The 67,292-nt window shown below is 37.6% G+C and overlaps 2 protein-coding genes and 1 pseudogene across 2 annotated transcripts; 1 reads left to right on the forward strand and 2 right to left on the reverse strand.

The window, feature by feature from the left end:
- Positions 1 to 8,820: 8,820 nt before the first annotated feature.
- LOC121423913 (growth/differentiation factor 8-like) lies at positions 8,821 to 32,375 on the forward strand. Its single transcript, XM_041619462.1, is given in 3 exon segments — positions 8,821 to 8,968; positions 8,970 to 10,005; positions 29,905 to 32,375. Coding segments are annotated over 3 exon segments (1,815 nt in total). The 5' UTR covers positions 8,821 to 8,938; the 3' UTR covers positions 30,654 to 32,375.
- An 11,694-nt stretch (positions 32,376 to 44,069) lies between these two features.
- Positions 44,070 to 49,220, reverse strand: LOC121423561 (growth/differentiation factor 8-like). Its single transcript, XM_041618913.1, has 2 exons — positions 48,214 to 49,220; positions 44,070 to 44,951 (listed from the first exon to the last, which is right to left on the reverse strand). The coding sequence occupies exons 1-2, from the start codon at positions 48,869 to 48,871 to the stop codon at positions 44,212 to 44,214; spliced, it is 1,398 nt and encodes a 465-aa protein (XP_041474847.1). The 5' UTR covers positions 48,872 to 49,220; the 3' UTR covers positions 44,070 to 44,211.
- A 5,398-nt stretch (positions 49,221 to 54,618) lies between these two features.
- On the reverse strand, positions 54,619 to 59,891 carry LOC121424343 (annotated as a pseudogene).
- Positions 59,892 to 67,292: the final 7,401 nt, after the last annotated feature.

Raw genomic sequence — 67,292 nt, forward strand, 5'->3', positions numbered from 1 at the left:
CACTAAACATTTCATCAAAATCGGATGTAAAATAAGAAAGTTATGACATTTTAAAGTTTCGCTTCATTTCACAAAACAGTTATATGCACATCTCGGTCGGTATGCAAATGAGGGAACTGATGACATCACTCACTCACTATTTCTTTTGTATTTTATTATAATGAAATTTGAAATATTTTGATTTTCTCGTCATTGTCATGGGAATTGAAGTTTCATTCCTCCCTGAACACGTGGATTCCATTATTTTAATATTTTGTGCTTCAGGCAAGGAGGTCCTACTCATCAAATTCGTAAAAATTGAAATATTGTAAAATCCAAACAATAAAAAACAAAAGAAATGGTGAGTGAGTGACATCATCGACTCTCTCATTTGGATGTAACTGGCTCGTTCATATAGCTATTTTGTTAAAAATAAGCGAAACTTTGAAATGTCACAACTTTCTTATTTTACATCCGATTTTGATGAAATTTTCAGCATTGTGCTTGTCTGATTTTTCTCTATTGATTAAAATCAAATTTTTTCTGAGGTGGACTTGACCTTAAATCTTTGATGGATTTTCTTCAAACGTTCAACAACATTTCTTATCAGCTCTTTTTTGTGATATTTGAAAAAAAATCTGTCGTCAGGGTGAACTTCCCCTATAGCTGTTTTACAAGAAAGACTATTTGGGAATTTAGGCTAATACAATCTTATCTTACCTCGGAAGGCGTGGGTAAATTGTCATAAGTTTCTTATTTACACCAGAATTTAATGAAAACTTCAGTGTTCTTTCATGCTTCTTTGACTTTTCTCTTTGTATTCTAATCAACTTATCCGGCTCGTGCCCCCTTTTAAAGAGCCTAAATATATATATTTTTAAATGTGAATATGCCATTTTTACCTAAGTATGCCCCCCATTTTTCCGGACGAAATGACCTTAAATTTTAGTTGAAACCTATTTTTTTGCTTGTAAAATTTTCATCTCGAAAATGTGCCCCTTTTGGAAAATCCTGGATCTGCCCCTGCCTACCAGACTATAGGACGGAGCAACTTCATGTTTCAGCATTACCCCCCCCATGCAACGGAGATGGCCCCAGTGTCACTCCTCCTCCATTCATAATCACTGAGTACAGGGGCGGGGGGGGGGGGCTTGGGGCGTGCCCCAACAAAGTTGCACGACCAAGATATAAAAGGATAAAAAAAAAAGAAAAGGAAAGGGAAAGCGTGAAATATTTTACCATGTTCTGAAAATATATTTTTTTGTTTAAATCGACCCCAATTTTTTAAATTTCTTTTTCTTTTATTTTTTCTCTCGCTTCAGTCGCTCACAGCCTTTTAGAAAATCATGGCAGACCGCCTCGTTTTTTGGTTTGCTCATGACGTCACTCTTCATAACGGTAGCTGTACCAGTTTATCTTACATATACACGCACAGCTACTTTTGTAATAAACGTCATGTAAAAAAAAAGAAGAAACAATAGCAAATGGTTTTCAGTATATTCGTGTCTCGTGTCATAATTACAATGTTCGGATGACATTTACAATGGCTAGCAAAATTTGATAGTTTCCTGGAATTAATATCTCGTACGCGTCTAGACAGTTTACAGACCACCTTGTAAGCAAATTCATCTAATAAAAGCAGGTCTGATGTGAAACTTCCTGGTCATAGTGACATCCTATTTTCCTGATCATTTTGCAGTTTTTTTGTCTCAAAACTTGTTCGTCACAAACTAGGCAGGACGTCATATCCATAATAACAAAGTATTGACTTCCTTCGCTATATGGTGAGCACCCGTAATGACAATACAATATTGTTTCCCAAACAATAATTTGTCACTAATCTGTTACTTTGTAATTTCATTTCATTTATTGGTATTTGCAAGATTTTTCATAACAAAATTCTGGACAAGAAAATACATATCTGAAATTTGACGTCAAGATAATGAACAGTAGTTATGTATATAAATCATCAAATATATCATACATAAATGAAAAATACTAAGTGGTATTTTCTGTTAAACAATAAATAGGATGGTTGCAAGGGTCGTCACAAAAGCAAAGCTTGAAAACGTAACAGCCCTGGAAAAAAGCCAAAATGTTTAATATCTATTGCCATAAGACGTGCAAGTGCATGAGGGAATTGGAGGGGGGGGGGGGGGCAAGGGAGATGCTTGGTCCTTACCATGAAACTTTTAGAAATAACACGTTTTGTTGTTTGAATTTAATTTATACATGTTCTAGATGAAAGTCAATGTCTAATTAAAAGAATGATAACAATGATAATGATTTACTTAAAAAAAAGATAAATTGTTAGGTATTGGTAAATGATGCGCTAATGTGATTTTGATAATCAATCTTATTTCATAATTCAATTATAATATATCATTAATGTATTTATTTATTCATTTATTTGTAAATTTATTAATCTATCTGTTTATCAATAATATTAAGGGCCTATCTATATATTTATCTCTTTATCTTCGTCATTATAAGTATCAGTAGTATTGAAGGTCAAGTCTACCCCAGAAAAATGTTGATTAAAATAAATAGAGAAAAATCAAACTAGCATAACGCTGAAAATTTCATCAAAATCGGACATAAAATAAGAAAGTTATGACATTTTAAAGATTCGCTTATTTTTACAAAACAGTGATATGAACAACTCAGTGACATGCAAATGAGACAGTCGATGATGTCCCTCACTCACTATTTCTTTTGTTTTTAATTGTTTGAATTAAAGAATATTTCATTTTATATGGATTTGACAATAAGGACCAACTTGACAGAACCATATAGTATTAAGCAATGCTACCTACACATGTTCAGGGAGGAATCAATCATTGTATCACTTGACAATGAAGAGAAAATTAGAATATTTCATATTTCACATAATACAGTTCAAAGGAAATAGTGAGAGAGTGACATCATTAGTCTCCTCATCTGCATACTGACCAGAATCTGAATAGAACTGATTTGTGAAATTAAGTGAAACTTTAAAATGTCATAACTTTCTTATTTTACATCCGATTTCAATGAAGTTTTCATTGTAATGTTTTTTTATTTTTTTCTCTTTTTATTCAAATCAACTTTTCATTGGGGTGGACTTTTCCTTTAACTTGACTGACATAGTCATATACCATAGCCAATTTTCAACTTCTTCCTATTAAATTTTCCCTCCCACTCCTCTTCCCTTTCTTCTTCTTCTTTTTCTCCTTCTCCCCTTCTCCTCCTTCTTCTCGTACTTCTTCATCTTCCTCTACTCCGAGCCTCTACTACTGTTCTTCGTTTTTCTTTGCCAAAGAAAGTGAAGAAAGGGCAAGTTATGCAACCGGTATGCAACCAAAGAGAGACGTATAGCCGGCTGAAAATAAAACACTTGTCATGCTAGAGGAAAAACATGATATCCTACGTGTTTTGCTTTCTTTTAAAGTAAATCTGCTCACCAGTCAAACTTTTTTTTTCTTCATTTCTTGGCAGAGGTAATGCGTGGGCAGGTGAGCAGGCGGCGGAGCTCCGGGAGCCAACACCTCTATAAGCTTGCGGCAAGACACGGCACCGGCTGTGGGCAGGTCGAGGGCAAAGACACCAGAATAATGCGTCTCCTGTTTGCGGGGTAACATTAATGTAGAGATATCAGAACAGGCAACATTAAAGGGGCACAACAATCTGAAAAAAGCGACTTGAACCATGGGTAGTAGGTCCATGCTTGAACAGATGAAATATGATTAGACCACGGGCGGGGAGGGTGGGGGGAGGAGATGGTGGATACACCCCCACTTTTCGGAGAGGGGAGGGTGTGGATATCATGTACAATCACCCCCACTTTTCAAAATAGAAACAAATATATTTTTAATCATCAAATTGTTAATACTACAGTTAAAATGTGGATTCATCTTTAAATGCTATTAAAGTGCTTGAATTGGCCTACTTTTGCATGTTTTGCATCCCCCAAAATGCAAAATTTTTCGTTCGCTCCCGCGCTCAATCGATTCTTACAAGAATTCGGTCGTGACAACTACGTTTAGCTTATAGCAAAGGTTACATCCACTGCATCATGGGAGTTTAGTTATATAATAAGTCCATTTGATTCCAATTACTTTTAAATATGACTATAATCTAGGGGGGGGGGGTCATCTGGTATATTTGTAGAAGCGGGAGATTTGTTAAAAAAATATTTGGCGTTCCATATTTTTCAAGTTAAGTGTTCTATGAGTCACTGATGTCACTATTGATCAAATCGATGCCGTTATCGAAACACTAATCTTTGCTCAAATAAAAATATCGAATGTTGCATCATCCTCTAATATAATCTTAAAGATTATTCGAAATCTTCCCTTTTTATATACAATTTCATTGTGATATTACCACTTCTTAAAAGTTTATATTGTGGCCTGTGATGGCATAATCATGATCATTAATATGGCATCCTCATTCCCGATAATCATGATCCTATTTGTTTTTTTTTATTTCATTCTCATCTCACTTTAAACAGTGAGCAAATGAGTTTTCATAGAACAAATTTTACTATTTAATCCCTATTTGCTCTGTGTTGTTGTTTGTTAAATATTAATGGCGACCAGTCATATTTGACTATTACCGCCAACTCGTTAGGCCTATTGTTATTTTCTTTCTTTTCTTCGACGTGTTCTTTAAAATCGTTCCTCTCCTTCTTTCTTTGTTTTTTTCTAATTATTATTATCATTATTATAAAGACTACCGTATCTTACAGGTTACCGCATGATCCCGTCCCTTCTAACGACACCGTCCAGACATCGTCCTGTCTCTCCGGTGTAGACAGGGGGCTCCCTTTGGGATACTCTATATGGTCTTGAAACTCGGAAAAGAAATAGAGAAATTAATAAACTGCATGTTAAAGAATCTTTTCCCGTGAAATGATATCGCATATACTAATCAAATACATCCGTTTTGTTTTGTAAAGAAAAGTGATAAAATTGATATGGGGAGATTCGGATGATTCGAAATTTACGGGGACATCCAAAATGAGGGCTTTAATAAATGAAATGGTGCATTGTTAAATCAAGGTTGTAAGTTATATTGCTTGTTTTATAAAGTTTACGTTATTTATAATAGCCTTATCATCATCATTTTAAACGACCGATGCAACTTTTTAAGGCTCGATCGGTAACTACGCTCACCACCGCAATTTCTCCCATAATTACACTCCTTGAAAAGCGATTTGGTTTTCATTCTGTCTTCCAACTATGGAAAATTCGCTCGGTCGCTTCTCTCGCTCGCATTTGGATACCAACTGTAATTCAGTAGTTTGCGTCACAACGAATCCATTACAATATAGCCATCGAAAAAAAGACACCGTGATAGTCCTTTAAGTGAAACATTGTATTATCCACGCAGTTATATACCCCTGTAAATATAGCCCATGATGTGATAATTACATACCACTCAAGGTTTTGGGGAATCATTCTTTCTTCAACCTGTTTGCTCGCTCGCTATGCTCACTCACCGCATTATCCAATAATCACATCTCATGAAAGACGATTTTGGTCATCATGTCTTTCAATTACTGAAAATTTGCTCGCTTGCTTTCGTCGCTCGCATTTGGATATTAACTGTCGTTCAGTAGTTTATAACACAACAAATTCATTATGTGGATTCATTCATGGATTGAAAACAAATTTGATAAGATCATCATTGCTGCAACTTATGTTATTACAATTGAGGCATATACATGTTTGATGTACAGTATGTTATAACATAAGAAAAGGGAAAGAGGGGACATTATCAGTCCATGTAATGATTATTTATAAGAGCATTATATCTTCGCTCTCTAATATCCAAATATGATGAAATTTCTGCCTTTTGCTCGATGAATTTATATATAATTAGTAATCAATAACATCTTAAAATGTTTAGCATTGTCTATTCCTGGGGGTGACGTGACAATGCTCAGCACCCCCAGTAACATTCGACTAATCCTCCGTGGATAGATCCCTGATGTTCAGTAAATAATTTAAATAAATAAATGAAATTTTGATAGTTAAATAATGTAAAGATTTATAATTAACATATGAAAATGAAAATGTAATTACTATCAGATTGAACTTTCCGTTTAAACGAGGGGCTGATATGTATCACACCAGAATAAATAAAAATAAGCCTTTTTTATTATACACACTGTCACAAAAGAAAATTAAAGTCATTTTGACTAATGAAAAAAAAAATGCGAAAAAATCTAGGACGGTAAAATATCAAAGTTTATTTTCCTTATTTGCATTTTGTTAAAACCTAGATGAAAAGAAATGAAATGATATCAACATTACTGACCTATATTGCATAACCCTGGGAAACAGGCCCTGGGTGCTGAAGCATCCCAAGAATTGTGCGGGGTTGCTTCGTATGTTATATACACTAAACACCATACACAGCAACACCTATAGCAGTCAGGTTGGTATGTTAAAGGACAAGTCCACCCCAACGAAAACTTGATTTGAATAAAAAGAGAAAATTTCAACAAGCATAACACTGATAATTTCATCAAAATCGGATGTGAAATAAGAAAGTTACGACATTTTGAAGTTTTGCTTCATTTCACAAAACAGTTATATACACATCTTGGTGGGTATGCAAATGAGGGAACTGATGGCATCACTCACTCACTATTTCTTTTGTATTTTATTATATGAAATATTTTGATTTTCTCGTCATTGTCTTGTGAAATGAAGTTTCATTCCTCCCTGAACACGTGGAATTCCATTATTTTAATATTTTATGCTTCAGGCAAGGAGGTCCTAATCATCAAATTCGTAAAAATTGAATTGTATATTCAAACAATAAAAAACAAAAGAAATAGTGAGTGACATCATCGACTCTCTCATTTGGATGTAACTGGCTCGTTCATATAACTATTTTGTTAAAAATAAGTGAAACTTTGAAATGTCATAACTTTCTTATTTTACATCCGATTTTGATAAAATTTTCAGCATTGTGCTTGTCTGATTTTTCTCTATTGATTCAAATCAACATTTTTCTGAGGTGGACTTGACCTTTAAAATGAAGAAAATTTACCCAAATTACCGAAAAACGCTTTTTTTGCTTGTCACTCTCTTCTTCTTTTTTTTCGAAACCAGTACCCTCTCTGCAAAAATCATTCCCAGGCCCCTGCTTGTGCAATATTTCAATATATTTTTACCACGGAGAAAGTCCCACCCGCACAATCTCTCGTAAATTGGTAATTAGACAGATTATCATAATATTCGAATTTGAGAGAATCACAGTGAAATTATTTGGGAGTAAACGCAGAAACCCCAATGGAAGTAAAAAAAGAAGAAGAACATTAAGAAGATAGACGGGCGAGTACATCAGAGTAAATACATTAAGCTGTTTTGCCACTTCGCAACCGAGTGATTTATCACTTGTCATGCCGATGACATGGTTGACATATACTTCACTATCCTGCTATAGTCTCGAAAGCCAAACCATTTGGACAAAATGTGCTCTAAGGTCTCGAAGTGTAGGCATCCTCGCTGCTCATTATTTATGGAACTTCTAAATCAAATCATAATATATTTTCATCACTGGCATACAGAGGGGGGTGGGGGCAGGGTGGCCTTGACCCCCCCCCCAACAAAAAAAGGAGGAAAGGGTGAAATGTTATATTTTTATGTAAAAATCTCCCCCGAATATATTTTGTATTAAAAGGTCAACATTTTTTTGCTCTTTGGCTTATTAGTAAAAATATTACGCCAGCGGGTTTTCATGAGTCTCCAGGCTCGCTGCTCATGATTTATGAAACTGTTGGATTTGGATTGACAAGTCTGTCATAGTCATACAAAAAAATGTCCAGACGGAGGGGATGGGGGGGGGGGTGGCTGGAACTTCTGTAACATTACCCAATGCGAATTTGAATATGTTCCTCCTATCTTATACATATGCATATATATTCTTTCTGATAAGTTAATCACAATTATCATGCAAACTGAAATTTAAAGACAAAACTCGTTTAGTTCATTGATATAAGACCCGCACATTTTAAAATGATAAAATAACAACATAAAATAAACCAAAAGTAAAACTGACCACTATATATTTTTTCTCATTCAATATGATTATTTTATTTGTCATGTTTGTTGCGGCCCGGGTTATGGTAAATGTCCACTCTAAAAACAGTGTACCCAATAGGCCTATTGGGTAAAATGGGGACATGTATGCTTGCTTGGTAAAATGATACCAAATACTTAATGAATTTTTACGCAATGTTGCATTTAAATTTACTCTTTCAACTTATATTTTGCCCATAATGGGTTCTCTTTCTACCCAATATTTGGTAAATCTTTACTCAATCTTTTTTTAGAGTGTAGAGATAGGGTTGGTTTAGTATTTTCCATTCTTTCTGTGATCGATCTATTATAACTAGTTAAAATGCTTGAATATGAATTAATGTATATAGACAGTTATAGAATATGATTTGTGAGGCTCGAGAAAGAGCCCTGGGAACGATTTTTTTTAAACAGTGGATGTTGGTTTAAATTTGACAAGCAAAGAAAGAAAGAAAGAAAATTTCCTAAAAAACGAAGGTGAATGAAATTCAATTTCTGCTATTTAGAATACCTACCATTTTCCAGGGAGTGCTGACTATGGTGAATGATACACGCAGCACCCCCAGCTATATCAAAGGGGTGCTTCGGCATCCCCAGCTCCCCCGCTTCCCAGGGCAATGGCTTCAGGAAGGGTTTAAAGTGGATAGTAGGACCTCTTCCCGATTATGAGTATGAGTGGGAAGACTAAACTGACAGCTAGCGTTGCTGTGATTGGTTGAACAATCATTTTATTGACCAGCTGATCGTGTTTGCTCACTATGTACCTGTGCAGTGCGTCGAGCTCGCCCCTCGTCAGCTGAAAAACAACTCGACACCGCTCACTCTGCTGCTTCACTGTAGAGTCCCAGCCCACTGACCGAGGAGCACATCCACACCTGCGTTTCATGTCCCGGGTCATCTTGGTGATATCGCCCCCGAATAATATTTGTCGAGGAGTCTGACAACATGACAAACCTGTCGGGTCTGTATTTTCTGCAAGGGAACGCTGTCCTGCTTGCCTTTGCGATGCTGGTGTGGTGCTGTCCCACCACGCAGGTAACGCTGCATCGGGACCGCAGGGTTGTGGCGGTAGACGACCCCCTGGTTGACGGCGTCCGATCTGATGGCCACTCGAGCTCGTTGCTGGTCTCTGGGGTTGGAACTTCAGTCATGCCGTCGTCAGTCGTTGTCGACACTCACCGGCAGGTATACAACAGGGAGTCGGTGTCGGGTGGGACACGGTCGTCGGGGAATGACGTCCCCAGTGGAGTGTACAATTCCATGCATCTTGACTCCACGAAATTCCCGTCGGTGAGACCTTCCACAAGAGAAATCATTGAGAAACAGTGGGGAGGTGGGCCTAGAGAAAGTACAGGAAGGGGGCAATCGCCATCGGGACACACGCGGACAGGAGCATTACATAAATCAGGAGCCGCCGCCCTTGGAAACACCGGCAAAGGTGTCGGGAAGGGTACCCAAGAGTCGTCTGATCTACCTCCAGAGGCCGATGGAGGAGGGGGTAGAGGAATGGATGTAATTGGAGCAATACCAGGAGAAGGGAATAATGAACCATCGGAAAGAATCATAGACGACTCACCGATAGCAGGAGGGGGAATCGACGTCGACGGAGCTGTGAAATACGACGTCCCGAAGCAGACGACGTGTGAGAAATGCAAGAAACAGCGCGACGAAGAGCTCCTGGAGCAGTACGATCCCAACGCCCTGATGCAGCTTCGTATAGAATCCATCAAACGCCGCATCCTTGACAAACTCCGGATGGAACGCCCCCCTCAAGTCAACATGAGTTCAATCAACGTCCCAGCGCCTCTGTCCGAGGGTGCTTTCATAGCTGAAGGCGAGGAGGAAGTTAGGCATCATGTCCATCAAGTTCCCAGTGATGCAGAGGAAGATTACGATACATCGGAGGATTATTATGGAAAGACAACCAGGGTTATCATAACGGCCAAAGCAGGTGAGTTTATCATAAATTTCAACCATCCGAATATTGATCTCAATCATTTGATCAGATTGTCCTTATACAGGGCAGTCAATGTTGTTCCCCTCCTGAGCCCTGCTATGTTTAATACACTACCATTGAAGCAATTCTTTACGATTATACAGATCATAATTTGTGTTGAATTGAAAATTAAAACAAAATTCTATTAGGTTATAATCCATATTAAAAGACATTAGAAAGATACCAGAATTTGAACCAAATTTAATCGGATCTGAGCTTTCAGTGGATGTCTTTGCAATATTAGGCGATTAGTTTGAGGATCGTCTGAGTTATTTTCATGTCAGGAAAAGAAATGCCTCATTCAAATTGACAAATCTCTTTTAATAGTAAAAACAAACAATCCATTCATGGTGCCATACAGATTATGTGAATCATCACCATTATCACCTCCACCATCGTCATCATCACCGTCATTGTCCTTACCATCACACTCTCCACCTAATCCCCCTTTCCCTCCCCGCTCATCACGTCCCCTCCTCTTCATCATTCATTATCATTATCATTCATTATCATCATCGTCATCACCATCATCATCATCATCATCATCATCATCATCATCACCATCACCCTCATCATCAACACCATCATCATCATCATCACCATCATCATCATCACCATCATCATCATCATCACCACCATCATCATCACCACCATCATCATCTCTTTGAAAACGGATTTAATAGAATGGTGGAAGAATCACGCTTTGAACTTCCAAGCATTGGTAAAACATCACGTGAAATTGTGAAATGGTTTTCGTATGGATGCACTTTGCAACAAACTATAAAACTCGTCCTGAAATCCATTTTCGAGCAGTGACTACATAACGAAGTTTAAACGAACTATGTTCATTATGTGTAATCAAAATAGACTTTGAACATCATTGAAGACTCTTCGACAATGTCATAAAATTTGCACTTGAACTTGTTCACAGATCTACACAAATATTGTTGTTTGCCATCCATTATCTGATTACAGAATAGTCATCATGATAGTAGTCTGATCGGCAGAGCGCATATAAACTTTGGACACGAACCATCGAGATGGAATTATTCATTTAGACATGAGAGATTAAATCATTGAATAAATTAGCTTGAGTTTTTCTGCAGATGAGAAAACACTTTACTAAAAAGGCAATATCAAACTCCACTTTTCATGCTTTCATTGTTTTAGTGAGAAAAGGGAGTTATCTCCTGGGCCCCGTTCAATGAAGAGGCACGTTGCCATTACTGTATTACCGGCAAAGAAATTATTAGTTGATTATTTTGATTATATTCTGAGCCATGTTACAATTGTAGTTTCCACGATTGCCAAGTTACCATAGTTGTAAGTCCTCTTGAAATGGTACCCTGACTTTGTAAGCAAAACATATATTTACAAAAAGTGATTTGTTAGTTTTGATTTTTTTAAAGAAAAGGTTCCAAGACATTAACCCTTAAAGGTCAAGTCCACCTCAGAAAAATGTTGATTCGAATCAACAGAGAAAAATCAGAGGAGCATAGTGCTCAAAATTTCAAAAAAATCGGATGTAAAATAAGAAAGTTATGACATTTTAAAGTTTCGCTTATTTTTCACAAAGTAGTTATATGCACAATTTAGTCTCATGCAAATGACAGAATCGATGATGTCCCTCACGCACTATTTCTTTTGTTTTTTATTGTTCGAATTATATTATTTCAATTTTTGTAGATTTGACAATAAGGACCAACTTGACTGAACCATAAAATGTAAAGCAACGGTAATTCAACATGTTCAGGGAGAAATAAAACTTTGTTTCACAGGACATTAAGGAGAAAATTAGAATATTTCATATTTCATATAAAAAATCAAAAGAAATAGTGAGTGAGTGATGCCATCACTTCCCTCATTTGCATACCGACCGGGATAAGCATGTAACTGTTTTGTGAAATTAAGCAAAACTTTAAAATGTCATAACTTTCTTATTTTACATCCGATTTTGATGAATTTTCAGTGTTATGCTTGTTGGATTTTTCTCTTTTTATTCAAATCAATTTTTGTTGGGGGTGGACTTGTCCTTTAAATAGAGCCCAGTTATTTGCAGCAGTTGTAGTTGTTCAAATATCAATCAATGATAAACTTTTCAGCTTATTAGGATTTTATTACCTATTGACGTGAAGTGCTTTTATAACTTGCATTACATTCTGGAGCAAAGTATTCGATCCACATTATACTTTCCCTGCATGGCTCGAAATTTTTACCTTAGAAACTACATTCCTGTGTAATGTACCAGGATAGAGATTTTCTCGGAAATTTCACATTTATTGATGCCAGTCAAGCGTTTTACAACTGTTTTTTTTTCAAGCTCGTATGAGAATGAAACATTCACAGGAATTTTTTTTCTGCTTTTTAGATGGACCACGTACTACATGTACATATGGTCTTGTTAAATAACTTGTTAAAGTTGTGAAAGTTTTCTCTATTACTTGTTCAAACCTATAAGTCTCTGTCAACCACACTACCTTCTTACATTTCTTTATTATTTCAGCAACAAAGATCTACTTACTCTCTTCGTTCTACTGCTGCTCCTTCCTATGTAATTCAAAGTCCAGAAAACAGGCCGGTTTCAACTCCTTTCAATCTCTTGCCCCCCGACTTTGGAACAAACTCCCTCCATCTCTTCGAAACCTCTCTTCTCTTAACCTCTTCAAAAAACATCTCAAAACACATAACCATAAACCTTAACTTGTCTTATGCAATTAACAGCGCTTTGTATTCTCTGGAAAAAGCGCTATATAAATCCAACTATTATTATTATTAACTTGTAAAAGATTCAGTGGTCTAGCGATCTGGTGAAATGATTCGAAGCCATGTTGATAACCCTTCTGCTCCTCTTTGGTATGGTATTAATCCCCATCAGGTCCCTCAGATAGGACTTCAAGCCATCGGTCGTCTGTTTACTTTATAACAATTATCATATGCTTCGTTAATAGTCGGATAAAACAACTTTCAATGAACCATTAAAACCACATTAATTTTAAAATGTTTTAAAGTAAGGTCTTCCCAAAAATATAGTTCGAACTTCAATTTAATGGTCCCAACTGGTGAATTTGTATGTTTTTTTTCTCGACGTGCATGCCACGGAACGTACTAGGATCAGTAACAATATTCTTTGGTAGCATTCTGGACTTTGATATTTGTCTAAGGATGGCAAGGATTTCCCCATCATTTGACTCATGTCATTCGAAGATACTACAGTCACGGGATAAGCTTCATGACAATGGTTATACAAACCATATAGTTATGGAAACACAGCGACTGCTGCACTTATCGTAAACTGGGATCGAAGTATAGGAAAAATTAACTTACATTTTGTGGAAATTTATGGAGCTGTAATTGCTTGTTCTTCTACTGACAATGATAATTTTTTATTTACCCAGGGTAGCCACTTCACCTCTTGTGAATTGTTTTCCAAGCGGGGTCCTGCACAGCGTAACGTTATTATTACCCGTTTTCTTTTCTAGCACGTCGAGCGCCTGACAAGAGTGCAGAAGGTCCCCATTTCTCGGCCGGGGATCGAACCCATGACCCAAACTCGTTACCCCCTTTAACAGCTTCAGGTTGACAAGGGTGTAGTGACCGAGTGTAGCGACCGAGAAGGAGAATTTGTTATTTTCGCATAAAATATTCAGCATTTTGAACTAAGCTTGGTAGAGGGTGTTTCGTTAAGCTTGTTCGAAAGGAAAACACACGAGGTGATCCGTACGGTCGTTAAAAATGAGATTTCTTTATTTCTTGCATCGATGTAATCGAATATAACACCACAAGGCCTTGCCATCAGATGCTTCATAACAATAATAGCATTCCGCCATTTTTAATTCAAGCTTGGTATTCATGTTTTTTTTTTATTTCTTAACAAGGTGTATAACAACAATTTGCAGTGAAGAGGATGCTATGTTATCCAGTGAAAGAAGCATTTTCAGCCTATATAGGGTATTGTAGTGAAGGGGCACTTGTACGCGAGGGAGCGTAGCGATCAAGCCAAAAATAGCTACTTGAAGTAGTGGCAGGTCCTAAATAGACCTACTACGATCCCCATCAGACCCCATTTTCATTTCAAAAGGTAGGGGTAATGGACTCATTTTTTAATTTTGAATGTTTTATTAAGTGTATATTTTAATAAACAATGAGAATGGGTGGGAAGCATGGCCTCACGTTCGTATCCTTGGCTAAGCTAATGTTTGAGTATTAATGAAAAAAAATCTATTTCTTGGATTAGATATTGAAATGATTGTAAACTAATTCTGAAGTTTACACAATACAAAATGGAGAGATTGAATCGGTAGTTTGCTCATTGCACCATTGCTCATAGGACAAGTAGAGTGTAAAAAAACGTAACAATCCCCCAAAAATACATCGTTAAAAGCGAAGTAATTACGAAATTAGTAACCTTGATTTATAGACAAATTTGGGCATGGTGGTTACACTGTAAATTACAAATTTACCATAATTATGATAATCGTAAGTTCTTTATGATAAGGTCCCGGGTCGATGTTCTGGAATCAATAATTACATCCCATGCAGTGATCTATTCATAAACTGAATAATGTACTAATAGCATTACAATAATATATTTATCATTTTATTGATTTTCTATTATTATGTTTTGCTATTTTCCCACTTTCTTCAAAGCCCATAACAAAAAAAAGAATGAGAAATTGAGACTTAAAAAAAAACCACGACTTCTCCCAAACTAGTGCTTTAGACAGAACTTATACAATAGTAATAATATTATAAGAATAATATATAGCATATGCGGTTTTGATGATTTTAATCTTGAAATTCCCCCCATCTTCTTCAAACTCTTTAACGAAGTAGAAGAAAAAGGGGAGTAAATTAAAAACAACAATTTGACCCAAACTGGTGCTTTAGACAGAACGTACACAATGAATGGTGACAAAATAATTTTAAGTGGCCTGAAATGATTGATGAAACTGCCTATTTTTCTGGTCATTGAATAACTAATCTCATTATCAGGCCTTAAGTGACCCAGTAACCTATGAAATGTGACAATAATAATAATAAAAAAATCCCCAAATCTCAGCTGATCCGGGCTAATGCTTTACCTGTGTGATTTGTCCAGGCACGCACACGAGACACAGGTGAGATGACAATCGCATCTGTTTACCGACGATTATCTCTGCTTTTTTAAACTTTTGTACTGGGTTGCCATCGCTTGGGGAGCGGAGCAATGCAAATAGAAAAACAACCCTTTCTTCCCTCAGAAAAAAAATGTACAATTGACTCGATATCAAAGCAAGAAACCAGGACCTTTGTTTGCTGACCGTATTTTTCCTTCTGTTTTTCATTTTATCTGCAATCTGCGCCCTCTTCTTTTGCTCTTACACTCTTTTGAACAGATGCGCTCTACAAAGCACCACATTTGAAAGCTTTCGCCATTAGAAGTTGATGTATTTATCAAATCAGATAAAAGGTAGAATTACGACACAGCCAGGGTCTCTTGACACGAGATTAATGCCAAATTGTATGCAGCATCACCTGGAATGGTTAACAGATAACAAGGATTCCATCAAAATATATTAACCGTTAAACGCTGAAAAATACAGCATTTGTATGTTCCAGAACAGAAGGCATTATTGTTTGTAAGAGTTGTTTTTAATCTTCCGAAAGCCCCCATGATCTTTGGGTAAAACCTATTAATCTCTGTTATGCATAGAAACCATATGATATACCAATTCTAGAGCACAAGAGAGTCTATTGTAAGAAGTGATCACAACACAATACAGATGTCATTATTCTATAAAAGCGAGTGTTTATTTGTTATAACAGCTGTATTCCAATTCATTACATAGGTTGCTTTTCGTGCTCAATATTGAGTTTGCATTATCATTTATTTATGATATCAATAATAGTACCGACGACCAGTTGGCCTCGCGAGATTATTAATTGCATAAAAACATGATAAATACTGTTTTGACCGTCTTCTCATTGCATTGTAGATACAGATTATCTACCTTTTCTTGCTTTATATTTATAAGATTACGGATTACACTTTAAGTATCGTTCCTTGTCTATCCTTTAAAAAAAATTGGTAGATTAAATGAGGATATACAATATCTAATAAAAATGGCCACGATAATCAATGAATGACAACAAAATGAAACATTTACAAACTATTAAATTATGAGAGGCCTGTTTAGCGCAAAACCATATAAATGTCAAATTATCCGTGCTCAAACGCTAAAATGGCTGTGTGCGCTTCCATGCCTACTGAATAATTATGATTATTGGTATTATTCAATGGTTTCATAATATTAATACTAATAAACCGAAGAAAACAATATTTAATATAATAAAATTCTATATGGCTATTGAATGATATTATTTCATTGGTTTCGTGGTATTAATACCAATAAACTGTAGAAAAAAATATGATATAATAGAATTCTCCTCTTTTCGATAAACGTTGTAAGGATTTACATGAATTTGCATTAAGCGTTCAAAACCACTAATTTGGTAAAGCGTTTATTCCCATTTTTATCCGACAGTTACCATAGTAACAATTATACAACAGTGCTTCTCAACCAATCGAAATCAAGGAAAGTAGTCAGATCTGAAAAAAAAATAAATGTCAAGCGACAAAATAGCTGAAGCGCCCCTGCGGAGTAAATTTATTCCTTGAAACAGAGGGCCCACGACAGTTGCTACGCAAGTGAGGAATGTTTGGGGAACGTTTCAGGGAGGGGGGGGGGGGGTGGCGGACGTTTTGTTAACAAGTCTGACAATTACCATAGAAACAGTGTTTCGTAGCCAATAAAAATCAAGGAAAGTTGTCCGACCTTCAGACATGTCAAACTCAACTACTTGTCAGACGCAGGCATGAATGACAATGCTCACCGATGAATGCATTGTACATGGGAACGTGTTATAAATATCTAAGCAGGGAAATGTTAATGAGACTCCATGATGCATTAATATTCATGGAACATGATCATAAATATACTTGAAATCAAATACACAAAACCAGCATTAGCTGATTTTACTTGATTATACGTTATTAAGGACGAAGGCCCCCAGTCTGTAGTTATGATAGGGCGTATATAGCAGAAGCCTCGTGACCACGTGACCACACGGACCAGTGGTTAGAGCATTGGACCCATGATGGGTTGTGGGTTCGAATCCCCGCCATGTCATTGTCTCCTCTGTGATAAAAACACCCAGGATTATTTTTGACTTCTACAAGGGCAGGCACTAGGCCTACGCCTGATAAACTTGGACAGGAAATGTTTCCTCTGTAATTTGGTATATACCAGCTTGCCATTTAGCAGCAAGAACATGCCGAGTTCCTATACGGGAGCCATAAAACAGATACAGAAACGGAAAGTTTCAAGCCAGGCTGTCAATTCCTACGGGAGTGAAGTTCTGGATTTTGTTTTTTCTGTATTCGTAAATCGGGGAACATTTTCTCACCTGAACCGTCGTAAACCTTGAGCTCGTAGTGGAACGGTGTTATGTTGTAATTGGAAACATGCGAACCTTGACACGATGGGCTTCATAGTAAATCTACCCGGGCAGGGACAGACAACCTACTTTTCTCCAAGGTCATTACCAAGCGATCAGAATCTGAACATCAATGTGTGCTGCTATGTAGGTGGAAACGCGAGCGCACCCAGACATTATCGAATGAACTCAAATTCATTCGATCAGATGAATGAAAAATATCGAAGGTCAAATGAGATGAAAAGAGTAAAAAAGAGTAAATGCAAAAAACAAGCGAATCCACAAAACTGGCAGTGTTTAATTTCTCAAAGCTTGATTGATTAATGATAAATAATAATAATAATAGTTACATTTTATATAGCGCTTTATACTCCTAATACATGTATTTTACATTTTAATTATTTCCCCTCAGGGGCGTCACTAGGGGGGAGGGGGGGGGGGGGGTGAGTGCGGAAGTACCGAACAAAAAGTCGTCGGCGGAGGCCGGGGGGGGGTAGGGTGGGGGTGGTGGAGGGGCTTTGAGAAGGGCAATAATTTGTTCTTGTTTGTCTCCCCCCAAATTGCACCCCCTTGAACAAAAGAAAATGGTGACGGCACTGCCCTGTCGTCGGTTTCGTATCGGGCAAAATTTATATGAAAAAAGTTGCGAGGGAGCGAAGCGAGCTAGCAAAAAAAAATCGATATTTTTATTATAAAAAATCAAATTTATGTTAGATTTCGACATAATATTCAGAAAATAAAATTATCTTTCTCCCTTTTCTCATTACTTTTCTTTCATTTTCCTTTTCCCTTTTTTCTTGGTTGTGAAAAATGGGGAGGGGGAGAGGAGGCAATTAAGAGCCCCGTCACTGATCATGTGCCTATTGGGTATTTTCCTATCGCAATTATTTCAGTAAGGTCTTTTAATTTAATAAATATAAATCTATATCACTGGGTGAATGTAGGCCTAGTCAAGTTATCACTCTTATTTCCAATTTTGACTAGGAATGGCGGTAACTGAGAGTCGGGAAAGGAGTCAAATTTATTCTAGATTAGATAGATAACTAAGATTCTGATTAAAATTGACTTAAATGGTGTAAATCAGATAAAAACTACTCCGAGTCTAAGTAACTTGAATCCCTATAGTCAGTTTGACCAGAAACATATAGTTGATTCCCAAATGGCGCCATTCCGCGCCAGATTTTACAGTAAAGTAAGTGGTATGGGCAATAGATGAAGACATTGCCAGGCCAAGGAAATTGAATATATTTAATTATTAGAATTTATTTAGACACAAACTGGTGAAACGTTTTTTTTTTGTGATTACAAAAGGATGTTTTGTCGGTAAATGAACATTGCAAATACTAGATACACTTTTTTGTTGCATCTCCGGAAAAGACGATGAATAAATATATTGTTTCTCAGAGATTGTGTAAAAAAACTCACTGCTTCGAAGATCACGACAATGCGAATGCTTTTTTAATGCTTCAAATTGCTGCCGCCTTCTAATGAATTAGGGCAGAGCTTTCTGGTTCAAAAGTTTCAAACGTCTTGGTCTGGTAAAAAACATGAATGATATCACAAAACTGTAACCTGGCTTTTGAAATTTTAAACAAATATTATTTTGCACGGATTCCAAAAGCTCAATCTTGTCACGGTTCATCGCTCAAACATTAATAAAGTTCTGTTTTGCTCAAAACTGATATTTAGATATTTTAGAGTTCAAATAGAAATATTGAAATAGTGAAAATTAATAAAAGGATAAATTCTCTCCTGGTTTTGTTCCCTGCATGACCTGACCTAGATAGGAAAATAAAGGGATGAATAAATAAATCATGATTCACATCAGGTTGCTTTTCTTCGAAGGGGCTACTCAAAGATACGGGTTTAAATGCTGAAAATGCATCTTTGCTCTCCATTAATTTCAGATTAATTTCGGTTACCATAATGTCACCTTCATGACGAGTAATGCATATTCCATTAGGTACATGATATTAGAGAGTACAGTTGACCAGCCATACAAGCTCGTATTCTGAACTCAGTTTTGATTTAAACCCTGGTATAAAGTAGTATGAGATATAGCCATAGACATGAGAGATAGTCAATTATGACAAGTACAGTACGTTAATTTAATTTTGCAAGCTCAATCATAAACGACTGGGATCAATCAGTGAAATAGTTCTCCTTATTATAAGTAAAGAGCTAAGTTAAGATAGGAAACATAATGTACGTGCAATTTTGAAATAATAGTTGGCCAAGGTGTCAATTAATATATATTTATACAGTACATACAGTACATATATATATAGCGGAAGAAATTTTCCAAAAGCCTCGTAACACTGGTGGTCATTCATAGTGGTGAGGGTCAATATAGAGGAAAAAATGACTACGAAGTGGTCGTTGCTCCTTGCTTCTCCATTTAATCAAGCTTTCGATCAATGCATGATCTTCCTCAGGACTATAAATATATAAACAAAGTACAAATACAATACAATAATATAATAATACAATATGATGGCCTCTAAAATAATCTAAACATGCTTCACGGTTACTTATAATTATTAATTATTTTGCACTATATAAACAAGAGAACATATTAAGTCTCTTATCATATAACATGTTTTCTGTCTGCATTTCCTTAGATATGTTGGCATCTATACATGTATACATTTATAACAAATCTATATATAATTACATAAATATCTCTTTCTATAAATATATATCTTTATCTGGCATTTGTCAAAATAAGTCCTTTTATAATATGTTCTCTTGTTTATAATTCCTCATATATGTTGACTCCTACACGTGTATACATTTATAATAAATCTCTGTATATATATATATATATATGACAATTGTAGTAATATAATTACATAAAATTAATATCTCTTTCTATAAATATATATCTTCATCTGGCAATTGTCAAAATAAGTCTTTTTATATCATATAATATGTTCTCTTGTTTATATAGTGTAAAATAATTAATAATTATAAGTAACCGTGAAGCATGTTTAGATTATTTTAGAAGCTATCATATTGTATTATTATATTATTGTATTGTATTTGTACTTTGTTTATATATTTATAGTCCTGAGGAAGATCATGCATTGATCGAAAGCTTGATTAAATGGAGAAGCAAGGAGCAACGACCACTTCGTAGTCATTTTTCCTCTCTCTCTATATATATATATTAACTGACACCTTGCCTTGTCTAACGAGTTGTCAGATCTGACCACTTTTCTTGATATTTAATTGGCTGAGAAGCACAGTTACTATAGTAACCTGTCGGATAAAACGGTACATTTCGGTTAAAACGTCCGAAAGGTCCTTTCATGAAACGCTCCCCTGAGAATGATGATGTCACCTCTGGGTCGTCTAGCCCCCCCTTCCCCTTCTTCCACTAAAAAAATAAATAAAAAAAAATACACTGAGGCCGCCCTATTGATATCTACTTTAGATAACGAAATACAAGTACACAAAATATACAGTATTCTCTCTTCTCCTCTTCTAGCTTCATTTTCTACTCTTTTTTCCTATTCATCTCTTTATTTCATTTCCATTCAAACATAATACAAAGTAAAATAAATGGGATAAAAATATAAGATTTACAGTTGAGAGAAAAGCAGTATTAAATAGTGCGTATGGATATAAAGGGGTCCACTAAATGCAATGCTTGTAAAATGTGGATTCCCATTGAAAATATAAAACTCATTGGGTGCTTTAGATGACACATGCATGCGTATCATATACAGTGGCTCTCATTACAACTATTTATATATATTTAAAACCCTATATGGGTATTTATTCAAAATCACACCACATATGCGGTAATAAGAAAATCCAAATATGACATTCAAATCAATGAGACATCAAAAAAGAGAAAAACTTAAAGCATGATATATATCATATGTTTTGGTAGGTTGTGATACTGCTTCTCACTATTCATATCGTCTTTTATTCTTTCATAAATTAATATTTCTTTTCAAGTCAAATTCACGACAATCTTTTCCTTATTGATTTCCTATAAGCATACACCTATAAATACACCAAAAGACATTATAACTATAAATATGTGTCCCTTTAATAACGGGCAATGAGACAAGAAATAAGAGACAAGTGGCGGATCCAGCCATGGGCACATCCAGTCCATGCCCCCCCACTTTGAGAGACATAAAAACAATTTAGTGAGGACCCTTATTTTAGCTTGTTCTTACATTAATCACCAAAAATTCCCCCTTTTGGAAAATCCTGGATCCGCCCGTGGATGTGATGCAGGCAAACCTAGCTCCTCGGTGTAGATTTAAAAAATAATTAAAAAATCAAATCGTCCTTGAACGCGAGCTGGTGTGATTTTTAATGAAAAGGTCTTTTGAATTAGTTAAAACCCAATAATTCTATTCTATAATTTTCTGTTTGTGAAAGGGTGTGACCTAGTCAAACCTTTTCGTCATCAGTCCATTATGTTTGTAAAAATATTGGGACATTGTGCGAAAGAAAATTGTTGTTCCTCTCTGGGCGGACGAAAAGAGATTACCAAAGGTTGAACTTTGGATGCTCTGTTGGAACACGAATAATAATTAAGATCTTTAGAGCGCAGAAATAGAGCTGAATTATGCGTTCTACGTGCATGTGTGCGCGAGGTCGTGGGTGTGGGTGTGATAGAAGAACGGTTGTGTTATTATTAAAAGTCTACTACTCCCTTACTAACCTCAATGTTCCAGATTTAAAAAAACATGAATAATGAACAACGATTTTTTTTGGGGGGTCAAACATGAATTGAGTTGATCATAGAACCACATTATTTTTTTTCTTTTCCAATACATAGCTAAAGAGATTTTAAAATTCCACTCTGAAATACTATTTTAACTGGATCCACGTTCTCCTATATCTTTAATTCGCTCCCAAATCAGATAATATCTTAATAAGAAAGTAAACATATGTTATTTTACATAATTATATTTATTTATTCCCCCTCTCATGACGTTAATAAATTTCCCTTGTCATTTAAAAGAGCTTTGTAACACATCCTTGACGAAAAGGTATCCATTTTGGCATGAAATACATCTTTTACAAGAATAGGCTTTATTATCTCTCTGTCATCCTCTGTATTGGCCACTTTCTTCCTACATATTTGGCAGCTTTCAACGGACGTTTGACGGGGGTGATTCCACCATTAACCCAAAATCAATATTTTGATAGGAATTTAGCCAAGTTATTTTGAAGGTCAATGCCTAACCTTCCGATCAGATGTTCTCCTATAAATAGGAGTGTACTCCCTTTTGGAGTGCATCAAACTTTGAACGTTGGCAAAGTTTAGTATATAAAAATGTAAATTGCCACTTGGTCTCTGAATGCACTGAATTGGTCTACAACCATTTGGTCTACGTTCAGTTTGTTCCAATCCCACGTGGTCTAATCTTGGTCTACTAACCATTTTGTCTAATGGTTTCGGCTAATTTTCTAATTTTACTATTTGAAGACCAAATTATTGTTATAGCTATTTCCACTTCCCTGCCTAAGTATTGTCGGTTTTGGGATGGCTGGACATACTGACTAATTTCCAGCTAGTTCAAATTCAAGTTTATTTATATAAAACCCTCCAAAACATCACATTATAATAAAAAAATTAATATACATACATTGCATATGAGTACATAAACACGTATCAATTGGACTACAGCATAGACATGCTATACGGTTTGGTTTTAAGGCCCTTTTAAACATGTTAAAAGTAAGGTACGTGAGCGGGGCCCAGGAATACTTAACATGATTTAATAACATAAAATATAGGAAATATAAAATACAAGAGAGAGAGAGAGAAAAAAGTTTTTATAAGGTAAAAATGCTAAACTGCTAGACTGGAAACTATTTACAAACACATATACACGCACACCTACCCACACATGCACATGCTCAACATTAATGAGTAGGTCGTCAACTTAAATGTAAGAAAGTTCTTAACATATTGAGGGAAAATAATCATAACCTTTCCAGTAAGAAAGTTTGGGAAAGCCAATTGAACGGAAAGACTTTTTCTATTTTTCATATCAACAGGCAAACTATTCCATTATTTTCATTCTAGTCTAAAAGGTTTAAACACATATAAAAAAAATCTTTATTTTAACATGCTTATAACGCTTTTTGTCTTACATCCACTTCACGTACGGCAATCGAGGGGGGGGGGGCGATGTGCGTGTCCCCTTCCCCCTCGATTTAAAAAAAAAATGACAAAAAGAACTCACCTAATCACCGCTTATGATCCACTCGGTCTAACACCAATTTATATAGGATTAGATGAATTTTAGGTCTACATAAACCAAATAATCTTATGAGAAAGTGCGTAAAAGTAAGTGAATGAAAGGCAAATTAGTCCAACTCCCATTTTTATCAAGTTTTCTACGAATCGTTTAAATTTATTATTATTTTTTTTATCTTCTTTGTTCAAGATGTTTATAATCATGATCTTTACTGTCACAGTTATCATAAAGTAGTAATTCTTATGTCAGTTTTTCTTGTCCTTTTATCATTATTGCACCACTGGTGTAATTACATTTGTTTTGCCAATTGACTTTTTTTGCCTTCTTTCTTCATATTATTTTCAAATGAATAAAGAGTCACCAATGTGTCATTATTAAAGTAGTAGTATCTGTGAGTAAATTATGATAGAACGTCGATAATTGGAGGTTTGTATTATGGGGATCGCTTTTTTTTTTTTTTTTTTTAGATTTTTAGTTTAGGTTGATGCTTTAGCTCTGAATCCATTGTAATAAAACTGCTCACTTTTTAGGTTGTTACTTTTATGCTTCCCATACTGTGACTATCATAATCTCTACATTTCTGTTCTTAACAATGCAACAATGTCACCTGAACATGCTGGATGTCAAGATTGTTAACAGATATTAGTATGGAGAATGGGACAAGGACTATGAAAGATATTTGCATTAATGTGATAACATTAATCATTATCATAATCAAACATGTTTGACCTACCTTAATTTATTGGCATTAGGCCTATATTATTTCGGGTGAAAAACCTTTTGGTAATAAGTCAATCGTTCAGATAGGTAAAACAAACCAAACTATATATAAATTTCTGAATAAATTAGGAGTATCTATTGATAGAACGTTCATCTGCAAATTATTATTATTATTATTTTCATTATTATTATTATCATGATTATTAAAATTATTATTGTTAAAGTTATTGTTATTACTATAATTATTATTGTCATAATTATCATTAATATTAATATCATCATTATTATTATTACCATCATCATTAGTAGTAGCATTATAATTATTTTCCATTATTATACTGTACTCAGTAGTAGCACCAGTAGTAGTAGTACTAGTAGTAGTAGTCATAGTGACATTTCTAGGATGATAATGACAATATGATAGTGAATAATAACAGCAATGTCTGACTTGAACCGAATCGAAACTATGCCCTGAACGTTCACTACTTTAAGACAACAAGATGAACTACACCTGCAAATGATACATATATGTTTGCTTTCATGATGTGTTCTTCTTTTCATGCCCCAGTTCGGTGATTAAAAAAGCTATCCCTTAAAACAATGGCATGTGGGATTACTCACTCGAAAGCGATCTATTTTAAGAGCAAAGATCAGCTGTGTTTGGTGACAAGATAACTGAGGACAATTGATATTGTCATCATGGACTTTGCGTTTCTTGATTTAACACTGTTCCAATCCAAAATAAATATAGTGATTTGGAATTGATTTCTTCGTAAAGTATATTGGGTTAATTACAAGGATTCGTCATGACATAATGACACAAAGAATGTTGGGTATGTCCTTCTAGTCCATGAAGATGTTCAATCATCGTCATTCTTTATTTTTCTAATTATTATTATTCGCATTATCATTGATTATTGTTTTTATTTTTTATTTTTATTATTGTTATTTTTGCACAGATGGGAAATACTATTCACAAATAATTATTTTTTTAGTTCATCAGAACCTCAATTATTAGTCAAAACAAACAAAAGGCGACCTAGTGATCAGTTGCTTTGCTCCCTCGCTTAGATTGCATTATTTTACAATAATTTCAGATATACCTTCAAGGGGGAAAAACAACATGAGTAGGGCCTACATGTTTGTAGATGTTGTGGATCAATATTAGTTCAGGAAATTTGTGCCAGATAGTATAGCTACAGCCCCCACTGAATGCTCGTCCAGATTTATGCAACTGCCATGACTGCGATGGAGCATGGACCTTCAGGTCCATGACTGAAGCAAGGTCCGTGTACAAATTTTAAAAGGCCAAGTTGTGGAAAATGCTCCATTATTGCATGTTACATTTTTGTGCTATAGATTTCCTCATTTTGAATTAAAGCAAGAACGAAACCCTGGCCATTCGTAGTCCAATCGGTCGCTTCCCTCCCTGGTTTATGACAAACATTTTAGATATCACCTCTTAGGAAAACTTCTGCAAATGACCAGGGTCCCGTCTTACAATGAGTTTCGATTGATCCGATCAATCACAGCTACGGACGGCCAGCAACGTCAAAATATTTTTTTGATATTGTGCATAATCATACATTCGTCATTCTCATGGAATTTAGTGTGATTCTTTTTGTTTACTTAGGAGATTGTGCAAATTTGCTGTAGAAAAATTATGGTACACACTAAGAAATTCAGGTTCAATTTTACACCCCTAGGGATGCACAGGCTTGTCCCTATACGAGTACCCCTATAGGGGTGCACACGTGCAACCCGAATAGGGGTGTACAGTGTGCACCCCTATTTTTGGTGTCTGCACCTTAGAGGGTGTACACGTCTACCATTCAGGGTGTATAATGTACCCCCACAAAAAGATTGTCGAGACTTCCGGTCCATTAACATTCTGTATCGATTTTTTTAGTTACCTTGGTCATGTTGGTTGGGACTCGAACTCACCTCGTTTTATCTGTAGTCAAGATTCTTCCAACCATAGAACTCCATGTTCCAACTCTGCCAGCGAGAAGCGCTGAGAGCGGATGAGGTCCCTAGCGATATGATCCGATTCTTTTTTTTCACTTGTGCTTATAGTTGTGGTTCAACTATAGCTCTATTTACTGTTCAACTATAGCTCTATTCCAAATGTATACGTAATCAAATGTGTTTTTGAAACAATCATCATCATCACATAAATATTAAAAAAATGATTTCACTCAGGTAAAGTGAAATGCGTTAGTGCATTGTTATTTCGGGTAATCTTCTATCACAAATCAACTTAATCTATACCATATACGTCTATCAGCAAGGCTGGTGGGGTGCACGCAAATAGTACAGGGGTGAAAAACAGACACGGGCTCTCACATAAGAGCTAACTTGCACCTCAATGGTTTTGCGAGGTGTACACTGCAAAAACCCCGGTGTTGATTTAACACAAGCCCGGAATCTATATATGTCCGCACCAGAGAAGTATTGAAATTACACCAGTTTGGATTCAAACCGATGCTGTGATAATTGGTTTGATACATGCGTACACTGCAAAAAAAAATGATTTCACTCAGGTAAAGTGAAATGCGTTAGTGCATTGTTATTTCGGGTAATCTTCTATCACAAATCAACTTAATCTATACCATATACGTCTATCAGCTAGGGGTGTACAGTGTACAATTTTGCGAGGTGTACACTGCAAAAACCCCGGTGTTGATTTAACACAAGCCCGGAGTCTATATATGTCCACACCAGAGAAGTATTGAAATTACACCAGTTTGGATTCAAACCGATGCTGTGATAATTGGTGTTTGACCAAAACGAAACTGGTGTTGTTTAACACTTCTCTGGTGTGGACATATATAGATCCCGGGCTGGTGTTAAATCAACAACAGAGTTTTTGCAGTGTACGCATGTATCATACACCCCATTTGCATCGGGATGTGTGTATAGATGGATTTCCATACAGTTGAGACTGATTGGATCAATCGTAACTCTTTGTAAGACGGGGCCGGCCCAGTATTGGTATTAGTTCAATCGCAGCTCTTTTTTTTCAAATTTAATTGATTTGCTATTGTGATTGCATTTTAAGTGATATTACCCCGACATAGCATTTACTGAATACTGTAAGAACACATAAAGCCTACTTGAATTTTGAATAAATGAAAATGACGAAATTCAATGTGCTTGACAATAGGCCCCTGACACAAATCGTAGCAATGATTGTGGATAATTTTTCTACGATTGATTGCATTGACAGTCTACAATCAATCGTGAATATCAAGCTTACGATTAATCGCTACCCTGTGTGTTACAGGGCACTGGAGTGTGAAATTGGTCTAAATTGAACAGGTGACGAAGATTGAATGCATTTTTAGAAGATTATTGATAGGTAGCCAATCTAATGATCTCTGTTTGATTAAAGGATTTATTACACAACCTGTCACTCAAAGGTGTCTTATCAATATTTACTTACGCCTCTCGAATAATCTAAATTGCACTTTTGTTGTGTTTAGAGTAATCTATCTCTCTTTTTCTTTTGTCATTACTAACCTTAATTTGAACTAGACTTAGAATTCAACAGTAACTGTCAGTGGAGAAATCGCAATTTTTCGTCACATTTTTTTTTCTGTGAAAATATCGCAGAAATTTACAAAAGTCGCAATTAATTCAATTGCCACGGTGATGACAAAATACAAAAATCACTACTATCTATACGGTGGACAGTCATGTAGTAATTTGACAAGACATAATGTACTTTACTGACGATGATGGTGATGATAATGATAATAATACTATTACTAGTAATAGTGAGGATGATGATGGTGATAATAATATTCAGTAATAATGATAATAATGATGATAATAGTAATAATAACAATACTATAGTACTAACATTAAAAATATAAAAAAAATACCGTAAATTTCTGCAAGACTTTCAACCATAACTTATCATGGTTTACTGTAAGACGCTTAATTTATTGGGGGGGGGGGACTTAAGGATATTTCACCCCAAATTTAGACTTATCTTAGAAATTAAATAATAATAACCTTTACTGTTTTTACGATGTCTTTGTAAATATACAGCGCTTTTGAACACATTACGGGCCAATAGGTTCAGAAAATGTTAGATGCGCTTGAGGGAATGGTATGACCATTATTCTGAACTCGGGTTTGATATAAACTCTGGTCTAAATTAGTGAGTTAAGTAACTATGGATAGCCAATAGGTTCACTCTCCTATTACAAAGCTTTCGACCATTTAAAGGTTTTTTTAAGGGAATTTGAGACACAAAGATGAGGAAAAATAACCAAAATAATAAAAAGAACCAACTATGCAACAAAAACCTTCGTCAATGCAAGTGAAATAATTTCTTACATGCCGCAAGCCCGCATCAACATTCTTTCATTTGATACATGTGTAATATCAATGCGATACTGCACCCAACACATAGGCCTACATGGTCTCATTTCCCTAGTTGAAAATAATTTTGTGAGCTGCAATGTATATGATAAACGGAAGACTTGATGATGATGATCATAGTTCAGTACATCTTTTTTTTATATGTGCATGTTCCAGGATTACAAGAAAGTGCCGTTGGATAAACGTACGCGCTGCACGCGGTGCCAGCTGCTGCCAATTATTGACACAAACGTTATTATGACGCTTACGCAGATGCCATGTTATGAATGTCCGAATTTTGACGATTCTCAGTTCGCGTACCTGCTTCGGCTGCTGTTCGATGATCCTGGCAGGTTGGCTCCGCCTCCTTCTGCTGTGACGTAAGCATATGTTTAGGCCAACACTGATGTCGCCAAAAGCAGCGCAGCGTATGTGTACCAGTCCATTTTCGAAGACAATTTGAAATGTTCTAACTAGTACAATGAAGTACTGGCTCCTCTATTCTTTAATATCTTCGTTCACACTGTAAAAATGTATTAATCGTTTCTTCAATATCAATAAAAACATATGGTGAACGTTTATCGACTCATGTAGCTGTGCTTTATGAGGCAAACTTCCAAATTTCCTTTAAACAATAATATTGAACCAGTTGACAAATTCAAAATGGCTCTTGAAATTTACTTCAGTATGTATCGATTCAATAAAGTGAACTCTTTATTGCTTATTTTCTGGAGCGCACAGAGACACATTCACATTTTGTGGTATAAAAACTGACTATTATTATCATTGTTTTCATTATTATCATCATTTTGCATGTGTGCATGTGCTACACAACTGGCTGATGATTAACAGCTGCATGGAATTACGTCAGTGATTTTCGTAAGCAACATGGCGGCGAGTACAGCACGCAAAAAAAATACTGAACTGAAAATAACTACAAAACCGTCTAACAGCACTCTCTTTAATCCAGGGAATGTATACCTTTAACCATTTAATATTGTCAGTTTGGTAACCAAGTTTTTTTTTCTTTTCTCCTTCACTTACATCACAGAAGCACCGCCATGTCCCATGACTTCTATGGCATCGTCATGCTTTGAGTTCGATATATCGGGAATAGTTCGATCAAGAATCGCTTCAGCAGAAATCTGGTTGTACTGGAACGGTCAGAGTTCATCCACCTCTCCCACAAATCATACCTTGATAATCTCACAATTATCAGGACATGGATTGAGGACTAGTAGACCAATCTTAAATCACCAGGTTCCAGCCTCACAACCTGCGGGATGGATCACAGTCGACATCAAACACACTGTACGTAGATGGCGCTCTCATTCCCGCCTTGATCAGGTGGTGAAGATCACGTGTCCAACGTGTGACTCTAACGACATTTTACCTTTCGCGGCCGAAGAAAGCTACCGGCCATTCATCGTCGTTCGCGTCGCAGAGGAAACGACGTCGCGACGGCGACGGAACGTCAATTGCGACGCCAACACCACCGAATGTTGCCGTCAAATATTCCGCGTTGAATTCCAAGACCTAGGATGGGACTGGGTGATTTCTCCGCGTGGTTTCAACGCCAATTACTGTCGGGGATCGTGCGCAAGCTTTAACAGCCCGTCACTGACGCACACGAGCATCATGCACACGGCGAGATCGAAAAAACCTGAATACAACATTCCAAGACCTTGTTGTGCGCCCAGAAGCTCGGGGACGCTTTCCATGATCTATATGAACGAAGATGGCCAATTCTACACCGTGGACATGCCAGAAATGAAGATCCTTAGCTGTGGCTGTTCGTGAGGGCGCTATCCATTTCCGTCGACAGTGCTGTGTTCCTTTAAGTGTAAGGTCCTAAAATGCAAATGCGGTGCTTATACTGTATGAGAAAGTTTGGCATTGAATACATGACTGCACCGATAGCTTCCGAGCGAGCAGAGAGATACCCTTCTTCTCTACTCTGAGCAGGGATTGTTCGAGCCTCGGTACAAATCCCGCTGGTCGTGTAACTTCACTGCATATGGAACTTGAATCTAATTGCTTATTCAGTTTGGTACGAGTTCTGTTGATATTCATGTAAAGCATGTAAAACATTTGGTTGCGATTTCTAATATGTACTTTTGTCCAAGTTCGTATTAAAAGTCATTTCTTAAGAAATGGAAACGTTTTGAATTATAGGCACGTTAAGGTGAGCTCAGTTTCCTATCTGTATCCAATAGTACGAATAGGAACGTTCTATTGTTACGGATGCCGCGAGGGACTACCTGCTTTAAGCATAGTAGATTATGTCGAGGGAATATGTGTATCAAATTTACACAATCGAATTTGAATGCTAATGTTTAAAGCCATTTTATGTTGCATTTTTCTCAGTGGTTGCCATATTCCTTGATTAACTTGGGTGAATTTATTGGTGCAGTAAAATGTATGGAAAATCTCCTACCCTCCTTGAAACTTGTAAGGCAAGCAACTATCTTAGTTGTACCACTAAAGGCCTGTACCAAGATAAAGCAGCAATGTTGTTGGCTTATTATTACCAAAGGCCAGCATTTAAACAGGAATGTAATCACTGCGGAGCTATGTGTGCTATAGGGAGAGAGTGTTATGAAGATATTAATTTCAGTCTTTCATGAAAAGGAGCAAATAATTATTTAAGTGCTCTGGGAATTTATTTCAAACCAATTCTTTCCAGAATACTCAACATTTCTTAGATAACTAATTTTCTTGAGGGTACCATCAGTTCCTATTAACAGGGAAATCTAAAATGACCCCTTGAAGTTCCTCAATATCATCAGACCTTGCCATATATCCTTTGGTAATGATAATCTTTTATCTCTTGTACCTTTCAGAGTTACCATGGTTACATATAATTGTATACTTTCCATTCCAGTGGGTTTTTAAGGAAAAATAAAGCGAGTAGTCATTTCCGTGTGGGTGCTCCTAATGGCAATTTATCTTTCCAGCTTTTCCTTTACCTGATCACCTTATTATTACACAATGAATGTTCCTATCGTTATATTTTTCATGGGATTATGTTCCTTACCCATAATGACTAAATAACGAGGTACTTTCCCCGAAACAAAAATAAAATATGCTACTGAATTGGAGGAATTGAACGATTAATTTTGTGACGTAAGGTGGTGAGGTCACAGACTTGGATACCTGGAGAGTGTAATTCATTGTAAGAATCACAGTCTCGTAATGTCTTAGATGTGGTATGTTATAGTGTGATGTGTTTCGGTGATGGGGCAGAGTTAAGAGAAAGGTGTCGCACAGTGTAGAAACAGTGGGGCACAGTTGCATGCAGTCTGAACATACCAGAAAGCACAGTTGGAAATTATGTGAAAACGATTGGTAATTGATCATGATAGTTCATCTGTTGGTTGAAAATAGCGAAAAGTTGAACTTTAAGTTTTCCTTACGATTGAAAAACAATGTGAACGCGCTTGCAAAACGATATGAATACGATTGCAGAACAATGCGACACTACAGGAAAACAATGTGAACAAATATGGACAACGGTGTGGACACGATTTGAAAAAGAAAATGTGAACAGAGTGAATATTGAGTGTTCATACTGATTGTAAAGATATATCCGGAATAATACGGACTGTGACTATGTGACTATTCTGCCACGATATGGAAATCTTTCAAAATTATATTATCTATGCAAGTATAATTGTCGCATTGATTAATGATTTTATGAACACGGCTTCTGCTGTATAAACACAATGAATGTGTTGAAAAATGTACTTATTCATAATTATTGTCGATATAATCACATTATATGTGACTCTGTGTAAAGAGAAACAATTATTGTTTCGTGTTTCATTTTTCAAACGTACCTTACACACTGCGATAATTATTGATACTTATTTAAATGATTATTGTACCCCTCTTCATGTCGACTTAACCATGTCCCTTGTAAGCGCGGTGCTAGTGGTACTGGCATTAGCGTAGGGGGGGGGGCTGAGTGCCATCATGGACCTATCATCCATGGTGCCATGGACTCATCCCCCCTCCAAAAAATAAATCACAACTAAGAAAAAAAAAGAGAAAAGGGAAATATTGTGAATATTGGGTCAAAGTCTATCACAAAATCGGATTTTTGTAATGAAAAAAAAAATGTCAAAATGTTTGCCGTTCACTTTGCTCAATCAAAACATTTTACAAAATTTTCTTCATACAATATATCTGACCCCCTCAAAAAATTGGCTCATTGCGCCACTGGTTGCGGAGATGCTAAAATATAGAGATATGACTGAAATTTTTTGGTGAAAATCCTTTTCTCTTCTATTAGTTTGCTTGTTATCAAATCAGAGCCCCCTGTTTAAAATTGATCACAGGCCCCTATATACTTAATCCCCGCCTGATACAAAGAATATACGTGTATGCAATGCAAGTCGACTATAATTAGTGAAATGGTTCTTTCGTGTTTAGTCCTACATACAGTGGTGTTGGCATTAAATAGCAAGTGTAGTGATTATTTTGTTTTTTTATATTCATAGATGCTTATGTGTAAGCAATTGTTATCAAGCCTTTTTACGAATTCAGTATTTATTAGCTTTTAAAGCTTCGTATTTATTCACATTTTAACTAAGTCGCTCATATGTGAATCAAATGAACTGTATTTTTTATTTTGGTTTCATGCCACAGTGCTTGTGTATGTTAGACGTGCCAATTTGATTGGTGTAATGTGTGTTTGCTTTCAAAGTTTATTTTTATTCTCGTAATTTTATTAAGGTCCCGAAGCATGGTACAATCTTTTCAAGTAGGCGTGACACGAAAAGTCACAACATGGCATATCAAAATACATAGACTTATTATAAACTGGAGTTAAACACACACATTTATCTTTAAATATTGCTATGTTTCTTTAAACCTTGGAGTTCGAGGAAATAAGATCATGGCATTTTTTGATGACCACCCTTTCACCGTACACAGAAAAACTCTGTTTAAAATGCTCATATATAACAGTAGTTATCTCACAGTTTAAACAAGTGTTTAAAAGTTAAAACAACCATTCTCGATATATTGAAGATCAAACAGAAATTAAACTATTGTTTAAGATTTAAATAACAACTTAATTGTTGTATATAGGAATTGTTAAACAGTATTTTTATTGTGTGAAAGCCATGCAGAAGCTTAATAGAGACGCAGGGATATTATTCATCGTGACCTAAAATTTGCCTCTCAAAGCAGAAATGGCCGAGGCGATTCGAAACCATATGGTCCTTGAAAGAGAGCGAGAAATGTTTAAAAACATGTTTATTTCCTTTATCAACTTCCCTAGGCCTATATATAACGTTTTTATGCATAACGTAACAAATGTGATTAATATGTGATAGTTTCGAATCCTAAATATAGATCGATAAGTTTTTATTTTGGTTCAGTAATTTCGGTATATGTAATAACATGGATTATTGATGGGGGGGGGGGAGGTGTCGAGGTGCATGATAATCAAACATCTAGAGATGGATCATTTTCAAGATCTCTGATTCTGTGTCAATTATTATTATTTATGGTGAAAATTTACGATTAAAACGTCTGATTAAAGAAAGTCGGTCACCTACGGAAATGAAAAATTGTGTATTTTTCTTTATTCTTGTTGTTGGAATAAGTACATGTGTTAAGCAAGGTAAAGTATTATAACATAGCAGGATGTAATTTTCATAACATGGTTTAGTACTTTCTGGTATACAATCACTTAATTTGTAATAAAGACATCAACATTCTTCTATTTAGGAAAAAAAAGGTTCCGAGAGAACGCATGAACTAACTTGACGTTCGTTCGATTCGTGTAAGAAAAAAAAAGAGAAATGAGTCAACGACTTATTGACACATAATCTATTTCCTTTGAAAACTGTATTTCAATGCTTTCTTTCTAATCCACCTACTAGATTTCTTTCTTTAGCCTTAGTTGGTTGGCTGATAATAATTTTGGCAAGTCTGTCAATTTTGATTATTTTTTTCTTATACAAAACAACCAGAAAGAGTTTTCGTTGTGATGTTCTCTTATCAACATTCGCCTACACACACACGCACACAACATCATGTGTGTTGATTTTTGTGTCTTCTAGCTTTTTTTTTTTTCTTTCTTTCTTTCTTTCTTTCTTTCCCATCGTCTTCCTTACTTGCCACCGATTAGGGGCATCTGGCCCCTGTAAATACGCCACTACGCAGGGGCTGTGCCCCCCCCCCGATCTCTGCATTCATGTCAGTGTGACTTTGATGTTCAATGGAAGCTGGTATCATAAAGTATACGCGGTTTGTTTTGAAATGTATCGAGGCCTATACATCATTACCATGGCAACGGAAATGATCTAGCCGCAGAATGTACTGTTATTGTGCCGAGTTCAGGGTTGGTGATAGGTGAAGATAATACAGATACGAGTGTATGAGATCATAAACCGTATCAAACCTCGCATCCCTGCAGTAAATAACACGGTGTCACACAGTGTCACACAGAATGTGATCACATAGTGGACTATGTGAAAATATTATTCACACTGTTAAAATGATCAAATTTAGCAGTGTAAAAGGAATTTCACACGGTGGCTACCTCTACGGTGGATGTTCACAATGTGTTGGCATAGTGGACTGTATGTTCCACACTGTAGCTCACACTGTGGCACGTATTGTGGAACACCGTGTTTTTCCGTATAGGGATGGCCGTATGCAATGGATGGGAGGGGTTAGAGAGATTTCTAGAAAATCCGTTTTTAATTGCAAATTTATGTAAAAATGTACGAAATCTACGAAGAGATTCGCGGGGTACTGAAAGTCTTCTTTGGAGAATGTCATGGAGAAACATTTATAGAACATACGTTTTTATTGCAAATTATGGAAAATGTGCACCAACTCGTTATGATCGTAAAACACCCCTAAGCCCCCCCCCCCCCCACTTTCATTGACGAGTTCGGTCGCTTCCCCCTCACTTTATGGTTGCCGCGAACCGACTAAACGAATACACGTATTCAAGTATATATAGCTTATATATGTTCGTAGGTGTTTTAGAGAGGTAAAGTTACACGATTTATTCAATTTTTTCATACCACGTGCATTATATCGCATCGCCCTATTCCCAGTCGTTACGAAAAATCTATATAAAAATGCCTCACATGCACCTGACAGTCAATATCGAGGAGGGGATTTATCGATTTAGGCCTTTTTATTTCTTTAAAACGGTTTCTAGTTTCGAACATTTGACGTAATTATTTTCCCGAACCGCCCCCATACAAAACACACACACACACAAACAAACGCGGAGAGCCATGCTATCACAAGGTCTTTAGATGGTAATGTATATAAATAAATAAACAAATAAACACACACACACACACACACCCACGCACACACCCACACACACACACACACACATACATATATATTTATATATATATATATATATATATATATATATATATATATATATACATATATATACATATATAGCAACAATTAAGTTATCATATTATATAGCAACAAATAGTTCTGCAATTCACGAATCTTCCCTGAAGAAGGTAGATGTCTACCAAAAATTTGGAGAGTGAATAAAAGAACTTAATTGTTGGCATTGCAAAAACTGCATTACTCGTGAATTTGTTTCGCATTTCTGATATACTCCACTCTACTTGTCCTAAATTGTCACTCCCGGACCAATCAACTTGATACTTACTGTCCCAGTATAGTCTTCAAGCACAGACCTTGCTTTTAACAATTCGTATAGTGCATAATGCGGAGTCTGAACCGAGTCTGAAGTAGTGAGACTAGATTCACTCTGTATTGTGGCTGGCTCCTATTTCACACATGCTAACGGTGTGTGATCTAGTCTTTGCTCTAGAAATATAAGGGTATGAATAAGCGTCCAATTTGAGTCTGTGTTTGAAGACTGCGTCGAGTCCCAGTGTAGAAAGATCGAGGGTGCTAACTTCCGGGGGTGTGCTCCGGAAGTGATACTCCTCCACAATTATGAGCTGACTGCCCTGGGCCTCCAGTGAACATATTCCTATTAAACTCTTAGTTACCTTTTAAATTGATGTGCAAAATACGCGTTAAAATGGCTGACCCAAATGTCCAAGCGTCCTACATTTGTGGTTTGTCGACTTGATTTTTTATTGACCCGGATTGACCCGGAGCCGGAAGTAGTTCTTGGGGAAAGAAAACGAGAGAAGCAACCTTTGCTTCACATTAAAGGTCAAGTCCACCTCAGAAAAATGTTGATTTGAATCAATAGAGAAAAATCAGACAAGCACAATGCTGAAGATTTCATCAAAATCGGATGTAAAATAAGAAAGTTATGACATTTCAAAGTTTCGCTAATTTTTAACAAAATAGTTATATGAACGAGCCAGTTACATCCAAATGAGAGAGTTGATGATGTCACTCACTCACTATTTCTTTTGTTTTTTATTGTTTGAATTATACAATATTTCAATTTTTACGAATTTGACGATTAGGACCTCCTTGCCTGAAGCACAAAATGTTAGAATAATGGAATTCCACGTGTTCAGGGAGGAATGAAACTTCATTTCACATGACAATGACGAGAAAATAAAAAATATTTCATATTTCAAACAATAAAAAACAAAAGAAATAGTGAATGAATGACATCATCGACTCTCTCATTTGGATGTAGCTGGCTCGTTCATATAACTGTTTTTGTGAAATAAAGCGAAACTTTGAAATGTCATAACTTTCTTATCATACATCCGATTTTGATGAAATTTTCAGTGTTATGCTTGTTGAATTTTTCTCTTTTTATTCAAATCAAGTTTTTGTTGGGGTGGACTTGGGTTTGAAGGGCCTATCTCTCCTCGGATTATTTCTTTAATTCTGATAGGCACGTTTTAATCTGCCCTTTCTCTCCTTTAGTCGATGATTGATTTCCGTCTTCACCGCTGTCGACCATCTACTCCGGATATGTTTACCAATAAATGTTGTTTACTGGCAATCAAGAACCGGAATAAAATCACAAACACAGCTGTGAAAAGTATATTTTAGGCTTTTTCTAGTATTGCTTGGGGGTTGGTTTTACAAAAAAAGAGCTTAACACTCTTTTAAACATATTTAAGAAAAGCAGAAGACAGTTGGTTCGGAAGAGTTGACCTTAAACACGGATCTTAAAGTGACTTCCATAGCTCCAAAATTCAACAACAACAACAACAACACTAACAACTACCACAACAAATGAATGTGATAATTAATGATTGTACAATTCATATTCAAAACGATTATATAAATTGTAAACAAATAAAAATCACAGAGTTCAAATCGAATTCAATAACTTTAACATAATCTTGAATTAAAACAGAATGAGAAAATGGCCAATAAGATAACAGGGAAATAGTATCTTGATACGATGATGATGCGATATTCGTATGGATTCTCAATCATCTTCTTTAACTCAAGATTATTTTTATGATAATGATCTGAAATTCACTTTGCGAATTTATACGATAATCGTATGATTTCCGCATGGATTCGCGATCATCGCGTCCGTCCACTTGTTTAGCGCAAATTTGTACAAACTTTCAAAATCGTTAGATAGTAACCCTTTATTACATCGTAGGGACAACGTAGGAAATCGTACGATAGCCGTAAGTAATGTAAACACAAAATTGTAAGCCGTAGCCTCCTACGATATGGCACCGAAAAAAAATCGCACGAAAGCATGGACCTCCTACCAGAATCTCCATGGTTAGAAAAAAAGGGACTCGAAAGCGCCACTAGTGAGGGGGGGGGGGGGGGGGGGAGTGGCCAAGAGGGCGAACATCCTGTTTTTAAAGCAATACCCCCCTCCCCAATATATATATATATATATATATATATATATATACATTCACAAATATATCATATTAGAAAAAAGAAGCAAGATAAATGAGGTTAAGAAAAAGAAGTCGAAGATAATGTTATTGAAAGAAAATGTGGGGTCGTCTATACCTATTCTGTCATTGATGAAAAAAAGACGACTTCCTCATCTTGTCCCCCCCCCCCCCAGCATAAGGGCATCGCAACTGGTTCACGTACGTGAGCATTGGGAATAGCACAATTCAGTTTATTTTCTGTAGCACCTGTTTGTGTATCATATTTTTTCCTCAATTGTATCACTATAATTTGTAAATTTTGTCAAAATTTTGATTTATTGACGCCCGTAGGTTATTGTTCATGTCAGGATTGGTATAAAACGTAATTGAATGACGTCACAGATTGTCAAGGAGTGCATGTGGAAGTCGAGAAATTTGAAAGAATGTATGCGCAAAGAGTGACAATGACAGGTGTAGAGGAAAAAGAAGGGAAGGGGGGGGGGTGGTGAATGGAAGATGTACAGGAAAACTGTGTTAAAGAAAAGATCAAGAGCAAATCAGAGAGAGAAAGAGACAGAGGAGGGAGGAGTAGAGAGGGATGGGGGGGGGTAGACACAATAAAGGGAGAGAGAGAGGGGGAAGGGCTATTTGAAGGTAGTTAATGGGAGAGAGAGGGGAGGGGTGGGAGCAGGTTGGATACTAAGCCAAGTATTCTTTCGAGGATTTCAGAAAGAAAAAAAAAACGGACAGATAGAGTGAGTGTGAGAGAGAGAAGGAGAGAGAGGGTGGAGAGAAGGGATAGAGGGAGTGTGTGTGTGTGTGTGTGAAAATGACGAGGGTGGGGGAGGCCGGAGACAGTTAGCCCGTTAACCTCGTTATCTTTCACTCAGTCACTTGTCAACGTGCAAGAATGTTTTTTTTTTAAATCATAATATTTGTTTAACCACCTGGTCTTTCTAGAATATGATTTACACCACGTCAGACCTATTTTTCTCCTCCCTTTTTGAATCGTCAGGAGAAAAACAACGACAGGACTTCAAATGATCAGACATCTCTCTGTTGAAACATGACTTAAACAGGTTCTATCAAGAAATAAAAATCAAATAAAAAATTTGATAGAATCAGAATGAATTAGAGAAAGAAGGCAGTATTTTTAATGACCAGAACGTGACCGGTAAAATTGATTGTTAGGTTTTGTAGAGGTATATCTGATATCTTTTGAGTTTCATAGAAGATAGGAAAATCAACATGGTTACTGTTAATCGATGATGAATCTACTTGTCACGTTTAAAACACATTGCTGACATTAAGTCATTCCTATCATCATAAACATCAGCATCATCAATGTCAGTATCGACATCGTATCATTCTCCATTCCTGGCTCTTTTTCCATTTTCTTCTTTTCCTTCCTAATTTTCTTCTTCTTATTCTTCTTCTCATAGTCGTCGTCATCATCATCATCACTACCACCATCGTCGTCGTTGTTATCATAATCATCATCATCCCCTCCTCATCATCCTTCTCCTCCTCCTCCTCATCATCATCACCATCATCATTATCATCCCCCTCCTCCACCTTCTCCTCATCATCATCATCGTCATCCCCCTCCTCCTCATCATCCTTCTCTTCTTCCTCATCACCATCATCATCATCATCCTCATCATCCCCCTCCTCCTCCTCATCATCCTTCTCCTCCTCCTCCTCCTCATCATCATCCTTCTTCTCCTCCTCATCATCACCATCATCATCATCGTCATCCCCCTCCTCCTCATCATCATCCTTCTTCTCCTCCTCCTCATCATCACCATCATCATCATCGTCATCCCCCTCCTCCTCATCATCATCCTTCTCCTCCTCATCATCACCATCATCATCATCGTCATCCCCCTCCTCCTCATCATCATCCTTCTCCTCCTCCTCCTCATCACCATCATCATCATCGTCATCCCCCTCCTCCTCATCATCATCCTTCTTCTTCTCCTCCTCATCATCACCATCATCATCATCGTCATCCCCCTCCTCCTCATCATCATCCTTCTTCTCCTCCTCCTCATCATCACCATCATCATCATCGTCATCCCCCTCCTCCTCATCATCATCCTTCTTCTCCTCCTCCTCATCATCATCACCATCATCATTGTCATCCCCCCCTCCTCATCATCCTTCTCCTCATCGTCATATCATCATTATCGCCGCTAAAAAAACAATTCCGAATAGTAAACAGACTCGAATAGTAGTGTGCATTGGCTCATGACTTTATTGCATTAAAGACCAAGTAAAAAGAATACAAGATTAATATTTCAAAAATATTCAAGACATTGGAATGATATCAATTATCAACAATCTTTACCTTAATTCACTAATCAATTACGTCTTCATATTACGATTGTTTATACATATGATTACGCATTGCAATATCACCTTTCATATCACATTTTGCACTGATTCCCTTTTCTCTTCAGAAAAACACAACAAACATTGACGGACTAAAAAATCATAGTTCCCCTCCAAATCGCAACCAACCAATGACCATTATCATATTCCACTGCCTATCTAAAATCTTTCCCAAGCATGATCAAGAAAACATTTCAAAAATCTTGTCGACCATGAATACAAAATGGATCGATATTTGCCCCCTAAAGTAATTGACAACCCCCCCCCAAAAAAAAAAAGAGAGAGAGAGAGAGAGGGAAATATATCAATAAAATAAACAAACTTATCAACACCAAAACTGTAGACATTTGCCCCTCGAGAATTTGACTATCCCCGACCATCAAAGTTTCAAAATCTCCACATGGGGGGGGGGGTTCTCTCACACCCCGCAAATCTCTAAAATGTACGGGCCTGCAAGCTCAAACTATTCACGAAGGAGGCCAAGAGCGTTATCGATCAAAGTAGAGCGGCTCCGTACACAATGCCCATCTTGGCCGAACCGGCAGCGATTCTTTTTTCCTCGTCAGTACTTGTGTACCTGACCCGAGAGGGCAGTATAACGTAGCCGTAACTTATTTCATGAATAAGTGTATGGGAATGACGATATAATAGAGTTTATTTAGTCAGACTACGCCTCATGAATATTCATTGCGACACGACGCGTTAAAATAGTGTAATTTCGGACCCATCTGTCAGCTCGATTGGTTGGGCTGAATCAGTAAGCCAATCCTGCAGTTATTCGTTGACGCATGTTCGAGTCTCGCCTAAAACGATTAAAATAAAATGAAATAAAAATAAAAAAATTGAGGCCAGACTCGGAAAAATACAATTCCAAGATTTGAAGTCTGATTCAAAGCCTACAAAAAAGCCCTCTCGAGTCGGGTGCACAAGCTGACCTAAAAAAAAAAATCGCGAATCGGCACACAATAGGATTGATGGTGATTGGACATGGTCGCGTTCTCTACTCGGCAGTGGAAACCGGCCATAAAATCAAATTTGAGATATTTTGAAAATCAGATAAATGATCAAATCAGATTTACAAAAAACATACTGTTTGTAATTATTGGTAACTGCCAAAAACAAAGCATAAAAAGTTCATTTTTGTATTACTTACTTTCTTTTCATTCAGTAAAATTCGGATTATACATTTATAGTCTCTTTTATAGAACCCTAAGCACAGGTTCATGATATATATATATATATAGCTTATGTAAAAAGTCTTTATGATTTTACATGACTGAATCTTATGAATAGATCATATCATCAATAATCCATTAGGAAAAACCCACAGTGATACAGAGACAGCGGTTCAATTTAAGCACTTTTCATAAAAATTGATTTTGAAAATGACACTTGACGATTTCTTTTACTTAAATTTGACAAGATGTATTAAAATCGTTACACGAAAACAGTTATTTGTGCATATAATTGATAGAGAGTTTTCGCATCCAGTACGCAGACGCTTTCAACGTTCAGAATTGATAATGCCCATCAAATCACAATGAACGGCTTATTGGCGATTGTCGAAAATTGGTGAACCGAGACAGCAGATCGTCCTAAGAATCGGAACAGACGAAAAATTGAAAATATGTCGTTGTCCGGAGTCCAGGACGACACTGCTGTTTTGATTTCCTGATTTTCGACAAAGGCCTCTTTGTAATTAAGGGATTTCGACAATAGATTTCCAGCGTTCTAGAAAGCGTCAGGATAGTGGTTGTGAAAACTCCTGATTAAACAAACGTACATACAAATATTTGGCTTTATTTAGAGACTGTGCCGAGTCTTTCCTGTAACAAACTTTATAGGAAAATGAAAATTTAACATTAAACTGTTACTACTATTATTGTACTACTACATGTACTAGTTGTACTTTTACTACTACTACTTCTACTACTGCTTCTACTACTACTTCTACTACTACTTCTACTACTACTGCTACTACTACTACTATTAATACTACTGCTACTGCTACTACTACTACTACTATTACCACTATTGATACTACTACTACTTCTATTATTTATCTTTTTTTATTTCCTTCTTATTATTTCCGCTTCTGAAATTACTTATATTACACATGGTGATCATGATATGAAATCAATAGTAATAATAATAATAATAATAATAATAATAATAATAGTTATAATAATAATAATAATAACAAAAATAATGATGATAATAATAATAGCAACAACAACAACAATAATAACAAAATAATAATAATAATTATGGCAAATATGGGTAATTATAACAATTCTAACAATCACATTTAAGTATAGCAAGACAACAACATTAGTCATTTTAATGATTTCATAGATGAATGTTTAAACAAAACTTGCATGCCAAATATTGGAATCATATACAGATATCATTGATTATAAAGTTACAATACATTCGCTTAATCATTGATGGAAAGATGTTTATTTACGAGTACAATATATAATTGAAAGCGAACTTACTGATAATTTCAGTTTGCACTTCTATAGCGATGCATTTGCCACGCAGTGCAATCACACACGAGAAAAAAGTTCTGATCATGTTCGCAGTATTAAGCAAAATTATAGAGATACATTCCCTCATCGAAAAAACCAACAGTAACTATTTAATGCCCAACTCTCTTCCAGCCATAAACGATTTCGTGAATATATGGCAGCCCTGCCATTTTATTGGGCAAGGGAGGGGGGGGGTGACTTGAATACACACCTCACGCTGTATTTAAAGACAATAGTTTAAAAAAATGACAAAGAAATAATTATCGCATTTCAAATTAAGTTGCTGTTCTGCATTAATTTAGTCCTTAAATGCCAAGTGTTCACGATAAACAAAATTGTAGATATTCGCACGATTTTACAGGACTAATCGATTCATTAGGCATGCACGTTCCGAATGATTAAAACATGATATTGTCTCCGATTAAGTTTGATTAAATTTTCAGTTTTACAAATTGTCAAATAAAGTCAAATAAAACTTTGAAAATCTACCACAGACTTTTGAAAATTAACGACAGACTTATGTGCGTTTTCCCCAACTATTTGACGCTTGTATCATATATCATAGCGTCATCAAGGTCATTTGATAATTTTCTTTTAAATTTGGTATTCGACGACACCACCCACTACGCGCGGCTAAGCGCACCCACACTCTCTAACCATCAAATTAGGTATCGTTCTCCGATAAAAAGTGCTATCGTCTCCGGAATTTATGAGCATCTGAACGTCGCCGAGACGTTTTGGTGTACAGCAAGGCATGAGACGCATGCGTATGCTACTATTTGATTCCCTCATCGTGTGCGCGTAAAAGATGCTGGAATGATTAAAGATGGGGCTAGTACCTGAATCGCAGGACCCCCGACAGTAGTTCAGTCGGATATTAGCCGGAGCGATGAGCCAATTCCAATTCAAATCATCTCTGGAAACGGAGAAGGGTTGCAAACAACAGGCTGTCGGATTATTCGACTGGCACTCGATGCCGCGGCGCGTACGCCGACGGTGCGCGTCTTCGCGCGTCACCACGCTAACCTCTAACACAGCGCCGGCAGCGAGATCGACGGTCGGTTGGGCGGGGTCTGGAATGACTTCCATTACCACCGACGACTCCCTAGCTGACCACCGACTCGATGACAAATCGATGCTTATCCAACCCCCTGGCGATGGCGTACTCTCCATGCGATGGACGCCGACGACATTCGTGCCGAAATATTTTCGATATAACCGTTGGATGACGAACAGTGACCCGGTGGTGGCGCTCGACGAGTTTGTGATACCGAGCCAGAGTTTTCCCCTGACAGAGTTGGCCCGTTGAACGTCAGCTGGTATGACGAAACTGAGTTTGACCTTATGCTCGTTGCCATAGCCACCTATCTCACCTGCATGATGTAAACAAAGAGAGAGAGAGAGAGAGAGAGAGAGAGAGAGCGAAAAAAAAGGAATAGTGAGATTTTTTTTTTGCCTGCAGCTGAAATTCGATCCATGATTATGTAAAAAGAAAAGCTAGTTCCTACAAGCTAACGTAGTTATCGAAAAAGGACGATATAAAACACCCAGGACTTAAGTATTTACTACAATCATAAAGACTGAATCGTAGAAAGCATAGCTATGACGCAATAAAAAAAAACTAAGAGATGACGTACGTTTCTATGAGCGTCGTCGACATGCTTATCACTCCCTTCAATTATTTATGTCATGAGGCATTTACTATTTATAAGCAGACATAAGTTGTTTCTCTTTTTGACGAAATACTATTTTGTTTTTGCTTATATTCCTTGAATTGTATATTTGTTTTGTATTATTTTGTACTTCTTGTTTTGAACAAAATATTGGTGAATGCCAGAAACGTTCTGATAAATTCACCTCATGATAAATCGGCTAACTCTCTTTTGCTTCGAGTGGAAGTTACTTTCTAGATGACGAAATATGGCATTACTTGCTTTCCATACTTCAGATTGACAAAATAAATGCCGCCTCTTTAAGATCAAGCCTATAGCTTCGTAAGATACACGAGTGGACAATCAAGTACGAAATAAAGAGTTTAGGTTTATTTCCTTATCAATGACAATCATGATTTGGCATTAAATCTGGATGATTTCAAGTAAGGTGTCGAAATCTGTGTTGGTGTTGTGACAACACTAACGCCAGCCACCACACCGTACTTGAAATGAGGCTGGTGTTGGGATTGACCACTGAAAATATGGCGTATATCCGGCAGTTCGTGTTGAATACTGGTGTTGAATGTTGTCTGCTGAACCGAGCATTACAGGTGGTGCTGACAATCTACTAGTAATATCTCCATTCTCCAACACCAACCACCAGGGTTTGGGAAAATCGTGATTTCAACAAGTTCGGTGTTGGTGTTAGGGATTTGAACCACAGGAACAGGATGAAACATTCCCGTAAATTTAGCTATTATAGTTAAAATGAGTACAAATCATCATAGCTTTATACATTTCAATGAACAATAATATTTATTCATTTTGGAATCTTGGAGGGATTTAAGCCTTTGCATTCTGTATGGTGATATTTTACTGCAATTTCTCATTGATTTTCAATCGTCTTCGAGACTTCTCGCGTGCGTCAAGTTAAGATGCAGCGCTGCGCAGATACGTGACGTCATGGGCTTTCGATAACACGATCTGTATCGTTCTTCTGAACCCAGCTCAGAATTGTGCTGGAGCTTGGTTCAGAAGTCTTTTCACGCTCTCAACACGAACACCGAACACCATACTTGGAATCGACCGCTCTGCGCATGCTGTCATGTGAACGCTCGATATCTCGCGCTTTAGTCACACCAAACCGATCGATGGTATGTCATTAGAAATAACGTAATTGCTTTGGTTGATCTGGAATTTGTTTTGCCGACATGACTGTCACATGACGGGGTATCTCGCTGAGTGACGAAATGCTTGAAACCAAACGAATTTGGGAATTCGCCAGGGTGCGAGAAATGTTTCCAAACAGGATGCCAGAAAGCTCTATATTGTTGCAGTATTTTCAAACACACACACAAAAAAACATTTGCGAACTTGTTTTAACGACTGACAGACCTATATATTTTAAAGGAACAATGAGACATATCGAACAAGATTACAATAGCGAATAAGTTCCCAGATGTGTCCCATGATCAATGTATCCATATAAGAGGACTCACGAATGTCATGTCAACATTAGCGAGTTTTTGCACAGCCACGCAGAACGAGTTCTAGAACACAGTAAATATATTGTAATGCCCGTCAATTGACAATGAACGGCTGGGAGGTATTTGTCGGATATTGGTGAAACGGAATAACAAATTGCAAATGTCGTTTGAGTCCAAGACGAAACTACTTTTTTGCTGTCACCAATGGTCGACAAAGACTTCATGGTTGCTCATTGTCATAAAGGTTGTGTGACAATACATTTCTATGTTCTTAAAAGCGTTCTGCGTGGAGGTGGGGTGGTGCAAAATCTACGCTGTGGCAATCGTGCCTATCCCTGAGAAGTCCAATGTGACATTGGAAGAAAAAGTACAATTACCTTAACTCCTAAAATTCGAAATCATCTTCGAATAGTTCTAACGTTTGATATATCATCTCACACAATCGTAATATTATGCTCTTTGATATAGTTGCTACAGTAATACGTATTTTTCTATTCTGCATCTATCAACCAGTTAAATGTGTGTTACGAAAGACAATGGGTGATTTCAAGTCCAGTGTTGGCCTTTGTGTTGGTGTTGAATTTTGGATTGCTTCCCCTAGCTCCAAAACCTATTTAGAGTTTGTAAAACTGATCCAGATCACATTATTGACATCTCAACAACTAGTGAGCGACTTTTCGGGACCATCTTCTTTGTTTGTATGTTTGATGTTATAGTCGTGTAAAAATTGACCCAGCACCAACACCAAAGGATCAACACTGAACTTGAAATCACCCAATAGCGAAGTTTCGCAATTACAACCGGGATGGATTCTACAACATAATAAATCTATTGAAAATGCCCGTCAAATCATAATAAACAACTGGCAGTTCTTTGTCGAAAATTGGTGAAACAGAACTGCAGTTTCGTCGTAACTTTCGGAGCTGACGATAAATTGCAAAATATGTCATTTGCCCAGAGTCACGTCGGACGAAACTATTGCTCTGATTTACCAACTCTCGACAAAGATGGCTTTGCTAGGAAGGACACTTGATAATAGATTTTCTATGTTCCCGAAAGTGTCGTGCGCCGTGGAAGCGGAAATCTATTTAGTAGTTTTCACACCGTGACGTAGAACGCTTCCAAGTACATTTAGAAATATATCGTCAAATGCCCTTCTTGACAAAGAGCAATCAAGGACTCTCTTTGTCTAAAAATTTGTGAATCAAATCAGCAGTTTCGTAATGGACTCTGAAAAAACCCCAGCATATTTGCAATTTTTCGTCAGTTCCGAAACTCAAGACGGAATTGCTGTTCCGGTTGATCATTTTTTTGACAAAGACCCGCAAGTGTTTACAATAATTTAATGAGTTTAAATAAAATTACTTTTACTGTGTTCTCGTCGTGCGCCGCAGTTACCAAAATTCACTTTAAAAAATATCTTTATGATTCCATGACACTATCTCTTACATTTGCCCTATTTTAACAACTTAAAATCAATCATGTCTATATCTTACCTGCAACGCCTACTATTAGTTGCTTGTTGGTTTTCTCGACGTCATGCTCGTAATCTTCGTCATCGTCTATTTCGTACTTTTCTGATTCGCTAAAAATTTTCTCAATAAACTTCGGGTCAACGTTCGGAGTATCACCTTTGACGAGCGGCGGAGACTGGAGGTGCAAGGCATCCAGGATGTGCTTCTTGAGAGCTTGAATGCGGTATTCCTTCTCAGCCGCAGACATCTTCGTCGACAACGACCCCTGATCATCGACATCGGTTTTTATTGTATTCCGCGTACGACAGTTCGGGCAGGGGAACGATGTGTCTAGATGTTGCGGTGGATGAGATGACGTCGAAAATGAGGATGATGTCAGGGGATCGAACGACGAAGGCTGATGATCCCCATGCAACTCGTTTGAATGAGACGATGACGTCTTAGTTAAATGTAGATTATTCGAACCCGACGACGATATCGGTGGTGAGGTAATGACCTCGGTGGAAGGGGGTATTCTGCGACGAGGCGAATCATGAAGGCCGTTGCCTCCGAATATTCGGAGCTTTGGCCAGCTGGCTGGGAGGCGGGCTGGAGAAGCCGAAAGATGGATGCAGTTGCATAGCAACACAAAACAGAAGATGGATAACTGGAAGGGATGCGATCCGCTAACAGTGTACATAGTCAATATGTTTAGATACCTCAAGGAAAATCAACTCGCTTCTACCAACGTTATAATCGTTCTTCAGGCGGACTTCAAATCTTTCGTTGTAGTTTCCCCAAATATATATCACTACGAAGGTGTTGTTATCATGGCTATTGAATTCTCTCGATTGAACGCTCGTAGTAGTGCGTTAACGAGGGCTAAAATATAACTTTGAAATTCGAAACGCAAGATCTTCGAACTTCTAAATTGCTACCATACCGGGAAGGCGTACTGGTGGTGATTAAGGAGATGCAGTAGGTTAAGACAAGGTGTGAAGAAACAATGGAACCCCTCGGTATCCATGTCTCTCGCTTACGACTCGCTAAGGCAAAGTGATACAATTACAGGAGCGCATTCCGCTTTAGATTCCCCCAATGTTTTTCACCTTGATCGGGTTTTACGTCGCCGCCCACCCTATTTCACTCCTATTTAAACTCGTTGTTTTGATGACAATTGGGAGGGATGAAAGACAAGCGAGTCGTTTAGCATTGACAAAGACCGAGCGGAATCGGGGGAGAAAGAAGTTAGAGATGGAGAGACGGGAAGAGAGCGGGGATGGATGTTACGAATGAGTACACGTGAAGGAGGGTGAGGATTGATATTCATGACTTTTGTGAAATTTTTCCATGCTGCTACATACCATCACGTTAGGTGAAGGTTCTCCCACGAGAGAAATGTGACAGCCGTAGTACATTACAGTTCACCTTAACCCCACAGAGATGACAAGCGAAACAGATTACACCTTCCTATTGTTACTCGAAGACAGGAAAATAATACAAAAGGGGAGAGTGAGCGATGAACGGAGAGAATACAGAAATAGTTGGGAGCGTGCGTGTCGGAGGGTTTTTTGTTTGGAGCGTGAATGTTTTGTATACGTGTGTGCGAGAGAGAGGGAAGGGGAGAAGGAGTGAGTGAGCGATGCACACACACATATAAATATATCTATATATGTGTGCGTATATAGATGCAAAGGCTGGGAGAGAGAGAGGGGGGGGGGGGGTGAGAGAATTAGATCCTGAAACAATATTCAAGGATGAGGAAGAGACAGAGCCACCACAGGAAAGTGGGGCGCCCTTCCGTCAAAAAGTTTAAATTCGAAACGAAATATTTCCGTACATGGTAATTCATCAGGCCCATGTTTATAAATCATAAAAAAAGGAATGTGAGTTGAACAAAAATACACATTGTTAAAAACATGCGAAAGCAAAATGAAAAAAAAAATAGTTAAAGCCGGATATAATTTGTTTAAAACTCTTCACACCAAAAGAAGGCGCAAAAAAGAACAACCAGACTAGTCCATAAATGGACATAAACATTAACCCACCTCTCTCCGAACCTCGCCATATATAACTAAAACCCTCATCATGCTCATGATGAGGAAAGTTAGAAATTGAGGTTAATCACATTTGCAATGTCAGTTTGGTTTGAATTTAGTCTAACCACAAACTAAGGGGGGTAAAATAAACTTTATAGCGAACAAATGAATGTATAATGACAGAAAAGTGGGTATGGTCTACACTGCTTGCTGTGTGCCAGAAAGGCGTTAACACCGTGGAAAACATTTTCGTTAATGCCCTTCTGGTCCCGCCGGGTAGATTTCCATGCAACATTTTCACCCTTGTGGTTGGCAGGAATAAATTGGACTTGGGATTTTTCTGATCAAAACAACGTTTTAGCGGTTTCAACCGCAAAAAGTTCAAGCTCGAACCACGTACGACGCAAGGTTCCGAAACATTGAATAAATAAGAGAAGTCCCATTCCTTTTCAAAACAATGGCAAAGAGAAAAAAAATAGATGTTTGGTTTTCTGGCCTGATTTGATTAATATTTCTCGTCCCGTCAGAAAATGTGTGGCTCTCATACCTTAGCAGGTGAAATATACATCGCACATGACCAGTTTGGCATGTGTTCAAAACATGTCAGTAACACTCCAGTATCGCGCACACGCACAACCACACTATCCACACACCCACACACCCACCCTCACAAACACCAACACTCGTTTGGTATCCTTTCTTTTGGGTTCAAACATTTTCTGATACAGGGGCCACCGAACAAGTTTGAAATGGTGCGTGTGCGTGTGTGCGTGAAGGTGGGTGTGTGTGTAAGGGGTGGGGTTGCTGAATATGCATAATATGATAATGATAATACGATCACGTTGTTGTACACACGTTTAACTGGAAAATATGGGACCCCAGCGAAATAGGCTAGCTCTTCTGCGAAAAAAAACCGAAAACAAGCATTTGCGTAAGACATGGAAGAAGAATTGCAACAAAAAATTATTTGTCAATACCTGTCCAAAGCTGCACCACAAAAAATGAATGATGGCAATTGCAGAGCCAGCATTGGGAATGTTGGTAGAATGACATTGACACACCCTTTCACTCCTAGCCCACAAGGTTTACATTCATTTGGTCCAATTGCCAACTTGCCTACTATAATTTGGTCTACCATCAGTTCGTCCAATATCCAAATGGTCTAGTTGCCATTTCGTCTAATATAACCAGTTGGTCCAATAGCCATATAGTCCATATACCATTTGGTCTAATTAGACTAAGAGGTAATTGTCCAAAATGAATGAAAATAAAACGGGTTAGACCAACTTGTTATGAGGCCAAATGGCCATAGACGAACTGGTGATTAGAGGAAGTAATGAATGGACCAAATCGAGATGTTGATGGATAAAATGGCATTAGACTAAATGAAGGTAGACCATTTGGTGAGTGACGAGTTGGCAGTGGACGAATTGGCAATTTAACGCCCAAAATGGAGGGAAGGGGAGGGTGAATTAAGGAAAAAAATACAAAAAGACAGATTTGATGCTGGTCTTCTTTTCTGGAATGACTCAATCAATGAATGAATGAATGAATCAATCAATCAATCAATCAATCAATCAGTCAGTCAATCAACTAATTGCTTTTGATTCAATCACTTATACACTAATGAAATTCTTTATTCAAACAGTGCTATACAACTTACCCCTTTATATCCCTCCCTCCCCTTTTCACTCTCTTTCATAGATCTTGGCTCGTCTCTCTCTCTCTCTCTCCTCCCCACCTTCCTTCACTCTCTTCCCATCTCCTAGGTCGGAAGAATTTTCTAACCACATAGTCCAAGATCAAGGTCACGTCAAATCTTGATCCAAAAACACCTTGTATTTCTTAGAATTTCACAATCAATCTTTTTTTCCGTGACGCACGCAACCCGCGATTTGTCAGAGTAAACTAACCCGCCAGGGCACCATGAGAGGCATTTATTATTCCAATGAAATGTACAAAATGAAATATATCATCACGTGATTGTTTATAAAACTGTCATTCCATTTAAACATTCGATGTATATGAAGCGACGTACGATATACATTTTTGGATGATCTTGAAGCGATTTGAAATAACTTAAAAAATAAATCAATGGAGGGGAATATTAATGTCATTCTAAATGTCTCTCTGCTCATTGCCGAGTCCTCAGTGAACCCCTCCGAACAAGTTTCCGGTCTGTTGAAGTCCATGGTTCAAGGTATGTGATTATCGTTACGGATTTCTCCCGATCTCCCTTATGTGACTTTAATCATGTTCAAACGTGGGTTCTTAGTCGGAGTAAGATTTTATTACGCAGAAATTAAAGTTCCAAAGATATTTTTTTATCTTCTCACGACCCAGTGTCCACACGAGCGATCAAGATAGAAACTCCGACTAGTTTGCCACGACCTTCGTATCACAGAGTAACTTCCAGAGTTGGTAGCGTCGTTTACGACATAAAACGCACAAGAGCTGACCGCTAGCCGTCAATACAAAATGAGTAATATTTATAAAGACGCCATATTGTGGATTAAATAATAATTAAAACCAAAAGAAATAATGATTAAAACCAAAAGGTATAATGAAGCTACGCGGATGGTGAATTGTATTTATCTATTATTCATTATTTTTCTGTTGAATTTTTGAAATTTAGCTAAGATTCAGCCTACACCTGCCTTACAACAACAACATCATACGAGCAATTCACGATGTTAGGACTACTTATTTTATATATTTCGTCCTCGATCCAGCAGCTTTATACAAGAGTCAATTCTGCATAATGTGAATGGGCTCAAAGTCACAGGTTTCTGACAAACTATATTTTAGACAAAAAGTTTGTGCAGATTCAGGGCCCTGAACGATTTATAAATTGGAGGTGCTGGTAAATTTGTTCAGAAAAACTTCACTTCAAGATGAAAGGGATTTAAATGAGAAGAATTTTTTGAAAAACACCCCCCCAAAAAAAAGAAATAAAGCTCTTGCTCCTAAAATCTCTGTCATTTGGGAGCAATAACCTTTTTTTATGCTTGTCAATCTGATTTCCCAGGGGATGATGCCTATGGTAAATTACATACGCAACACCCCCCTTGATAAATCTTGAGGGGTGCTTCAGCCTCCCCATCATACCCGCTTCCCAGTGCCATGCGCAGAATTGTATGACTGGACAAATTTGTTTCTTGCTTCATAAGGAATGGGGGATATGCGTGAATTATAATCATGTACATGGTCATGTGATCAACTACAAAAACGATAAAGGTGGGGATTGTCAAAAAGATTGTGAACAAAAGTATCGCGACGAATCGATCGTCTTTGAAAAGACATTCTGATTTTTTTTTCAAAAGCGATACCCCACAATCCTTTCGCCGATATAGCGCCATGGACCTAATAGGTCCATGAATGTAAGCTTTCCAAACAACGCATGTTTTGTCCTTTACTTACGATGCTTATTCTTGTTGAAGCTCACCATCTTTGTTAACAATATTTTTGTTGATGAAACCTTATAACCTAGGGCCTATCTGCTAAATATCATTATCAACTAGTAACAAGTCAAAGTCTGTGTTAGTGAAATACTCCTGGGTGTTTCCAAAAGGAGTTAAGTGTGACTTATTTAGGGGGCGTTGCAAGAAAATATTTGCAATCAAATGCATATCTTATGTTGCCAATATGAACCCGATAGATCAATTTTAATCGTAGCAAATCAAATTACACTCCTTGTTTCCAGATTAGCAATCAAACGCATATTCGCAATTACTTTCAGGATCGAGTTATGACTGATTTAGGGACAGAAAATATCGTGCATAAAGTCTCTTGCAACGCCCCGATTACAGTCGCACTTAAATTTGAACGCGGCATACAATTAAGGCATCATCGCATTGGTCAAATCTCACCGTGTGATGTTTTGAATTATCGTACGAATACCTATGTTCAAATATGTGACTACGCTTTTATCCTTATCAGAATAAAAGCGAATTTAATGAGGCCAAAGCATTTGTACTATTGGCTACGCTTTAAAACCTATTTGGCCTTTACTCCATAATAGAGGCTTGCAACTATACAAAAAAAATATTTTACTATTACAGCTATTTTGAACCTCAAATATAAAGATACTTTTCGTTTACATTCTTAGAAAATCAGCAAAATGCGTTTTGTTCCAAAATCGGATATTGGACCATTCCTGAGGTGTGTGGTGGCCTAACTCTATGCAATACACCCGCCACTGGGTTCTTGTCTTCCAAAGAGCTGAAACTGACCCAACCGCTCTCAATTTTGGCAAGCTATCAATAATCGAGGTATTCACGCTGATTAACAAAAAGAAGTCCACTGATTGGTAAGCATGAAGGAGTGTTCGCCACATTGAGAGAACATTTTTCAACGGTTTTAATTATGCATCCTAGATGATGGTGTCGATGGTTTTTTACGATTGCAATTGATGGGGGTCAATCCGAAATCTTCATTAGAAGGGCCTAGAATAATGCTCTCACATATTTCCAGGACATGAATAACCAGAAGCGGGGGAAAAACCATAGAGCACCACGGATACCTTGGCACCACCTGCGTCTAAACTGTTGCGATCACCCTGTAGCTGTTTCCGCAAGACGCACAACTCTGAATGTGCAACTGGCGCGGACCATTCAGAGGGCTCCAGATGATTACCATTCAGAGTGATGTTCGATGTTGCTGCACATGGAGCAACGACGTTGGCAAAGCTGGTGGTTGTGTTTCGATGTCGGAGATTAAAGACGGGCAATGGGAAAGATCTGCGCAGGGATTGGTCGTGTTCGGCGGGTGCATCTACGCTTGGAACAATCGTTAAACTGGGAAGCGAGTAGCCTGAGCTGTGAGTGAGATTGCGTGAGTTCGGAACTTGGTAGACTAAAACTGGCTGATTCGAAGTGATGAGAGTGTGGGAACTTCTTGTACCACCCTGGTAGAGTCTGTATGTGTGACCTGGTGGGATCTGAACCTCATCCTCACCGTTATCGATTCTGAGCTTCGTTTGCTTACGGGAAGCCAAAACGTAGGTCGATACCTCCCCTCCGCCGTAACCGAGCCAAGCTGAGGCAACAAAACGATGCCCCCATCGTTCTACAGGGGGGGTAGATGCTCAAGCTTATGTCCGCAACGTGAGTCGTTTTCGTCGTAATGGTCAGGGTAATAAGAATGCCCGCAAGTGGCACCCGACAAGACAGATATTGGATTACTTGCAACAATGTGGGTTCCTGTTTGATCTTCAACGGACATAAAGAAAAGTGCCTGGTGACGTCTGATCTTGAAACCCACGCGTGTGCCACCATAATGAACATGATTCCTGAACCATAGACTCCCTTTCAAGTCCAGGTTGACGAAAGTATCATCGTAGATGCCGATGATGACGAAGATTGTATTTTTATATGACGTCACAAGGCGATATTGTTGCCCCATCATTGGAGTCGGGAGAGCGAGGAAGGCATCGGAACGTTCATCGCTGAATGCATCGTTAAGTCCATACACCAAGACCTGGCCTTGTGTTCTCACTTCCACGGGGTGTGCGGACTCAGAACGGGTATTGTAGAGGACAACCGTGGTTAGCAGCTCAATCTCGATGCTTGGTGTGCCGACGGGGATAACAAAACTGAAAGAGTACGAGCCCGCGTCGATTTGACCACGTATTTGTCTTTCATCATCTGCGGTGGAAGCACGGTGAATGAACAACTTTGGGCCTCTTCGGTTCCCTCTGAAATAGGCAGCAAAGGCAACGAAAAACTCACTTCCGACTGCAGAAGTTGGAAAAGTTCTTTCAGCTGGACGTGTATCTGTGGATAGTATAATAAATGAAAGAGATCCAATTGGATAAATTTTAGTTCAACCATTGAACAAAACCTATCGCGATTCAAACATTGCAACATAATCATACTTGATAACCTCTATAATAACCTAGATAGTGTTAGTTGAATAATGATGCAGTGGCCATCCTCGAAATCTAAATATATCAATACCAAGAATAAATATAGCCACAATCATCGATCGATGGAATATTTTGAGGTAAAAAAATGTTTTCCACATTTATGAGAAACAGCTGTAATACCGATCTGCAGATATGTCAAGACAGAGGAATCAACCCTTGGTTTACATGCTGTCCTATGAATTGTGTTACGTAACAATTCGTTACAAAGCTTGCAATTCTCACAATCATATATAAACAAACTACTGAATCGGGTTATTTCATTTTGTAAGGGATTTTTCAAATAGTGCTTTAAGGTAAAATCACTGATAATTTAAGAAAACTCACTTTTTGACCTATCAAGTCCAAGAGGAAAACCATATCCCCCGTTCGTCCCATGCCCAAACAAGAAGGCAGATAGGAAGCAAGCCGACGAAGCTTGATCTGGAGTCGCGGTCAGATGATAACTTCCCGGTGTCACCCGGAACTGATTCCAGCACACCTGATCAGTGATGGCTGCGAAACCCTCCGTGATCACTTCGGTCTGACCAGGATTTTCCCAAGTCAGACGTCTGAAACATGCGCAATCGTACATGACACTGAGAAGATGAGATATCTCAGCGTTGCCTCTTTTTTCCGTTGCGTTTACGGTGCTGAAGATGACATCATTAGCAGGTTGAGCCAGCGGTGGGATAGTCACCATGGTAGGGGATATCTTCTTGCATCGTTCACACGCACCGTGGTAAAGAACGAATGCTACTACCAGGACTGGTTTCGTAGCGGTTATGTGAATGGTTTCGCTACCGGAAATCACAAAGTCGGGATCGTTACCTACACGGTCCTTATCCGTACCGTACACGATATGGGTGTCGTCCTCAGCTGGTATAATCTTGATCCTGGTTATGACGTCGTCAACCGGTTCCGTCTGGTCTCTGCTTCGACGTGTGCTCGGTCCGCCATTGAGGGTTCGATAAATGAAATGTTGTCCCCAATCGTTCTTGCGTGGAAGCTGTTCCACCAAGTGCCCGCAACTGCTTTTAACTTTCTTCCTTAGCTTCATCGTGCCACAGTCAACACCAGACATGAATCCAACAGGCGACGTTGAATGAACCCTTGTTCCCGTTAGATCACTCGAACTCTTTATCTGTAGGACTTGGTATGGGTCTAAGGTTACGTTGAAGGTTTCCCTAGGTTGGTAGGTCACGTTCCCATATGTTATTGTTGCAATTGCATCAATGGTAACCGAACACGTTTCAACTCCGACAACAGCAAACGTCGAATGCCTTCTTGTATTGTCCTTCTTTTGCTCTAGTGCCACAACAGTGTAATCACTTCCGGTTGAGGTTGAATCAGGAATAGGAAGCGCCAGGAACCCCTCGGTTTTCGCGTGACGACCCTCCTCTGCGATCCCATAGACGATGACGTCCTCACTGGCTTCGACTTGGACACCATTGTCATGCAATCCTAGCCCGTGAGCTATGGCAGATGGAGGAAGCTGAACATTGACCTGTGACCCGGCAGCAATAGAGACCGATTCAGAGAACCCCAGAAGAGGCATGGATACGTTGACCTGTATGTTTTGTGAACCATCGGGAAGTGCAGTAATGGTCAGCTTTGGCCCTTGATCCACTTCTGTATGTTGCTTTAGACCGTTGTCCATGAAAGCGAATGCGAATCTACGACCCTTTGTTTGGAGCTGATGCTGAAAGCGAACATCATCTGAAAAAAATACCGCACACACTAAAAACTGGAAATGGAAATTCAATGATTAACCAGTGCATATAACAGATTTTTATGTATGGCTATTAAGCACTGTCTGTAATAAAAGTGTAGTTTAGTTATAATTAGATAGCACGTTCTGAAAACAAAATGGAGGACCGAAAACCTGGAGGTATTGGTGTATCTTACTCAAAGGCGCACATGGATACTGCTCTACAAACATCTGTCGTCGTGTTTATAGCGTTTAAACCACCTCATCCAGCTTTTTACGCCGTTAGCCGTTTTGGTTGTTCTTCAGATTAAACTTTCACTTGATCCTGTCTTTTTATTTTTCTTATTCATTATTTTACTGTTGCCCTTTTCACCCTACCCCTGAAAGGAGATCCGCCACAGACTGGAGGGGAACCGAATGCAACTTGCAGTATTAATCGACTCAATAAACTGTTTATAAATATGTCATGATAAAAGGATCAATATTTATAATGTACTTTGCCCCTAACCTAACAATGGAATTTTCGGTAGATCTATGGCCCCATCTTACAAAGAGTTTCGACTGATCCAATCAATCACAACTATGGACAGCCAGCAACGTCAACATCTATTATCTATGTTTGTTCAAAATATTTTTCAACTATTATGTATTTTTCATGCATTCGTTGTTTTCTTGAAAATTCACTGCGCTTCTCTTTGTTTACAAAGGACATGCGAATTTCCTGTAAAAAAATTATGACACTGATGGATTTCCACAGAGTTACGATTGATTGGATCAATCGTAACTCTTTATAAGACGGGGCCCTGGAATCGCCCAACTAATCATTGGAATATTTTTATAGTGGTGAAATGGATAATTACTCCTTATTCATTTCTTTTTAAAATCACAGGTAAACTTTAAAGTAATATAAGCAATGATAAGGGAAAGCCTACGCAACGGTTATGAGCAGCATTCCGAAAGATAAGTTCGTCATTTGCAATTAAGAATTAAAAAAAGTATGGAAAGAAATGTATGCGGAGGGTTCCTCATTATAATAGACCTACAAATAGGCTGCTTTATAACTCGAAATTTGAAGAGGGGAACGTCCATCCGGATAGCTACCACACCGTGCGAACATGGATACCTATGTACTGGTGATTAGCGCGTAAATAGGATGTATGGACACGTCATGTTGTAGTGACAATCAATAGTAATAATATTACAGATCGGACTCAATCTTATTTCATTTGATACCGTGTTAACACGACTTAAACAGAATAATATACATCAAGGCAAAAGTACGTATACCGTCCCATATTTTTTAAGCAAAGAATTTTTTAAGGTGTTTTTTTTTAATTATAATTAAGAAAATATTTCGGGGCAGAAGTCTAGTGTTATTTCAAAATCACACCACTCTCGTAGACGGGCTTGTAGGTTAGTAATATTATTTTCGGTTACGTAAATCCACCAATGGGGATTGGCCATTCGGGGGCGTTTTCGTTAGAAAATTATCTGGATTGCATAGAGCACTGACATTTTACTTGCTGACACTCGGGTTAACAGCTTTGACCAACTCGTCACCCTACCCCCTGATCTAATGGAGTACTTGGACAACTACCACCGATAGGTTTTTCTAACCACTATCACAGATTTAGTACTTTATATTCCTTGATATGGTACGGATGTGTAGGCTACGGTCATGGCAATTTGACAATTTTATCTCACCTTGTATACTTGGATCGGACAGTGCGCTCACAGTAGGCACGACAAAGATCACGTTGACCACGAAACACGAGCAGATGAGGACACTCCACGATGTCATCGACGCCATCATCATCATGATCGTCATCTCTCTCAACCACCGGGCCTTTCTAGCTGACCAGGTTGACTGCAGGAAACCCACCAAAAATCATCCGTTTTTATGCAATTTATTTTACTTTTAAAGCAATGGACTGGTGACCTCCCAGTTAAACCATACTCATTTTTAGGGCGGAATTAAAACTAGCCTTGGTGTAAGATAGCAAGTTTAACAGCGGGGAAGCATACCGCTGATGTTGTTTCGGGTGTAAAATTTCGTGTCACGGTCATTTAAAGGAGGGATCCGGTATCCGGATCTTTGTTATGATTTAGAGAAAATAAAGTGAAATGGTAACTTTCGTTTTTCGTTGAAATGTATATGGAAATGAGTGTTATCAGTAATTGTTTCCCGGCTTCCTCTGAACTTGAATACAGTGAGAAAGTTTGAGCGACGTCATAAGAGGTGCTGAAAAGTTCGCCAAAGGGGGGGGGGGGGGCAAAGGTTTAACACTAAAAGGGTTTGGATTTATGATACCAGAATGTTGCAACTTTTAATATACATTAGACTGACCTTAGTAGAAAATATATTATCTTAAAATGCTTTATTATGGAATTGGAAAAATACGAATGACAATTACATTCTCTAAAAGAACAAATGATCTCTTTTATTATTTCTTTGTTCTGTCCAACAAAAGCAAATGCATACTATGCCCTAAAAAATCAACGTAAAACTAAAATATGAACAGAAATAGAAACTGAGAGCGGAGAGACCATGTGAAGTAAGAGAGATAGAGCATGGACAGGATGGAGCTACTTCCCCATGGATACAGGTACTCTGTAGATGTGGATTGAATGGAAGAGAGATAGAGAAAGAGCTTAAGAGAGTGAAACAGATACATAGAGAGAGAGAAAGAGAAGGGGAGGGGGGGGGGAGGAAAAGAGAAAGAGTGTAGGGGAGGGATTGAAATTTGAAGGGATGGTCCGGGCTGAAAATATTCATAGCTTAATAAATGGAGTCGAATTCACTAAGCAAAATGCCGAAAATTTCAGCAAAATCGGATAACAAATAACACAGTTATTGAATTTGCAATATTTTGTGAAAACAGTCGTCATGAATATTCATTAGGTGGGCTGATGATGTCACATCTCCACTTGTTCTTTTGTATTTTATTATATGAAATTAGGTTTATTAATTTTTTTTCCTCCAAGAACTAGAAAAATTGGATTGACAAATGATTTAGTGCAGTAGATATTTATTGCTGCAACTTACTCCATTATAAGGGAGACATATCATTCACACAAGTATGAAATAATGAAAAAAATATGATTTTATGTATATAACATAAGAAAACGGAAAGTGGGGATGTGACTTCATCAGCCTACCTAATGAATATTCATGACGACTGTTTTCACAAAATATTGCTAAACTTTAAACTTCAATAACTTTATTTATGTTATACGATTTGGATGAAATTTTCGGCATTTTGCTTGGTGAATTCTACTCTATGTATTGAGATATATAATATTTTCAGCCCGGGCCATCCCTTTAAGGAAAGTGGGGAGAGAAAAGACCGAGAGAGAGAGAGAGAGAAAGGGCAAGATAACTTCTAGACAAATAGAGAGACGGCAAGGGAGAGAGGGAGGGGCGGATGTATCGCTTACCAGCGCGGACATCCGAAAAGATAATAAAACCAGGGGGTGTTTCATAAAAGTTGTCGACACCGACTATGTTGTCAGTGCTGACAATTTCAGTGAAATCCTTGGTTTTGATTGGCCGAGAGGCACTGGCCTCTGACCGTTACTATGGTAACTGTCGGACAGGGCACTGGGAACGATTTTTTTTCACTGTGGATGGGGATGTAAATTTGAAAAGCAAAAAAAAAAAAGAAAAAGAAAAGAAAAATACTAACAAAATAGAGGTTAAATTGGTCCCAATTAATTTGAAAAGCGGGGAAAAAAGAAAAGGGGGTTTCATTATGAAGTGAATGTCATTTTCGTTACATTTTTACACATCTCCCAGAATACTTGGTGGTGCTGCCTATGTAGAATAATACGCGCAGACCCCCAACACCCCCGTTTCACAAGGCCATGCTGTCAGAGAAAGTCAACCTGTCATTGTTGCCAACTTTCATGAAACCCGGAGCAGAGCACGGCGGTGCTAAAGAAACATCACACGATCTCATCTCTTGTATGTCATGCTGTTGGTGTCTCAATCCCTCCTCAGTCCATTATAGTGAACGGTCAAGTCCATCCCATGAAAATGTTGATTTGAATTCATTCGAAAAGGAAACAAGCAAAACAATGAAAGATTCATCAAAATCGAATATAAAAAAATGACTGTTATGAGATTTTTAAGTTTTGCTTGTTTTTCACAAACAATTATTTATATGCATAGCTCAGTGACATGCAAATTAGCGATTCGATGATGTCCCTCACTCACTATTTCTTTTATTTCTATTGTTTGAATTATACACTATTTCAATTTTTAGAGATTCGACAATAAGGACAAACTCGACTATACCATAAAATGTTAAAACAATGGTAATACCTCATATTCAGGGAGAAATTAAATTTTATTCACAGGACAATGAAGAAATATTAGGATTACATATTTCACATAATAAAATACCCCAGTAAAATACAAAATAAAAAAAGTGATTGGGCGACGTCATCAGTCCCCTCATTTGCTTACCGACCAGGGTGTGCATAAAACGTTTTTATTTTACACCGTCGATTTTGATGAAATTTTCAGTGTTATGCTTGTTGGATTTTCCTCTTTTTATTCAAATCAACGTTTAGTTGTGCATGTTGGGCAGGCCCGGATCCAGGAGGGGGCCAAGCCGACCCCGGCCCCACATTTTCTGACAACCTGCAGAAACATGTGTACTCTTTACCTTGATAGAAATTACGAAAAACAGAAAGAAAAGTAAGAAAGAGGTATTTTACCCATGATAGGTAATTTACAGCCTCGTAACGACCGGCCCGACCCCGAAAGGAAAAAAAAAAAAGGTGAGGGGAAGAATTGGAAAATAGACTTTATATAAAAATTTTCGCTCGCGCTTCGCGCTCGCATTGCCTGTCTAATGATTCCCATTCAAGAGGGTTAAATGACACTAATATATAACCAATATATATACAATATATCCAGTTCTGATATCAATTTGCACACAATGTTTTAGCTCGCACATCAAGCTTTCATTACTTTGTTTGATTTACACAAATTGTTAATGTGTATCAAAATGTTCAGCTCGCGCTGCGCGCTCGCATTGTTTGATTTGTGAGATACCTATCCTCTTTGGAAATTCTTACCAAAATTTGTGAAAATGCTCCTTTATCATGTCAGTATATCGCGCTCGCATTTAATTGTTTGAGACACACAGCTTGTTTATTTAAATAAAAACGCGCTTAGACTTTTCATTTTTTTCAGGTCGGAATATCAGAAATTTGGAGCTCGCGCTTCGCACTCTCATTATTTAATTGGTGATACTTGTATCCTCTTCATTAATCACTAAAAACAGTCCTAATTGAGTCACTTTTCACGTTACTGTATGATAAAATTTCGGCTCGCGCTTCGCGCTCGCATTGTTTAGTTGGATACTTATCTTTGTTCATGATTATAAAAACTGCTCTGAATCTTCAGTTCTAAGGACATAAAATATCAAAGATTTTTAGCTCGCGCTCGCATTATGAATTAAGACCACATGAGATACCTTATATTGTTTATAGCAATAAAAACTAACTTATACTGAAACTTCAGTCTTTAGTTAGGACTACCCCCTGAAAAAAAAGCCAGATTGTAGCGGCCAATCGAGAAAAATGTTGATCAAAATATTTTTCGGCCCCCCTATTGGCGAAAGCTGGATCCGCCCCTGTTGGGTGGACTTGTGCGCTTCGGTTCCGTCACAAGTGGATGTACTTTCTATTTCTTTCTACTGTAGCTCATTTGCCAGTGGAAGTTACTGAATTTCACTTAAAAATTCTGACTTCTCATTTCCGTTGTAAGGAAAGACTTTTTTTTATCATCCGGCACGTCCGGGTTCGCTTTTCTCTAATTAAGTAAACAGAATATTGAAGAAAGACATCTGCATGATATTAATGATGAGTTCCTGACGTGTAAAATTGTTTGTTATCACACATCGAGACCATCGAAGGCATGAAAGATCAGGAGGGGGAGGGGATATTGGGACAGGAATGATTTTACTGATACTACAAAAATTTGTTCATTTGATATGATGATACCTCTGAACTAGGCGTCGTAGAAGTATAATATACTTGAAATCAGGCGCCTAGACGGGGGGGGGGGGGGCGTGGGGCGGTCGTCCAAAAGCCCCCCCTCCCCCGAAAAATTTGAAAAGATAAAAGAATAAAAACCTAAGCAAGACCTTATTCATTTTGCGCTCCGCGCGGAAAAAATATCGAAATTGCCTTTCCCCCTTTGTTTCCCGCACCAATTTCTACTCCGTTTTTCCCCTCCTCAGCAATGAGACGCGTGTATTTCTTGCCAGAAATATAGAAAAAGTATACTTTGTGCAGGTGTAATGAAAAACATATTTTTTTAAAAATTGCATTTACACAGACTTCTGGTCGGAGCGGGTAAACACTACCGCCACTCCTCGAGCCCAGATATTTCTTCCACTTTTCAGCGAACAATTTTGGCAAATATCTGAACAAAGGGGCGGGCATAAAATTTGTGTCGTGCTGTAGGCCTATGCAAAAGTATATTCGGTGAAACTTTATACCATATATCTGCTCACCCATCTCCTGTCTTATTTTGCACCATTAATCTGACATTTTGAATATCACTCAAGTTTCTTAATCATAAAAGGATAAGCGCTTAATATGAGCGAAAGTACACATTATAATGCACGGTGGTTTCCGTGATTCGCATGCAGGCAGGGGAAAGGAAAAAAAACAACCCTTTACTCGAATAATCCGTTTTCCAGTTTGAGCTATTTTTTCATCGTAAATCGATTTTTAGAATTTAAGAAAAAAAGTCAAATGAATAAGAGCGGTTACATTTTCTTTAAAAAAAAAGAAGAAATTTCAGAGCTTCGGCGCTCTTCGCAGGAAGGACTAACTCCCCCCTGCATGCATCCCCGTCTTCTACTCTAGTTTGCGAGTTAAAAATAATTCATGTTGGAAAATTTTTCTGTTCTCGAATTTGTCATAAAACGTTTTAGCTTCCGCGCATTGCACTTGAAAAGAATCATTTCACATTCCTCAGTCTTTTCCAATTTTAGGCGCTGATGCTAGTAATTTCTTTCGAAAACAAGTTTTTTTTATTCATAGCAAGTCAATATTATTCAAGCTGATAAGGTTCCATGGTTATAGAGACGTCTCCTCTTGATTTGAATTTGAGGAGTCATCGAAAATGGGAGGAGAAGAAGAAGGAAGAAAAAGAAAGAAGAAAAAGAGGAAGAAGAAGAAGAAGAAGAAAGAAGAAAAGAAAGAAGAAAAAGAGGAATAATAATAAGAAGAAGAAGGTGAAGAAGGTGTAGGAGAAGAAGAAGGAGGAGGAAAAGAAGAAGAAGGTGAAGAAGAAGAATAAGAAGAAGTAGAAGAAGGAGGAGGAGAAGAAGAAGAAAGTGAAGAAGAAGAAGAAGAAGGAAGAGGAGAAGAAGAAGAGGGAGAAGAAGAAGAATAAGAAGAAGTAGAAGAAGAAGGAGGAGGAGAAGAAGGAAAATAAGAAGAAGTAGAAGAAGGAGAAGGGGAAGAAGAAGGAGAAGAAGGAGGAGGAGGAGGAGGAGAAGAGAAGAGAAGAGAAAGGACACTTCAGAGAACTAGGAAAGCGATGAGAGAACAGAGAGAGCAAGGGGTGGGAGGACCACGGGCTTCGGGATGATATAATTAAACAAAAGGGAGGAAATTACCTATGACTTTGAATAACAATTAACAGCAAATACCACTTTTGACAAACAAAAAATATAGAGACGAAATATGAAAGCATATCGGCAAACATGACATTCACAGGAAGAGAATGTCACCCCAAGGACATCATTCAACGAACACCTCATCTCGTTGTCCCCTTCTTCAATCATTCAATTTGATTCGAGACGACGCTTTATTGTCTATCGCCCTTATTATCGGCAACTGAAGTGTCGCAACTAATTCTCCACTTGCATCCTGAAACAATTTCCACGAACACGTGGAACAGAAATCATACAGGACACGAGTATTATGATATTCTTTTTGCACATCCTGTGATTAAAACGATAATTGAACTCGAAAAAAAAAACGGTTTGGACAAACAAATAAAATGCAAGAGAGGTTGAAGAGGGAAAAAATACAGCACTGGCTGCACGTGTGCCCGACTTCTTAATTTTGAGATTTCGCGAAGCAATCGAGTTAGCCTATTTTTCTTTAATTTACAACTTAAAGATATATACGACAATGGGGAATTAGGTCAACGAATTTGATTTTTCAATAACGCGAACATTACTCTAAAATATTAAAGAACAGTAAAAACAAAAACAAAAAAACAACAAAAAATGAATGTTTTGTACAAGTTTACAAATTCATTTCAGAATTAGAGGAGTTGGGGATGTCTGCACGCCAGAGATACACAGCAGTAAGAACAGTAGCCTTAAAGTGATCATGGCAAAATGATAAAAACAATGCTTCAAGCGAACATGCATTTTTGCAAATGTCTGGTTACCAACACTCACTCCCTTTAATTAAGAGAGACAGATCCGTCAAAGAAAATCTTGTTTTCAATAAAAAGTCAATCATATAATGGATAACTTCTGGTTGTAATTAATTGCTCTGTGAGTAGTCGACATCAATCTTGAGAAAGGAGCGTGATGTGAAGGCGATTCTCGCATTCTTCACTGCCCAAAAACAGGATTTATGCAGTTATATTAATAACTATACATAATAGCTCATTGGTTGAGCGCCCGCCTTATGGACGGGAGGTCGTGAGTATTACCAAAGACTTGAAAAATGGGACCTTCTGTCTTAATTTTCAACTTTTTTAGAATGGAGAAGGGTGATAACATGTTATGCATGGCCGCCTGATAAATAATAGTTCAAGTAGCTACTCTGGTTTAAAAAATAATCATTTTCATCATAAAGTAACTTTCAACACATCCCGTTTAAACCCACACTCACCTGAATCAGCTCAACAAAACTACAGAAACGTAAGATTTGATTTGGAATGCAATGATCAAATTTTGTTAAATGGGGCGGGGTATTGACACAACACAAGTGAGAAACTTAAACCACTTGTGTGCCCTTTACTATTCTGAGGCACGTTCCATAAAGAATTTGAACTTAATCATTATTGTAACTACCATTGAAATCTTGATTGTGATTGGCTCCTGAGCCCTTTGACCGTGGTAGTTGGCATACTGACAATAGTTGTCACGCTTTGTGAAACGGAACCAGTCTCTTTGGAGGTTCGAAATGTGTAAAAGACTGAAATCTAAACCTCATTCAACTAATAATTCAGTTCGGAGTAACAGCAAAATCTAAATCAAATCTCCCCCTATATCTCGAGAGGTTTGGTTAGCGCACCGCAACACTTCGAAATAAGCCATTAGTAGATGCCCAAGATATCATATAATTTCAAGTTTGAGTGTTCATCTCAACTAGTATGTGATTGCACTGTGTGTATATATATATTTCAAAATGGAATTGTGGACAAATCATTAGGGTTGAAATTAAATGATAGACCCTAGATTATATGAGAAGTTTG

The sequence above is a fragment of the Lytechinus variegatus genome, chromosome 11 (genome assembly GCF_018143015.1).
Source record: "Lytechinus variegatus isolate NC3 chromosome 11, Lvar_3.0, whole genome shotgun sequence".
NCBI lineage: Eukaryota > Metazoa > Echinodermata > Echinoidea > Temnopleuroida > Toxopneustidae > Lytechinus > Lytechinus variegatus.

Coding starts and splice junctions, on each gene's coding strand:
- LOC121423561 (XM_041618913.1), bottom strand. CDS start 48,871: ATGTACACTGTTAGCGGATCGCATCCCTTCCAGTTATCCATCTTCTGT. Junction 44,952..48,213: donor ACTAATAGTAGGCGTTGCAG/GTAAGATATAGA, acceptor TACATCATGCAG/GTGAGATAGGTGGCTATGGC.